A 72089-nucleotide genomic window follows, 5' to 3' on the forward strand; every position below is an offset into this window, starting at 1 on the left:
TTCAGGTGTCGCCAGCGACGTGATACATCCATAAGTCAGATTCAATGTGTTGGTTCAAAAAACGATGCAAATTAAATGTAAGGTTTTGACAATTTTCTCTTTTTTTCTTGCAATTGTATCATCTGGTTTTCAGCCTCATTGAGAATGATATATTTGCAATTCTCCGGGCGACCAATCAAAATAATGTTGTCAAAATAAGAATAATTTATTCGAAATGTTATGTGCAACCAGCCAAAGTAATGTTGTCGCAATAAGAATAATCTATTCGCAATGTTATGTACAACCAGCCAAAGTCATGTTGTCGCAGTTTCGTGAAGTTGTGTCCCTTGTAATGGATGCATGTTGTTTTTTCGTGTCACAGATTTATAAAATTTAAACAAGTATGGGGATTAATATTGATCAATGGCGTATGCGGATTGGATGCTTTACACAGCCAAACAAATGTGTGAGGATTATTAAGGTTTTAGTTCTTCCAAGTGGTTTCGTGAAACTGAAAATAACTCTCAGGCTAGCCACGTGTATTTTGGCTATATTACTGGTATGTGGTGAGATTGAATCCAACCCTGGCCCTCCTAAAACCGATGGCACCCGGCGACCTGCAACCAAACAGAACAGGGGATCGGGAAGAGCTGGCGTAAGTGACCAGCAGGAAGTGTATCAAGGGGAGTCGCCCCGACCCCCAAGGCCATCCCAGGAAACACCCATTATGGAGACGCGGCAACGACGTATATCGTCAAACACCACTCAGACAACAGCGCAGGCACCATTAATCTCGCACACCAACGTTAACAGTTCACATGAACCTTCGCACATCATACAGGGTAATGAAAAAGGTCAGCCTAGTGAAATTTTTGATTTCCTTAAAACAATGAAAAGCGATTTAATCACTCAGAACGAACGTGTCTCTAGTGACATTAATGCAATTAATCGCAAAATCGATGACGTTCTTACTACGGTACAGGAGCTAAAAACGGATTATCATGAACTGAAACAGGAAAACATAAAACTTAATAATCAGATGTCAGAATTACAGAGCAAGCTTGATCAAATAGAAAATCAATCAAGACGCAATAATCTCAGATTCACTGGCATTCCAGGAAATAATTTCTTAATACGACATTAAATTTTGGTCAACAAGCTGAACAGTTTGAGATTGACCGTGCGCACAGAGTGAAATCAAAAGACCCTATATCATGTACAATTATAGCACGCTTCAATAAATTCAAGGACTGTCAAACTATTATTGACAAAGCAAGCACTGTTTTCAAAGGTATGCGCAATCCACAATATCAACGGCCATCATCGAAGACACGGCGGTGTCCACTAGAAAATGGCAAACTCAGAACAAAAATCCTCGCAACTTTATTTCAGTAATGTTGAATAGTAATAATATAATTATATTTATTATCTCATCAAACGTACTGAATATTTATTATCCAATTCACTGCTCCACTGAACTTTGTTTTTAACTTTAAACTACGATTCGGCGAGCATTGATTTTATTCAAATAACACAACTCATTCGTGAATAGGACAATTTATCTTAATAGTATGATTACCCCAAAACGTCTCGTGGTTTCTGTATATTTGCATAAAAATTATGCTTTAAGTGCGAAATAACAATGTATCACAACGAATCAGTAACAATAATCGTAAAATAAAACTACAGTTGAACACCATTAATACGAAATCGTAGGGACCCAACAAATTACTTCGGAATAGCGGTGTTTCGGATTAACAATTTTCCGCCAATGACAGCGTTCGCGAATTATAGATGACTTTAAATACTAAGTCGTGAAGATGTCGGTTACACGTTACCAATACGATTCACTCGGTTTGAGTAATCTTTCGTATACAAACGTATTTGTTGATTTAGTGTCTAATAGTTGGCAAAAAATTCGTTATTATACTTCTTTATTAAAACAACATAAAACATTTAAAACAAAATGCCAGCACATGTATGCATTCGGATTGTTCGGTAGCGAGTCGAGTGAGCAATGCTGCGATCGAATCAGATGAGATAGACATTTTCGAATGATATTCAGATTGTGTTAACCATCAATTATATACACACAACATCACCTAAATGAATCGCTCATTTTCTGACATCGATGTTTGTAACATACGCGTGCTCAATGTCATACTTTACTTCGGAATAGCGATTAGTTCGGAATAGCGATTAGTTCGGAATAAAGACCAAAAATTTAGTTAAACAAAGAAGGAGTAAAATCGGGACCGAACAATAATATCGAAATAGCGATAATTTCGGATAAACGGTGTTCGGAATAGCGGTTTTCAACTTTATACACTTTATCTTCTAAAACAATGATTTACTTAACAGAATTAATTATAAAACGTAAATGCCACTACCAGTATATTAAAATGCTACATTACATTACATGTCTGTAAACACACACTCATAGAAGAAATGGTTTGTATCGTTTGATAGTTCCATAAATCTGGAATTCGCAAAAGCGCTGTCTGTGTTGATTATTTTAAATTTAAGATTTCGATTATTTAAGTTAAAATTAAAGCAAAAATTATGTTATAGGAATTTAACAACTCTATAAGCTGCGGGTATATGGAACTTGAACAGTGGTCCCTCAGAAATGAGATCAGAAATGAAATAAAAAGGACGTCATAATGTTATTGTTAGGAGGAAGTGTTATTCTTTTTCAAAGGCACATGTTACAATAAGTACAAATTATATCTGTTCTTGGGGTGCTCAATACATCATTCGAGGAACCGCAAAATGAACGTAACGTTTTATACTGGAATAACCTATAATATGAACTATTATAAATATATAAAAATGAACGCTTAATATAATCCGTTCATAAGAACAAGATTGAAATCATAATAACATTCAAAATCTAAAATAAGTGCAGAATATATTTATTTAGGCATTCAAACCTTATTTGTTAGTGATTCATTTATTTCATAGCCCCGATGAAATCACCAGCTATAAACTCTTTATAGTACTGTTTGTATACAAATTCTACATGTGTACATCACATATAAACACTTGAATGGTTTTCGTTTTGGTAATCGAATTTTTAAGGTAGTGCAGGCGTTAAACGTCCAAGTTAGAATCTATATGAGTCATATTATGTCACGCCCCAACACTACAACACTATGCGACCTATCATAGCCGGTTAGGCATGCCGCCGGTGATGGTGACAGTTTCGCCAGTGACGTACGAGGCGTCGTCGGAGAGCAGGAAGGAGACAACACCCGCACATTCTTCTGACCGCGCGAACCTGGAGACAAGGGATGTTAAAACTAGTCATGTTATGGTTAAGAAGAATTGTGTTATTGTTAAAACTGGTCATGTTACGGTTAAGACTGGCTATGCTATACAAGTAGCTAAAACTGGTCATGATACGGTTAAGACTGGCTATGTTATACAAGTAGTTAAAACTGGTCATGATACGGTTAAGACTGGCTATGCTATACAAGTAGCTAAAACTGGTCATGATACGGTTAAGACTGGCTATGTTATACAAGTAGTTAAAACTGGTCATGATACGGTTAAGACTGGCTATGCTATACAAGTAGCTAAAACTGGTCATGTTACGGGTAAGACTGGCTATGCTATACAAGTAGCTAAAACTGGTCATGTTACGGGTAAGACTGGCTATGTTATACAAGTAGTTAAAACTGGTCATGATACGGTTAAGACTGGCTATGTTATACAAGTAGTTAAAACTGGTCATGTTACGGGTAAGACTGGCTATGCTATACAAGTAGTTAAAACTGGTCATGATACGGTTAAGACTGGCTATGTTATACAAGTAGTTAAAACTGGTCATGTTACGGGTAAGACTGGCTATGTTATACAAGTAGTTAAAACTGGTCATGATACGGTTAAGACTGGCTATGTTATACAAGTAGTTAAAACTGGTCATGATACGGTTAAGACTGGCTATGTTATACAAGTAGTTAAAACTGGTCATGATACGGTTAAGACTGGCTATGTTATACAAGTAGTTAAAACTGGTCATGATACGGTTAAGACTGGCTATGTTATACAAGTAGTTAAAACTGGTCATGATACGGTTAAGACTGGCTATGTTATACAAGTAGTTAAAACTGGTCATGATACGGTTAAGACTGGCTATGTTATACAAGTAGTTAAAACTGGTCATGATACGGTTAAGACTGGCTATGTTATACAAGTAGTTAAAACTGGTCATGATACGGTTAAGACTGGCTATGTTATACAAGTAGTTAAAACTGGTCATGATACGGTTAAGACTGGCTATGTTATACAAGTAGTTAAAACTGGTCATGTTACGGGTGAGACTGGCTATGTTATACAAGTAGTTAAAACTGGTCATGTTACGGTTGAGACTGGCTATGTTATACAAGTAGTTAAAACTGGTCATGTTACGGTTGAGACTGGCTATGTTATACAAATAGTTAAAACTGGTCATGTTACGGTTAAGACTTGTTGTTATACAAGTAGTTAAAACTGGTTATGTTATGGTTAAGACTTGTTGTTATACAAGTAGTTAAAACTGGTTATGTTATGGTTAAGACTTGTTGTTATACAAGTAGTTAAAACTGGTTATGTTATGGTTTAGACTTGTAGTTATACAAGTAGTTAAAACTGGTTATGTTATGGTTAAGACTTGTTGTTATACAAGTAGTTAAAACTGGTTATGTTATGGTTAAGACTTGTTGTTATACAAGTAGTTAAAACTGGTTATGTTATGGTTAAGACTTGTTGTTATACAAGTAGTTAAAACTGGTTATGTTATGGTTTAGACTTGTAGTTATACAAGTAGTTAAAACTGGTTATGTTATGGTTAAGACTTGTTGTTATACAAGTAGTTAAAACTGGTTATGTTATGGTTAAGACTTGTTGTTATACAAGTAGTTAAAACTGGTTATGTTATGTTTAGAACCGGTCATGCTATAGTTTGAACAGGTCATGTTATGATTTAACTGATGATGTCATAGTTAAAACTGGTTATTCTATGGTTACTTCTGGTCATGTAATATTCAAAACTAGCCATGTCAAACTGGCTATGTTCTGGTTGGATCTTCCATGTAATAGTTAAAACTGGTCACGTTATGTTTTAAATGGATCATATTAAACTATTGAAATGATATCGTCATAGCTTCGCTGAAATGTTTATAGTTCACAATATAAATCATATTTCCATGTCTGTTTCCTGAAAGCGATTTATTTACTTAAACGAAATACATCAGTATATTTCCTAAGCTCTTTCCATATCGATATAAAGAAATATCTCACATTTGAGAAAAAGACGGAAATAATTCTGTACAGTTCTTATATTTATATATAACTATTTAAAAGTTTAACAAAAAGTCATTAATGCAATGCAATATATCATACCTTTTTAGCGGTACCTGGTCTCTGACTGATGCCGAAAATTCGTTCTTCCACAACTGAAACGTAAGACAAGTTTCCAATGACCATACCAATTAGGCAGCCAACTGTATAAATTTTTGGAAAGAATGATCCTACCAACTCGGCAGCCAATTGTAGACGACTTTGGTATGAATGACCAATCTAACTAGCCAGCAAATTGTACATGTATAAGACTTTGATATGAATGATCATATTAACTCGCCAGCAAATTGTATAAGAATTGGAAAGAATGATCATACCAATTCGGCAGCCAAATGTATACATCTTTGGCATGAATAAGCATACAAACTCGGCAGTCAATTGTATAAATCTTTGGCATGGATGAGCATGATCATACAAACTCGGCGGCCATTTGTATACATCTTTGGCATGAATGATCATACCAACTCGGCAGCCAAATGTATAAATCTTTGGCATGAATGAGCATACAAACTCGGCAGTCAATTGTATAAATCTTTGGCATGAATGAGTATACAAACTCGGCGGCCATTTGTATAAATCTTTGGCATGAATGAGTATACAAACTCGGCGGCCATTTGTATAAATCTTTGGCATGAATGAGTATACCAACTCGGCGGCCATTTGTATAAATCTTTGGCATGAATGACCATACCAACTCGGCGGCCATTTGTATAAATCTTTGGCATGAATGAGCATACAAACTCGGCGGCCATTTGTATAAATCTTTGGCATGAATGAGCATACAAACTCGGCGGCCATTTGTATAAATCTTTGGCATGAATGAGCATACAAACTCGGCGGCCATTTGTATAAATCTTTGGCATGAATGACCATACAAACTCGGCGGCCATTTGTATAAATCTTTGGCATGAATGAGCATACAAAGTCGGCGGCCATTTGTATAAATCTTTGGCATGAATGAGCATACAAACTCGGCGGCCATTTGTATAAATCTTTGGCATGAATGAGCATACGAACTCGGCGGCCATTTGTATAAATCTTTGGCATGAATGAGCATACGAACTCGGCGGCCATTTGTATAAATCTTTGGCATGAATGAACATACAAACTCGGCAGACAATTGGCAAGTTGTCAACACGTATTTTTGTGGTAAGTTTGCACATCCAAATGATCTGATTGGTTTATAGAAAGTATTGACCTTTGGTTAACCCAAGATCTAATAAGTTTTATACAATTGACCGCCGGACTTTTTGATCCCAAATGATACGCTAGCCACTCGGCCTACACCACCCATTAGGGGTGTACGTTAATGTTATGAAGACACCGGGCAATCCATGGGCGTCGGCTCCAGGGAGCATAAGTCTAATAAGGATTTGACACAAAATATCAATATAAGCAATGGCGGATCAGGATTTGACGTTAAAGGGGCATAACTTAGGGGCGTAACCTTTTTACTTGCACCCCTCCCACAGAACCAAAGTTTATTCGTTTTGAAACTGTTCGCAGGTGGTTTTGAGATATACTCCGATGAAAAGTGTAACAATTTCTAGTCCAAAATGTTATATTTTGGTCTTATTTTTATTATATTTTTCTTTCTTAGATTGAAATAAAAAATAAAGGGGGGGGGGGGGGGTCCGCTAGTGATAAGTGTGAAAAACTCATATATAATTAAGGTATTGTGAGCATTGGTAAAGAAATGCTTTAGTTCGCAATGACGACCAAGTAACAACTTCTTGGTGTGAAGGGATTTTAATATTTAATAGACTAGACACGAACATAGGAGGCCATTCATATGTTACTGGCTTCGATTTTATATTATATATATATTTCATTAGTAGCAGCAGGCGAGGAACTTAAGTTTAACGACATGTCTGTTAAGTCGTAAAACTGCATTTTTTAACGATTATGAGCGTTTACTGGCTGGAAATGAAGTTTGAAAATCTGCGGTGATTTATGTGATAAATTCCAGGGTGATTACAAAACTTCGAGCGGGAATTGAAACCTTCTTCGCCCCATAGGCTACACATTCTGTTAACACTTCACAAGTACTTGACGAAGTGCAAGCGTAATTGAGTACTGGGGTGCAAGCGGAATTGAGTACTGGGGTGCAAGCGATATTGAGTACTGGGGTGCAAGCGGAAATGAGTACTGGGGTGCAAGCGGAATTGAGTACTGGGGTGCAAGCGGAATTGAGTACCGGGGTGCAAGCGATATTGAGTACTGGGGTGCAAGCGGAATTGAGTACCAGCGGTATGCGACGATGTGATCGAACCCCGAACTGTTTCATCAAGAATACGATACGCTAATCACTCGGCCTTAGACGCCGAGTGCACTAAATACGGCTTTAAATTGGAGTTACATACTGACCATCTCGCTAAATCGCGTGATAACGACCCCGGGAGCGATACAATTGACCCGGATGTTGGATGCAGAGAGCTGCGGGACCAGGGCCTTCGTCATGCCGAGCAGGGCGGTCTTGCTGATGGAGTAGGGACCCATCATCTGTTATTGTACAAACGCTATGATTATGTACTGAACGATTGTTTTCAACTGATTTTAGGAAGAGTGAGTTCCATAATGTTATTCATATCTCATGACAACGAATCTCATATGGCAAGTTCCTAAAAAACATACCTTGTTCGAAATTATATAATATTTACCATCGTGACCCTTAATCATTTTACAAACAGGACACGTTCATTTTTTAAGGGTCAGACATAGTTAAAATAATTTTGCGTAAAATGTGATCAAACCGTTTGTTTCGTGCTCAAACATTATCAAAAGTGCGAACTAGTGCTCGCTAATGATTAAAAAACAAGAAATGCTCTATTTTCCTGAGTTAACGCTTTTCAAAAATGAATTAATTTAGGCTTGGATTCATTCAACTCTATTCTAATGTGTATCTGCCATTTGCTGTTTGGTTTGGTGCGAGGGAAATTTTATTTATATTTTTTAAATATCCATGAATGAGTCCCTTTAACTGTTGGTAGATTCGCATAGTACATAATAAATCATATCTATATAGCAAACTGAAAATTGGAATGGACTCACCTCTGAGGGGCTATAGCCAGCCTGCGAGGACACTATGACTACTGAACCGCCCCTGGAAGGATCAGTCAACAATGGTATCTAAACCACGCATATAAATGAAATAATATACTACTAAGAAACCTAGTGTAAATTGCAGGGTATATTTTTCAAATAATATGTTTAATTCATTACCTGGACGATTCAATGTTAACATAAAACAATGTGAAGTTTGTTATATATTTTTGACATTTAGGATCTTTCATATGGTGTTCATCTTTCATTTATAAGGAAACAAATTGTTTAAATAACCCTCGTTTTTCCATGTACGGGACCGCCTCCTTGATGAGAAAGAAGGTGGCCTTTACATTTACGTCAAATATCTTTTCCCAGGCATCCTCTGTCGCCTGGAAATAGGGAAATAGTCATCATTCATTCGTTTGATCATCATCATCGTCGTCGTCGTCGTCATCGTCATCATCATCATCATCATCATCATCATCATCATAGTTATGAGCGCTGTGTCATGTATATGGTGCAGAACAATATCATCTGTATAAAAAGTCAATATTATGAACTTCATGGAAATCGTTTTTGTATTCATAAAATACTTACATTTAGAATCGGGCCAAATATGGGATTGACGGCTGCATTTGAAACAAGCAGATCCAGTCCTCCGAATTCTGCCACTGTCTGAAATGAATGATGAAATAAAGTGCTTACGGAGGAGATACTCATACAGTCATACCACTATTAAAGATCGTGTCATTTTAATCTTCACACACTCATGCACATTCCAAGTTATGTCAAAGCAAAATCTCCCTAAATAAAATGATGGAACGCTTTGAAATGTACGCAATATCACTGACCTATAAACCAGGTCCTATATTATAGGTCCGTGGCGATATGTGGGGCGTAACAATGAATGTAATCCCTTGCACTAGCCTACAAACCAACAGCACGTTCAGAAGTATGTCTATTAAAGGGACTCGTCCACGTTCTATAGGGTCCGACATCGACATGAATCATTTCGTGCAAAATGTTAATAACATTGATAAAACATAATCAAAAGTTCAAATAAGAAGAGCTCTATTTTTTATTATTCATTTTAAAAATGTGACATGAAATGCTCCATTTTGCCAAAAAGGGCTAATACAGCTATTGAAAATGGAATAATTGTAGTGTTGAATTTACAAAATTTTGCTCAATTCGTACCTGCCAAATTTTCATTATTATTTGCTCATGAAAGTTTGCCAAATAACTCAGTTTCCATAAACAATGAAAACATATTCCATGCCAAATAAAATATGTGAGTGTGTACCTTTAAATATATTTTTTTTTAATTCTTGCGTGATGTATACTCTTCGTTAGATCTAACCGTCTGCGTACCTTTTCAATGAGTCTTGTTCTGTGATCCGGTTTGGCCACATGGCAGACGATGCCAGCAACCTTTAGACCCTTCTTCCGGAGGTCGCCGACCGCTTTGTCCACATTCGCCTGTTTCCGGCTGCTCACCATAACAGCCGCTCCTTCCGTTGCCAGCCGCTCCGCTATGGACAGACCTATTCTGATGATTTAAACAGGTAATATAAGTATAATCCACAGCGAAATTATGGATAATGTACATATATAAGCAGGTGTTACGTTGAATATATTAAATGACCCCCACCCCGCCACTAAGCTTCACCCCTACCCCATTATATGCCGAACGTGTTTTTTCTACTTCTTTTTATTTCTTTCGACTAGAAATGACAGTTATTTAAGAAATATATCATTGGATTTCTTTTTGAGCATTTGACATTAATGCTTTTCATGATTTTTGAAACATGTATTGAATAACAGCCCCGAAACACGCTTAGTAATCAGTTTAATTGTTTAATTTGACCTGCATATATATATATATATATATATATATATATATATATATATATATATATATATATGTTCTGTGCTGGATATCCAATCTACAAAGGTTAAATGACGTGTATTGAATATTTCGGTGAGTACATGCATCCCTGCGAACCCCACCCAGCTTTGAATACTGTGTAAAAATTGAAATGATATGATAAAAAAATACCCGTCTGACGAAGCTGTTACAATGGCAACTTTCCCAGTAAATTTTCCCATTTTTCACAATTTCTTCCGGATGTTTTAGAATAAAGTATCCTGTATATTTATTTAGCAGATAATGTACCGTACTAGATTTTAACTCAGTAAGTTCATTTTCTAGATCGTTTACGAATGAAAGGTTAATTGAAACGAACTGGGTTTTTTGTTTGTTTTGAATTAAAGGTATATGAAATTGATCTATTCTTTAAGAACCAAATGTCTTAAATCGCAAAAAATAGGAACTCAAAGTTTTTTTTGATGGGGAGTTATATCTGCCGGGATCTTCGACTACCGGGACCCGGGACCAACATATCGACTTTGATTTATTTTTGTATTTGTTATATTTGAGTTGATACAAAGTATTTAAAATAATAAATGCATTGAAATAAATATATAATTTAAATATAAATTATTTCACTGCAAATATCATGAGGCACTTTTAAAAAATATAATTGTTTATAGGTATTGACTTGTAATAATCATTGTTTTAATTTATCAAAACGGATGAATAAACATCGAAAACATTGGTTCTTATGAAAGATACCGTGTTTAATTTGTGTAAACGTGCAGAAACACGATATTTCTTCCTTGTGAGACGATGGTTGATCACTGTTAATCTTTTAGGACCTATGTGCACCAGTCATTTAATATTTGTGCGTTTTCAGCCGTCTTGTTATCCGAGTAATTAATATGTTCCATATTAAAATGCGTAATTTAGCACGTAGTTGAAGGTTTATCACTCAAAATCTATGTTTGTTATACATGTGTATGTGTTGATTTTAAATGCGAATGTCACTTTAAGAACTAAATAAATCATCTGCGTTTACCAAATTTAAACATGGTTTATCATGAAAAATGTAAAACAAATGATTATATGCACATGTACATTACCAGATTAATAACGAAAAAATATTACTTGGAAATGGTTAAAGGTTGTTAGTATGTCCTAACATAAATAAATGGTTTGACGCGACATAGTCGTATAACCAATAAGTTTGTGTTAGTACATACTAAGAATCTTTAAAAGGAAAACAAACTGTCTATATAACATTATGTGTAAACTACCCATTAACACTTAATATCTACCACTTTTTTCTGATTTAAATCAATTACGACTGACTCCTGATTTACTGAAATAAATGAATTGGCTGATGCCTTCTTATTGGACAAAATATTACGTTGAACACTAACCAAGTTAGAGAGGATCACGGTGTTCTATCTGGTGTCAGAAGAACATCAATCTCCTACTGTTACTAGATATATTCACCACTGTTACTAGATATATTCACCACTGTCAATAGATGTATTTACCACTACTACTAGATGTGTTCACAACTGTCGCTATATGTATTCACCAAAGCCACTAGATGTATTCACCACTGTTACTAGATATATTCACCACTGTTTTTCGATGAATTCTTCACTGTCACTATATGTGTTCAACACTGTCATTAGATGTATTCACCACTGTCACTAGATGTGTTCACCACTGTCACTAGATATGTTCACCACTATAACTAGATGTATTCATTACTCTAACTAGATTTATTCACCACTACCACTAGATGTATTCACAACTGTCACTAGATGTATTCACCACTGTCGCTAGATGTATTCACCACTGACAATAGATGTTTTAACCACAGTCACTAGATTTATTCACCACCAATGCCACTAGATGTGTTCACCACTGTCACTAGATGTACTCACCACTGTAACTAGATGTATGCACCACTGTCACTAGATGTATTCACCACTGTCGCTAGATGTATTCACCACCGACACTAGATGTATTCACCACTGTCCCTATATGTATTCACCACCGACACTAGATGTATTCATCACTGTCACTAGATGTATTCACCACCGTCACTAGATGAATTCACCACTGTTTCTCGATGAATTCTTCACTGTCACTATATGTGTTCAACACTGTCACTAGATGTATTCACCACTGTCACTAGATGTGTTCACCACTGTCACAAATGTGTTCACCACTATAACTAGATGTATTCATTACTCTAACTAGATGTGTTCACCGCTATAACTAGATGTATTCATTACTCTAACTAGATGTATTCACCACTGCCACTAGATGTATTCACCACTGCCACTAGATGTGTTCACCACTGTCTCTAGATGTATTCACCACTGTTACTGGATGTATTCACCACTGCCACTAGATGTATTCACCACTGTCACTAGATGTGTTCACCACTGTCTCTAGATGTATTCACCACTGCCACTAGATGTGTTCACCACTGTCTCTAGATGTATTCACCACTGTTACTGGATGTACTCACCACTGTTACTGGATGTATTCACCACTGTTACTGGATGTATTCACTACTGTTACTGGATGTACTCACCACTGTTACTGGATGTATTCACCACTGTTACTGGATGTATTCACCACTGTTACTGGATGTATTCACCACTGTCACTGGATGTATTAACCACCGACATAAGATGTTTTCACCACTGTCACCACTGCCTTGCAAGATTGCCAGTGAGCATTACTTTTGATGCAGATGTCTTGTTAAATACTTTTATTCTGCAGTTATAATGAGAGTAATCTCCCATATCTTAAGGTATTTGATACAGTGACATCCCCTGTCACGACTAGAGCTACACCTGTTTGAAAAATCAAATAACTTCCTTGTAAGTAAGTTTTGAAGATCAACTGAAATCGAGGTAAACATTACTTTTATTACATGTATATTTATAGATTTACGGTTATGCGAAACTTGTTTTTATAATATAAACAGTTTGAAACATCTAAATGTGAAACGAGAACTTTGAACGTTACTTTCGGTTTTAAAAGATTAAAATATCAAATGACTATTATTTTTCAAGAAATGGATGTTTAATTGATGTAGCCGTGTTGTTACTGTATATATAGAGGAAGTTATTGGCGCCGCTCTGAAGAGAGCGCGCCTATTATGGAATGGGAATTTATTTTAGTTAGTGGTAGGAGCGGTTTTTAAGTTGATTGACAGTTGGGTTTTACTGTTATTTTATTATGATTTAAAAATGCAAATGGATGGCGATTGCATGGGTGTTAAAATGCTATTTGTGGTTGAATAGATTGTCTTCAATTTATCTTCAAAACATTATATTTGAAGAACGACAAATAAGTTTAATAACTGTTCCCGTTTCGTTTACGTTTTCCGATTGGTTAACTGTAATATCATGTGCCGGAAATGTAAATATTCGGAGGAGTTCCGAATGAAATGTAAAATGTGTGGACCGGTAATTATGTGAATGGAAATAATTATGTTTTATGTTGTTTTGTTATGTTTACTGCATTAATAAACAATGAGTTAAGCTGTTTTCTTTAATTTAATCGATATTGGATTAAATCATCACCTAACTTTATTTTTTAATGTGTTGAAGGTGACATTAGTAAAATTGTATTACGATTGCCCCATAGTTGTTTTATTTTTAGAACACTACACATATCCGGATGTTGCTATTTTTAGAACCAGAAGGTATTTCCCCGCTATTCATAGGTCAATAATGGAATTTCTACATCGTCGATTAATAGTTGGAAACTCGGTTTTGTCATGAATATACGTTTAAAATAAGTAAACACTAAAAGTGCACACTGACTGTTGATTACGATACATCTAACAATTTGAGTCATTACAGTAAAACATGGATTATAAGTGAATTATACGCTTAAGAGAAGATTTTCTGTCGAAAAAACTAATGTCAACAATCAGCATGGAACTGGGATATTCGTATCAAAGGGCTATTCATGTAAGTATCCTTGGGTAGTTGTGTAAGTTTATGTGTTCAAAAATGTTTGTTTTTTTAATTTCTTTGGAATTCTTAAATCATTTTTATTTGCTAAACGTTAAGACAGCGTTTTAATATTTCTACATGTACTATAAATATACATGTTACATACTTTACATCTACTTATAATGCACCAGTCAATTGTAACCAAAGCCCCACCAGGTCCGAGGAATAGCTGGGACTTTGACTTTCTGTCCAGCCAACCCCAGGTAAAATCCTCGTGGGACGAACTGATGGTCAAATCCTCGCCATATGCCCCGTACCCCAGGGAGCCTAGGTAAGGCATATTCCCTGCTATATCTGGCTCAAAGACAAAACCACCGTTTTCACCCGGCACTGCGAGGCCACCTGAAAGTTAAAAACACAGCCCATTTCCCCGGCATATCCCCAGACCTGGAGGGCCGTGGTTACAATTGACTGGTGCATTATGTACATGTTAAATATTTTTAAATGTACTTATGTACATCATTTATGTATATGATATGAGTATGTAATCTTTTATTTGATTGTTTTATCTTAGAAAAATATTAGACTTAAAAATACCCATTATTTGTTTACAAAGAAAAATATTAGACCTAAAAATACCCATTATTTGTTTACAAACTGCATATTTTCAAAATAAACCTGTATTAAAAGATGTACATGGTTTCGGGCTGGAAGCCACAACAGCTTGGACACAAGCGACATTCATTTGCTTGGTGTAGGTCTCGTTGAACGCCATACTGTTGTGAATCATTATCAACCATATGCACAACATCTACACATTTGTGCCTACCAACCCTTACTCTTGGATCTTTTTAGTGCAGAATGTATAATTAATACATGTGCATTTGTATTTTACGGTTGTAGTTTCTGTTGGTTGATAATCAGAAGTCTAATTTCTTTCAGGCAGGAAAAGGACTGAATATTACTATTATATGAAGAATTCCAGCCTGCATTAAATACTTTGTTGGATCATTGAGACAGATTTGAAATCCATGTCTATCCACATCTGATAGAGATGATGTGAGTATTTTATATAAAACATATTTGAGTTGGTGTTTGTTGTTTTATAAACTCACTGTTTTCAATAATCCAGTGGTTGTGGTGGTGGTGATGGTGGTGGTGATGATCAATTTTATTGATAAATTTAGTAATTTTCTTTATATTATATACATGTATGTATCAGCTTATTGTTGTTGTTTTTAAATAATGTTGAGAAATATTAAACTGTTTATATTTTATTTTGTATATGTATGGCAGTATTATTATCTATACAAATTAGTTAGAAAGTACTTTTTTTTCTTTTACAGCACTAAACATTCTAGATGGGTAAAGACCTGTTAAATCAGCATTGACTCAGCGTTGAGTAATTTTCATCTGTGCAGACACTACAAGTACAAACGCATGGGAACAAACCAAACTTCAAATGTTGAAGAGTGAAGAATTATTGTGAAAAGTTCTTAATGTTAGAATACCATTGACTAAATAAAACAAATAGACATTGATTACCAACAGAGACTGTTTACATGTTATAATATTCAAAAGACATTTATAGTTGAGAACTTTCACTCTGACATTTCTGGAGGGGCATTACCGCCTACTTAGTGTTCTTGTTTCTTTACATATTTTAATTTAAAAGTACATTCATTGTTTTTAAATCTGAATTCTGAGTTAGTATCATAAGTAAAATTCATTTATTTGAATGATTACATTTTATGAATAAGTCCAATTGAGCTTTTTACAAGAAAAAGATTGATTTTTAAGCATTTTATTAGTTATAAAAATGTATAGTTACATGACATTATGTATATTTTCTTCAAAACTGATCGGTAAACTATCATAAATTGTCTTTTGAATTGTTCATTAGACATCATAGAAAATATTTAAAAGATTTCAGCAGGTTGTCTTATTATTAACTATTTTTTTATGAATGTATAAAACTGCTTTATATTTTCAAACATCGAAATACTGCTCTGTTCCGAAGACTCACAAGATCAATCAAAATGATTTTTTTGCATGTGTATCAATAATATGTTCGGTTGAACGTAATTTTTCTGTTAACTGAAGTTTATTTTACCAGAAACTGTTGTGTTTATTTCATAATCTCTGATAATGTGAAAAAAAAATCAAATAAAGACAAAATATTTTTAATTAACAGTAAAAAATCTTCAACATTTGGATAAAAGTCCCATAACGTACCATGATAATGACTATGTTGTCCGTAAAAGCTTTATAAATGTGTGTATTACTCATACCTTAATTCAGTTCAAATAATTATGGTCTTTAAGGATTTGTGTTTTCATAATATAGATTTCCTGTTATATTGAGCTTTGTCAATTTGTGTTTATGTTTTGTTTTATGTACAATTACTACTTCTATTTCCTAACTTTTGTCTCATTTGTCAAATTGAATTGTTACATATTTAAGTGAAAAAACACACACACTATTTTTAAAGATGCACTCTTACTCCCCAATAAGACTTATGATAATTAATATTATTGTTTTCATTTTTCAAAATGGGTTGATAGATGTCAACAACAATGTTTCTAATGAAGGATCTTGAGTTCAATTTGCTAATAAGAATGAACTTAAAACATGGTATTTCTGCCTTGTGATACTATAGTAGACCACAGTAAATCTTTTAGCAATCACCAATTGATCATTTAATATTTGTCATGCATTCTGCTATTATAAACAGGGTGACAAGCTTGTTATCAGTAAACGATATTTCAGTAAATGCATTATTTAGTAAGTAGTTATTGTTTTTTTTTCATGTGTGTTATATATACAATTATATGTATTAATTTCAAATAAGAGTTTCACTTTAACAATGCTCATTTAAAGATAATGAAAAGACACACAAAAACTAGACACATGTGAAGATATTCATAAAGGGGTGTTCTTCATGTTATTATACATTTTGGACTTAATTTAGTATTGCTTTTCTGGTATATATTCATTTAATGCACAAAGAAATTATTTTAAGTGTTCAGTATCACTTTCACACATTGTTTACTATTATTTTTTTTTTGCATATTTGGCCTATTTATGCTTATATGTGCATTGTTGTATTTCAAAACCTTTGTGAAAAATAGAAACAGTATTATTTCCTTCATACATAGTCTGATACATATTCAGTTTGAATGCGTTATTTTTATCATATTTGAAAAAAAAGCCATTGTCCAATAAGACACATGCTGTTTTTGTGTTAATATCAACTAAAACATCCATTTTCTACTCTTCTTTACTATGTAAATGAAGAAGTTAACATTAGTATTATTAAACAGCTAAAAACAAGGCATGTTATGTTATAAATGCATTTCATGTTTCATAATATTGCAAGAGTTATTCCCTTTGTATCTTTTCCTGTCCGGAGCATAACTAGAAAACTACTTTTTTTGGAATTTCATTAAACATCATTCAATGGTATTTAGCACAACGAGAGGAAGTGCAGTGCACAATGACTATAGCTGTTTTAAGCTAATTACATAATTATTGCCCTTTGCCGCTTTCTCTTGACCAGATCATTACTTTAAAACTACTTATGGTATTGAAATAAAACTTGGTATATGGGTATGTGGCAATGACAAAAAGTACAGTGCACAAGCACCCTAATTCTGTCTTGTTCATTAATGTACCCCACCCCTAATGAAATGTTCAACTTGAAAATCTTCCATTTCAATGCTTTTGCCTATGTTGTCATGCAAAAAACTACAAACATTTTGAGAATTTCATAGATGCGGTTCAATGCACCATAATATGCTTGTTGGCCTTGACATTTCTTGTTTTTCAACATATAACAAGTGCATAAACTATTAAACGGCGCCCTTTGATGCTTTGCATCAATGGTCTTTCTTGTTACCAGTATTGAAATGGCTTTTATAGCACGCGATAGTGTAATCCTGCAGATCGAGCAATCGTAACGACTCGGCCATCTCCGGCAAGCTTCGATAGACCTCAGCTTTTTTTCAGTTTTTCATGCCATTAAAACAACAGTACTTTTCTGTAAAAAAACATTGATTGCATTGTGCAGAACTCTAGGTTGTGGTAGAGTAGGCATGAGCTTGCCCCCCAGTCAGCTTTATCAGTTGATAGCCATGCATACCTTTGATTCAGCATTATTGGTTTCGGGCTGCAAACTGAACATTTTTTTTGTGTAATCAGTTATGTTTGGTTGGGATAGGGTGGTGACTAGCCACTCAGTTAGTTCAAGGGGTAATATACCGTAGAAGTGCGTGGGAGTGTGGCCAAATCTTTGTGTTAGCTTGGTAGAACTTGACTTGTCTTTAAATAGTATTTGATCACGGTAGAATATGCTTCACCTACAGCTCACTTTTCCTCTTAGGCTGTGAATAAATCCTCTCATTAAAAGTTTCCATACACAATATATTTGTCTAAATCAATAATTATTAGTCTTTATATATATCTTTGAGTAAATTGTCATTTTTTATGATGGTAACTGATAAGATACTCGGGTACTCAACTGAACCTTTTTTGGGAAATAAAAACCTAAAATATTTTTTTAGCCATGTTACTAAGCTTTTCAGCAATGTATACCAGACCTTTTTTAATAATACTAAACAACCTTTTTAAATAATTAGCCTTTAGATCACTGTCACATAATGACTCTTTTTAATGTCCGACTCCATAAAATGCAAAAAAAATATACTTTCAGTTTTGACCAACATGTCCCTTACTTTTATTTTAAATATTAGAAAAGCAATAACGGAGCGATCAGTGTGCGATCCAATGTAATATTGATTATAATTTAGGTTTTGCTCCCAATTTTAAATTTCATTTCTGTGCAAAGCCCTTTTAAGTACATTGCCTATTTTGGGTGACTTAACAATCTTTCTTGTTTTTTTACCCCTTATTCATGGCATTAAGTTGCCAATACAAAATTAAATCTTCGTTATAAAAATACTGAATGTCCAAGTCTTAACCATAAACTCACAATAAGACAACTAAAGCATAACTATTCTTCAGAGTTATAGATCATTTCTATGCATTTTATTTGTCTTAATAAATTACCGGTCTCTTTGGCAATAACCTTGTGCCCCTTGAGTACTTGGCTCGACCGTATGGTTTTTATTACATTGTTTGAATGTTTTTTATTTGCGCACAATGATGATGATGATGATGATGACACTATACTTTGCCAAAACCTCAACACATTTTCTTCATACAAAAACAAGCAAATTCAGAATAACTTTTATTACATCATTTTAGAAATTACACCAATACAATCAATGGAATAAAATTGAACCTGTAAAATCACAAGTTATGTTATGTGTTCATTAAATTCAACTTGATAAAGAAAATAAATATTAGTTGAAGTAAGCAATGCTCATCACTTCTAATAAACATTCCAACAGATTGAAAAACAAATCAACACAAATGGGAAAAAATATTTTGCAAGTCAGCTAGTATCTTATTTTATGCCTACTCATTTTAGCTAGATTGCACGCAGAATCACTCTCAAATTTGTTGCCTTAGTAGAAATAAGTACAGACACCCTTTTTCTGAGACAATGAGAAAGTATCTTGGAGGGGCTTGAACCCACAACCTTGGATTTGAGGCAGACACCTAGGCTTATCCTCTAGACTACTTTCACCTTTTCACATTTTAAAGAGCCCAATTTACAATATGGCATTTCCAATGAAGTGCCCTATTAAATGACTTTCTGAAGTCTTTAAAACTGAACTGAACAAAATAGTTCTCCTTTATTTTGTCTGCCAATGCCATCTCTTTCTGTTTTCGTAAGTATCTTCCCACCTTCATAAGAGAACTGCTTTAAGCGTATATAAATCCTTTTCCACACAGTTGAATATATATATGCACTTTTCGTTGTTAAAAACGTTCCACAGTGATAAAATATGTGTCCATATTTAAAGTAAACTTCACTCATATACTGAATACTCTGAGAAATATATTTAAAAAAGTTGACTGCAAGAGGGTTACCACTGAGTAGCACTACCAAGCATAATTAAGGTGTCTGGCTCTATCTAGTTTGTAAAGTAAATGTCCAGCTTCGGATTGTATTGCTTCAGGCATGGAAGGTTTAAAGTCACTTTTTGTATTTGATAATCACGGGCCAACAGTTGACTATTATCTGCAACGTCACATGAGTATGTATGGCATCAAATATTTGAGATGACAAGGTGTTCCACTGAACACGTTATTTCCATCTTGCACTTATTTCCCCTTCCAGCTTGGCTTTGCAGTTGTGTTACATGTTTTCCATGTGTTGCAGGTCAATCCTCAGTACAATGGAATTTTTGATAACATTCCAGTGCCTAAAATAGAAAACATAAAATGCAACAGAAATAATAGAAATAATATTTTCAGATCAATCATTTTAAAAGCCTTTCCAATTACATAGAAAAGTATTCACAAAATATTTAAAGCTGCATCCTCACAGATTTACTGTTCTAACACCTTTTTATTGTTGTCTTTTAAGGAGCCAATTGGCAATTATTGTACAAATGTCTTAAAACCAGTGATATTAGACTGCTGACATGATATCAGATCACATTTAAATTCAAGTTTGAAAATTTGGTTAACATTCCTTCAATTTAGTCATATAAGGTCACGCATAATAGAACAGATTTCAATTGTTTGGAACACTGCCGAAATATTTTTTCCGCTATTGCTTTAAGCCATATATTTGTGTACATTTAATTTAAATAATCACTCCCCTTACTCCTTTGATATCAATTTAAAGGTTTTTGGATATGACCAAGAAGAACTGTCATTCTGTGAGATAGCAGCTTTAAGCTTTAGACCAAATTTAAGAATTGATGTAAAGCGAAATTGTTATCATGTTGAAATTCCACTACAATGTTGATATTTTAATTCCGTCCTTCTTTGTTGATTTATTGTAAAAACATGCCGGTACATTTTGGCTAAAACCAGTAGGGTACTTGATTGTTGAATTATTGTCCGAATTTTGAAAATAGCACAACCATTACCTCATCTGCCATTTTTCACCAGAACAAGCCAGGAATTCGGAACCGGCCGCACCACTGGTACCATACTGCCCTCTGAAAATAACAATAAGATTAAAATTTAAATGTCTGCAATTCATGAACACAGCAAAAATGTCAGAATTTTTCAATGTTTCTGCGTCACCACCACCGGTTGATATTATATAATTTAACCTTGAAAGAAATGTGTGCTGGTTTATGTGTTCAAACCCATTTTGTTAGACTACTAGCATGATGATCTACTTTATTTAGAGAGCTATATTAGTGAACAGGCATCCAGTTGTGTAATTACATTGAGCTGATTGTTAGCAACACTCACACTACAGAAATGATGGATAAATATATTTAATTATGTCACAGACAGTCAAAGATTATACTTGGAGAAGAGGTATGTTTTAGCACGGACATATAAACCAAACGTTCTTGGTTAAAGAAATGTAATTTTTTTATTATAGAAAATGAAGTTTGTAAATACACTGAGTTAAGAAAGTCTAACCTATTATTAATCTAAGTAAAGTGATATTCAGACTTGTATGTATTTCAAAGAAATCAAATAAAGTATTTGTGTTCTTAATTTTTGCCACTTATCATTGGAGCTCCAGAATTATTATTTACTATCTCATCATCTGTCAATTGGAAGCAGACTTAACCCCACCCACTAAAAATAAATGGTATTCCATTTAGTTTCTCATTAGGGCACTTTTTACACCATTTTTATATTTCAATAAAATATATCAAGTATTAAAAAAACTTACGCACAAATAAGTGGCAATACATCGCCCCTAATTCTGTCTTCGGTCTAACATATCGCTTGGTTGTTTGAACCTCTCCCTGGTCGGCCATGATGGATTCTTTTCTAATAACCCGTTTTATTTCCGAGGCCAATTCCTGTTGGATACTGGCACAGGTGTTCCGATTGCAGATCGAGTTGCCGTGGGCTCCATTCCCACAAGATTCACATTTGTGCAGCTTGATACACTTAGGCATAATAATAATAATGATATTTTGGTAAGGGTTCCTTCCTTTTCAAAAAAAGGAATGGTAGGTAGGCTTTTTTATTAGGCTTTATATAACTGTCATCATTGGATAATGGGGTTAAAGTAATCTTCTGTATAAATCTTTAAAGGTTTTAAACTACATTTTCAAACACACACTTAAAAGTAATATTTTTTTTTAAAACTGACAATAAAAAGGTAAGGTCGGCGCCTGTTTCGTAAGTAGGGTTGGGTAACTCGAACCAAATTATTTTTTAGGGCTATGTTAAAAGAGAACACGTATTTCTGTATCAATACAGCATGAACGCCCAATTATGTATTAAGTCCGTTATTTAATTTGTCTGAATAGATGAAGGTTTCTGGAAAGAGACGTACCCTGACCTTGACAAGGGGTCCGCAGACACAACTGTCTACTGTCAGCCGTGTGAAGAGGAAGGCAAACGCGCTAAGGCTTACGGCTTCTGTCAGACCTGCGAGGAGAACATGTGTGCTCCCTGTATCAAGGCCCATAAGAAATTCAAGATGTCCAGGAACCACATTATGTTGTCGAAAGATAAAATGCCGTCTTCCTATCCACCAACCAAGCAGTCAGACATCGGCAACACGGGGTACTGTAAAAACCATCCAAAGGAGATAATTAAGTTTTACTGCCCGACTCACGGCGACCTTGGCTGTGGTGACTGTGTCGTACTCGACCATCGCAGCTGTCAAGTCCAATACATCGCTGACGTGGCTAAAGATTATGTCATTGGAAATGAATTCAGAGAGCTGGAACCATCGATTAAACGAGCTGAAGATCTTTTATCTGGGTCTATAAGTAATGTCAATGAGCTTTTGGACGAGGTCGAAAACCAGTCTAAGTATGAGATCGCCAGATTGAGGAAGTTCCGGGAAGAACTCAACACCTACCTGGACGACCGCGAGAAGGAGTTGCTAGACAACATCCGGAAAGTGAAGATCGATGATGAAAACGTGCTGAATACCTTAAAGACTGACTGCGAGTCGGCGAAATCGGGTCTTGAGGCCATGAGGACGGATCTATCGTCCGGTGACATCTCGGTGAATCAGCGGTACGTTGCGGCGAGGAGAGCCGAGAAAGACATACAGAATATTCTTGATAAGAATGAGCAGATGACTGGTCTGATAAAGGCCAGAAAGTATCGGTTTCTTAAGAACGAGGACACGGAACGTCTTCTCGGATCGAGCATGGGTCTGGGAACACTGGACGTTGCGGGAGAATTTGGTATATATATATATATATATATATATATATATATATATATATATATATATATATATATATATATATATATATATATATATATATATATATATATGAATGAATCATTTTACCCTTAATTATATGACGTTGTCAAAACATTTCTGAGTTAAAAGCCTAGATATTCTATGCATAGCATGGCCTTAGTGTCGTTTAGTTTTTATGTTCAATATTGTCCCACTTAGGCGACTATAAATTAATTGCTAGATTTTTATCCCAGCTATTTTTTCCGCCGCCCCTTAAATATTATTGACTCAAATAAAATTGTTGAACTTTGGTCTGTATTTGCGTATCAGTCCAGTACTTTCCCATTCTCGTTCACCAGAGGTGTAATGCTATACGTAGATTTATCATAATCGAACCTCTGATGAATGAGAATGGTACTGTCCGGGAACGGCGTTTATTCATACCTACGGTGTCGATGAATAACATTGACATGTAAAAGGAAGAAATGTTTCGATCGTGTTCGTGGTTTCGTCTTTATACATGTATATAGTTCCTTATGCATTAAAAAGAGAATGAACACGTATTTAACGGTTACATAGTTACCTAAGAATGAATATGAAGCATGCCATCCCCGCCCCCATTTAAAAATGGATGAAAATCTAGTAATTAATTTAAATTGGCCTTAGCAATAATCAAAATGTTAAAACACAAACAAGAAGTCTGCTAGTTTTTTTTGCTGGTAAATATGGTAAACAAACAGTATTCAGGGGCGGTTCCAAGATTTGACGGAAGAGGGGATGTAACTTAGTGGCGTAACCTTTTGGCGTGCGCCCTTCCCTCCGAACCGAAAAGGATTTGGTTTGAAGTGTTGGCATGGGTTGTGGGTCCTCTCCCAAGAACATTTTGACAATTTCTTGTCCGAAATGGTGCATTTTGGGCGTATTTTAATACTTTTTTCTCTTACACTGAAATAAAAATTAAACTTGGACGATTTTAGGGGAGGGAGGGAAACAAAGGTGCGTATTAAACAAATCGAACTGGTATAAAAATATAACGTGAGTGACCGTGACCCGTGAGTTGTGACATTTTGGACGAGTAAGTTATTTTGCATGATTCTCTTTCAAGAGTAACTTGCCCTTTCGAACATAGTTGTTATTCAACTTAAGGCATGAGCGGTGTTGACTTAAATACTGTGAATAAGTGTTAAAATAAGATAGTGACAGCTGGTTTCATTCAGCAAATGTTGATTTTTGCTCGAATATTGTTTTTAAGACCACATTTTTTTTTCAATAGCGTTTCTAACGTGATTCATCTATGCATTGTTGCGTGATTGGTTGATTAACATTATCACGTGATTTTATCAATGTTTTGTTAAAAATCAAAACATTCATTACTGTTTTAAACCCCAACGCATATGTACTGTTTTGGCCCGTGACATTTTACTTTTAAACATGGCACCAAATTTAAAGTCCAAACAAAGTCCTGTTTACGATTTTATTTTGTTGTTCTTTCCTTTACAAATACTTGATGCAATTTCACAATACATGAGGTCCAGAATATAGTATAAAATTGATAACGGTAACGGTTGCTGTATTGTGGTAAAATCACCTTTAGTCTCAGACAAATTTCAAGTGCGCATAAAATACATTAAAACAGCTCCTTTCCTTGCCCGGTCAGGAATAATGTTTTAACCAATAGAACAACGGAACCTTCTTAAAAATGGCTGGCATTTCAGCTCAAATCTAGGATTTCAAATAATATTCTATCACAAAATATTACCGGTTGCTAAGATAGAATCAAGGAACCTATACAAAAGTAGGCTTAAGTCAATATGGCTTCACCTGACAGTCGTCCTTTGTTTGGCTAGTGTCAACATCTTGAAAAAACACAGTTGCATATTTCCTATAGTAGATAATTTAAAAAACAACAACAAAAAACCTTAGCTAATATATCAATAATTATTTGTAAATATCGAAACGATGAAAATATGAAACTTGTATCATTAATAATAAACTATTCTAACAAAAGTACGGCCAAACACACGGTATAACACATTGCATAAATGTTCAGAAATGAGAGTGTAATCCCCTTTTTGGTGCATAATTTTCATAATAAGTTAAGAGCGTGATACGCGGTACATATAATTTTGGAATAAGTCGGTAGGCAGAGTAAAAGAGTATAGTATTTGTTACGCTGAATCCGGGAAGAAAAGGAACTAAAGGTGTATTTGATATGCAATGGGTATACTCCTGCAAATATGTTGGTAAATCTGACACCATACCGGTCTGTGTCTGTAAACAAGGGTTTCTATATATCAAAATAACGGAATAAGTCTGTAGTTTACAAAAATGCATGCAGCAGTTGCGAACACAGTGGTGCAACATTGCTATTCAAGACGGCGTCCAAGATGGCCGCCGAAAATGATCAGAAGCTTTAACTATTGCCTACATATTCATAATGACTAAAAAATGGTAGTAGGGGAGTAACACTCTAAAAGATCCACATTCGTAAAGCCAGGACTTATTTCTTTCTAGGTTTTTAAAATCAAACGACTTCCATAGTAAAGTTTACCAAACTGTAGTAAATATACAAAACAATACGAACATTTGACCTGTTAACGCTTTGCATCTTTTACTGTCATTCTTGGGTATAACAATATTTAATAAAAAAAAAAGGTTTCAATGCCGTTCGACCACAGGCCCAGCCACATGTATGCGGACACTACTAAATAAGGGCTTTTATTATATGTTTTCCTGCGATTTATAGTGAAAAAAAATAAATTCACTGTTTTGAAATTTAAGCCTGCTCTCACTTCCAAATCACGCAAGCGCTCACAGGGCGGAGAGAGCATATCAACGACGTCATGTCGCTACGTTAGCATACAGTTTGACGCGCTTTTCTAAAAAAAAAATACAATTAACAGTAATTTTAAATAAGTTTTCGGCACATTTTGAAGAGAAATGTTTCAATGTAAAATCGTATATATTTTACCTCGTGAACACCAAAACTAATCATTTCCTTCGTCGATACGCCACTCGTGGAACAAAGCTTTAAGTACTCTCGCTGAAGTTTAATACGATCTAACACTAGAACAAACATTTATGTTTTACAGTTTATGTTTTACAGCTTTGACAAGGTTATTTTCTTAAAAGATCATATCTTAAAATAACAATGTCTGAGCTTCTACCAATAGACATGGTTTATATTTTCAAGTCTTTTACTACTAATTAAGGGACCATTTTTTGTTCGTCTGACCTAGTTATTGAAATATAAACAAATCTTTTAATAGAACGACCGACCCACACTCAGTCTTCCTTGGTCCGTTTCATGTACACTTCGTAGTTGCAAAAATCTTCAATCTAATAAATGCCACAAATTTCTTTTTTCATTTATCAATTTACGCTTGAGATATTTCCTGGTAAACCGAGTTTTCACAACGGATCTAAGAAAAACCATCTCAGTGCATTTTGTTTATAAATGGACAAACATTATTGAAACATAATGACTTAATGCCATTTGTTGTGTAAGGTACATTGACACGCAAGTAGAAAATAATTCTGTGTTTCAGTTCCAGTTCCTGACCTCTCTACTGTAACATGGAAGAAGGGAGCGGATATCAATGTTAAAGCGACTCCGGACGACAAAATCTCCTATATCTCTGGCGCAGCCCTGCTCTCTCCTGGAATCTTACTTCTGGCTGACATGCGTAACGAGAATGTCAAACTTGTAAACGTCTCCGCCCGCACCGTCACGTCCTGCCTCCGGCTGCCAGGCAAGCCCTGGGACGTGTGTATGCTCCCTGATGACCAGGCCGCAGTCACTCTCCCGTACAAGTCCACCATCCATCTGATGTCTACAAAGGAAGTACAGTTGTCGTATGGAAAGGAAATTAAAGTATCACCCGACTGTCGAGGTATTGCGTCTTACAACAACATATTATACGTTTCGTACACATCAAACCCGCGTATTGAAGTGATGACATTAGATGGTCATATTATAAGTACATTTCAAACAGATGATCGAAGACAACTTTTCAAGGAACCATTTTACCTGACTGTGTCAACTTCAACACCACCGACCCTGTACGTGTCTGACTTCGATGCCCACACCGTTCTCCAGCTGTCCCTAGACGGGAAGGTCTTGGGGGAGTACCGATACGAGCAGCTCACCCGTCCCAGAACCGTGGTGGAGGTAGGGCCCGGCCAGATGACGGAAGTACTTGGAGAGATGGACGGACTGTACAAGTCCTACTCTGTTAGCTTCTGTCCTCACACTCGTGCAATATTTGTCGGGACTTATAGTGACTCCCTGAGGGTCTTTAATGTAAACTGACCGTGTTTCTTCACAGAATCTTTTGCAGAACTTACTATGTAATAAATAAGGTTTAAACAACCGAATAGTTAATGCAATAACATTTATAGTTTAACATTAGCTTACAGATTTTATTAGTTGTTAACATGTTTAATGAAAATGAATGACCATTCTTTTTATGTTAAAATGGAAATAATGAATGCATGTGGTATCTGTTTCAGAAGTATTGTAATTATCCAGGAAACCCATCCGTGTTTAATGACATATATATATATATATATATATATATATATATATATATATATATATATATATATATATATATATATATATATATATAAAACAAAAATGCAAAATACACTTAACATGTATAATCTAAATGACTACACCAAACACTGGCAGCATTTAAACTTGCATGGTACACTCGTTTCCCCTATGTCCCCACTATGACTGCTTCAAAATATTGAACCGCTAAGTTCGTTTGCAAACAATAGTAAGTTCTTCAGAGTATGTGTCCATTCAATATATGTTTCAACTGTTACAAAAGGAGTACGGTCTTTAGAATTGCTCAACAGAAGTACCATAATAAATTCAAGGGCCGTGATTCCAGAGTGTATCGTGCAATCAAGCTGTTGATTAGTTCAATCAACCTTGTAAAAGTGTTCGGTATGAAAGTCACACATAATTAAGTTAATTAGTGAGCTAACATCAAAGTAGTGGACAACAGTATATTTTTGGAAAGAACAAATCCTTGTTTCATAGCCAAGCATTTTCTAAAGATTTTAACATACAATGAATATGAACATTATACAGTGATATTCCAACATACTAATAAATAGCAACTTTCTAGAATCAATTACGTTCTAAACATCAGAATAGTGGTGATTTTGCCAGTATAAATAGTTTATTTTTAGTGTATTTTCACTATGTTTCCGTCTATGTTCTAAAAAAGTATGGTATACGAAGACCTTACTTGAAAATACTACGGCATAGGTAAATATGACGAAGTGATTGTTCTTTTGTCAAAGATTAAATTAATAACAATATTTTACAGTAATGGGATTGAGCTTGCACGAAAACAAATACACAAAGCAGATATATGGCGGATTACAAGGGATGATTATTTTACGTATATCGTCTTCACATATGTTTGAACCTGGCCTAGGAATTTCATATTGCCAAAGCGATCCTTTGGTAAAAAGAATCCAGAACGCCCAGTGGTTTAGACAGGTACTGATCCAGAAATCGGACGGGCCGTAGCTTAGGGGCGCAACCTTTTGACGTGCACCCCTCCCTATACACCGAAAGGGCTTAAAATGATTGCATGGCACCTCCATATTTTAAATAATTTATTTTCCTAAATGGTGCATTTTGAGCGTTTTGTATGACTTTTTTTCTCCCAAGCAAACATATAAAGTAAACTTGGACGATTTAAGAGAGGTATGGGAGAGGCTTTGTACATCACGTATAATACACATTTGCCATGTTTACAATCAATTTTGAAGGTCTTGCAGGTGCCCTTTTCATAAAAAATATACGTTCAAGGGCGCTTTACAATTAAATTGTGACATATTGCAGATATGTGGAAATCGCAAAAATGACATATTTTAACGTATTAAACAAATTCAAGTGAAACTCAAATCTTGTAAAAAAAACAGCAAAAAAACACACACACACATATAATGACTTAAAATGCTACATGCCAATAAGCATAAAAAAATGAAATGAAATAAGAATAACAAATCAAAAACATGAAAAACAAATATGTATATAGTTACTGTAGTTCTGCCTCGTAAACGCTAGGAGGGGTAAAAAACAGTCACAGTTGTTATCTATACGTTGTAGGATGTTTTGAAAAGGTGTGATTTGAGAGTGATGAATCTTTTCTGAGATTGTCCGGGAGAGAATTCCATAGTTTTGCGGCGGCAACTTTAAAACTCATATCACCGTAAGAGACCAGTTTTCGTAATAAGACGTGCAGCTGTGTTTTGAACAGTTTGCAGTTTGCTCGTTGTTGATTTTGGCACGCCATACAATATAGCATTGCAGTAACCTAATCGTGATGTCACTAGCTGTCTTGGTAGCATCAGTTGTCAAATATGGCTGAATGTGACCAATCAGTCGTATGTGGCCGTAGCATGTTCGAGTCACCGAATAAACGAGATGGTTCATGTGCATGTTCGAATAAAGCGTAACACTAAGGTTTTGAACAGTTTTTGATTGTTTTATGCTTAAATCGCCAATTTCCAGTTCTAGATTTTCAACAAGTTTGGAGGGTTTTTGACTTGAAAAATAATAATTCCGTTTTGTCTGCATTCAATTTTAACATGTTTGAATTCACCCATGAGATGATTTCTTTTAGGCATTGTTCAACTTGCGTGATTGTGACTACCTTTGATGCTTGGTCAGCTGGTTTAAACGAAAGATAGAGTTGGGAGTCGTCTGCATAAAAATAGTGGTTAAGACCATGTTTTTTACGGATATATCCTACTGGCTTAGTGTACATCGTGTAGAATTTTGGGCCCAGTACCGATCCTTGAGGAACACTGAATTTCATAAGGACAGGTTCAGAGAGTTTGCCGTCGATGCATACCGTTTGATAGCGGTCTGTTAGGTATGATGCGATCCATTGACGAGGTTTATCAGCAAATCCAAAGTCAAATTCGAGTTTTTGAAGAAGGGCGTTATGGTCAATGGTGTCAAATGCAGCCGACAGGTCCAGCATCACGAGTACTGTGACATCACCTGTCTATAGTCTGGAGTACCTTTCCCTAACTTTATCGTTATCGGGTCAGGCAAAGGTCAATAATGGCTGCGCCCAGTGGACACTACCATTTATTTTACTTTTGTTCATTACGTTAATATAACAACGGCATTTGAACACTCTTAATATGTAGAATATAATGGTACGCTCGATTTTTGGTGATCTCATGTCTGGAAAGAAATATTTTGACTCAAGTGAAGTTTACGTAATTCGGATGTTGTGTATTTTCGGATGTTCGTCAATGGGAATATATACAAGTAAATATAATTATAACACTGTATTCATTGCATGATTTGTTTGGTTGCATAAAAATTAAATGTTTTATGTTTCAGATTTCCCAGTTCTGATGTTCGCAGAAGTTTGCTGCTCAACGACTCACATCACCTGATTTAAACATTCTTATTGACAACTGTGTCAGTTTATTTCCATTTGTCATAAGAGATTCTTTCTTTGTGTGTAAGCTTTCACCATAGTGTAAAATGGATGTCATAATACAGTAAGTTTTAAAAGAATTTCAGTCACAATTGGGTCTTATAAGTTCTCCGCTTAATAACATTAGAAGCCTTTTCCAATTATTTACAAGTTAGGTCAAAATGTGTTGTGTCATTATATCTTGGACAAGTTTATAAACCATCGATATCCAATTACTATATCAGACTATCACTCTAGAGATATGACCCTTAAATTGGAAAAAACTCAGTGTCCGCTCTCTGAATTTTGCTTAGCGTACAACCACTAAACACCAAACCGGATGTCCTAAAATGAGGACGGGCATATTTTGTGACAGTGACAGTTAGCATCTTTTTATTTTCATATTTCTGCACCAGTTTGAACAAGTTGGTGTGCATTCCTTTACATATGCTGGTCATTCGGTCAGTAGACCAATGCTTGTGAGGCTGAAACTATAAATGCTGAAGCCTAACTTGTGCGTGCGTGTATTTCTTTAGACCTTTTGGTCAAGGATATCCAATGAAAGTGCAAGCACTTATTTCCAACGGGGTCCTGCGTTTTTGCTTAAGTGACAGCACGCTGAAGAGAGTGGTTGGATACAAGGAAGTCTGGGTGCTATACCCTAGTTCTTTTTCGAAGAGACCCCTTGGTTCTTTTACGTGCTCGGATTAAAGCACCGGTACACGGGGTACAACTTCATGGGTTAAACCAGTTCACCACTTTTCCAAGCACTACTATTAAATGCCGAGCGCCAGACAAGGAAGCCTCTTGTTCCAACTTTTAACGTCTTTTAAAATGATGTGGCCAGGGATCGAACCCATATCCTCCCGCTCCGTTGGTGGATCCTTAACCACTAGGCCACCGAGGATGGCTGAAAAAATAACTACCTTTACCAAACAACAAGACTAAACAAGGATTCAGGCTTGTATTGACAACAAGACTTAACAAGGATTCAGGCTTGTATTGACAACAAGACTTAACAAGGATTCAGGCTTGTGTTGACAACAAGACTAAACAAGGATTCAGGCTTGTTTTGACAACAAGACTCAACAAGGATTCAGGCTTGTACTGACAAAAAAAACTAAACAAGGATTCAGGCTTGTATTGACAACAAGACTTAACAAGGATTCAGGCTTGTATTGACAACAAGACTAAACAAGGATTCAGGCTTGTATTGACAACAAGACTAAACAAGGATTCAGGCTTGTATTGACAACAAGACTTAACAAGGATTCAGGCTTGTATTGACAACAAGACTTAACAAGGATTCAGGCTTGTGTTGACAACAAGACTAAACAAATATTCAGGCTTATATTGACAAAAAACTAAACAAGGATTCAGGCTTGTATTGACAAAAAAACTAAACAAGGATTCAGGCTTGTATTGACAACAAGACTAAACAAGGATTCAGGCTTGTATTGACAACAAGACTAAACAAGGATTCAGGCTTGTATTGACAACAAGACTAAACAAGGATTCAGGCTTGTATTGACAACAAGACTGAACAAAAATTCAGGCTTGTATTGACAACAAGACTTAACAAGGATTCAGGCTTGTATTGACAACAAGACTAAACAAGGATTCAGGCTTGTATTGACAACAAGACTAAACAAGGATTCAGGCTTGTATTGACAACAAGACTAAACAAGGATTCAGGCTTGTATTGACAACAAGACTTAACAAGGATTCAGGCTTGTGTTGACAACAAGACTAAACAAATATTCAGGCTTATATTGACAAAAAAACTAAACAAGGATTCAGGCTTGTATTGACAAAAAAACTAAACAAGGATTCAGGCTTGTATTGACAACAAAACTAAACAAGGATTCAGACTTGTATTGACAACAAAACTAAACAAGGATTCAGGCTTGTATTGACAACAAGACTAAACAAGGATTCAGGCTTGTATTGACAACAAGACTAAACAAAAATTCAGGCTTGTCTTGACAACAAGACTAAACAAGGATTCAGGCTTGTATTGACAACAAGACTAAACAAATATTCAGGCTTGTATTGACAAAAAGACTAAACAAGGATTCAGGGTTGTATTGACAACAAGACTAAACAAGGATTCAGGCTTGTATTGACAACAAGACTTAACAAGGATTCAGACTTGTATTGACAACAACACTTAACAAGGATTCAGACTTGTATTGACAACATTTTTACATTGTAAGATTAATTGATTGAATCTGTGTCTTTATGCCTCCTCGGCCACATTGGTTGTCCCATGGTTCTCTGGATGTGAAGGTCGTCAAACATTTTATCCTAGATCGGAATGGTGTTAGCCTCACTGACTGAGCTCTCAGAACTTTTACACGAGTGAACTGAAACTAAAATAGCTTTAAATCTTAAACATATATTTAATATTTATTAATCCCGATAACTGTTTCAATAAAGTTTTTTCTCAGAACTACCCCAACTGGTACTTATCTTAATATCTAAAGATAAAATCATAACATGATTTGCTGAGCGGATTGGTGTGATAAAAAGTTTTGTGTTGCCAATAAAACCTCGAGTGACAATATTTCTGCCAACACCAAACTGGTTACGAAATTGAAGAAAGAAAATAATTATATCATTTGTACTGATTTCAATTCTTTAAAGATCTGCTTTATAAGGAGATTAAAATCAGTAAATGTAGAAAGAAATTTTCCAATGTTCTTGAAAATAAAACAAGAAAAGTACACTAAATCATCTTGTGCTTAAAATCGGTTAAGAGGGCATTACGACACTAGAAAGTTCTATTCACGATTCCTTCTGTATCTCGATGTACTCCATAACGAAAAGTCGCAAGACATACAGATTTATGTGTGTCACGATGGTCAGGAATGTGTAACAGCATCACCTGATTTTTGGGTTTTGCCAGACGAGCTATCCCAACGAATGCACCAGCCATTACTAGTTAAACCCTTGATCTCTCACTATCTGTACGCATTTTACTCATCACTATTATCATCATCTTTTTTACCAATATTGATATAAATAAGGTTTCAATACATATTATTACCTCATCCAGTCCCGCTATGAGCCATCGCTTCATTGGTGTTTTGTCATCAGTAGCCAACTCCACTGCAAGGGGCATCTCTTCGGGTGGATGGTTGGACCCTTCTGGTACAGTGGACGCTGAAACATTTGAATAGAAGCAACACCACATGTTCCCATATAAAGTCTATATATGATTAAATCAAGTACAATATTAATAATACAAACAAATATTACACAAATGAATACAAGTGCTTATAAACTTGTATTATCCATAAGAATAAAAAGAAATCAGGTTTTCTTAAGACTTTCCATGTGATAAATATATCATTAATAACATTCAATCTAAATAGCCCGAAGAACCATCCAATATACAATACTATATTTATTGAAATACACGGAACCTAAATAAACATTTTCTACTACTCGGGTTCGGTTTAAGAGATCTTGGGAACAATGCTGGTGCCTTTTAACATGTTCACTGTAAGATTTCAAAAACCAACAGAAAATGCCTATTCATTTATGTGTGTATGTTTAAAAAAGATAATTTGACTTTTTGATTGCAACAGATTTTCGGACTTTAAACAATTATGAAAAAGCGAGCAAAATGAAACATAACTTTGTTGATGGTGTTGTCCACAGCAGCAGAGGAAGCGAACTCCAGTGCTGGTAAAGCCGCATCCCGTCAACCTAAGTAAATTAGATTAATTAAATTTGAATGGGCAAAACTTGAAAAGTATAAACGGATCGCTTCATCAGCCCGTTTACAATGTGAATATCTTGAATGCCAAAGTTAGCAATAATCTTCTTCTTCTTCCCTTTATCGATCAATGTTTTCATATGTCACAATCATCCTCTGTAATAAACATCCTCATCCTCATCATCATCAACATCAGCAGCAGCAGCAGCAGTATAATCATCATCTTCATCATCTATATCATCTTCATCATCATCTTCATCTTCTTCATCATCATCATCAGCAACAGCAGCACCACCACCATCTTCATCATCACCAGCAGCACCAGTGCATAAGCATTATTCTTGTTTTTCATCCTCATCTCCATCCTTATCTTCACCCGCCTCATCATCATCATTCTCCGAATGCAAGACCATAATCACCAGCCATTACTAGTTAAACCCTTGATCTCTCACTATCTGTACGCATTTTACTCATCACTATTATCATCATCTTTTTTACCAATATTGATATAAATAAGGTTTCAATACCTATTCTTACCTCATCCAGTCCCGCTATGAGCCATCGCCTCATTGGTGTGTTGTCATCAGTAGCCAACTCCACTGCAAGGGGCATCTCTTCGGGTGGATGGTTGGACCCTTCTGGTACAGTGGACGCTGAAACATTTGAACAGAAGCAGCACCACATGTGCCTAGATAAAGTCTATATATGATTAAATCAAGTACAATATTAATAATACAAACAAATATTAAACAAATGAATACAGTGCTTATAAACTTGTATTATCAATAAGAATAAAAAGAAATCAGGTTTTCTTAAGACTTTCCATGTGATGAATATATCATTAATAACATTCAATCTAAAAAGCCCGAAGACCCATCCAATATACAATACTATATTTATTGAAATACACGAAAACTAAATAAACATTTTCTACTACTCGGGTTCGGTTTAAGAGATCTTGGGAACAATGCTGGTGCCTTTTAACATGTTCACTGTAAGATTTCAAAAACCAACAGAAAATGCCTATTCATTTATGTGTATATGTTTAAAAAAGATAATTTGACTTTTTGATTGCAACAGATTTTCGGACTTTAAACAATTATGAAAAAGCGAGCAAAATGAAACATAACTTTGTTGATGGTGTTGTCTACAGCAGCATAGGAAGCGAACTCCAGTGCTGGTAAAGCCGCATCCCGTCAACCTGAGTAAATTAGATTAATTAAATTTGAATGGGCAAAACTTGAAAAGTATAAACGGATCGCTTCATCAGCCTGTTTACAATGTGAATATCTTGAATGCCAAAGTTAGCAATAATCTTCTTCTTCTTCCCTTTATCGATCAATGTTTTCATATGTCACAATCATCCTCTGTAATAAACATCCTCATCCTCATCATCATCAACATCAGCAGCAGCAGCAGCAGTATAATCATCATCTTCATCATCTATATCATCTTCATCATCATCTTCATCTTCTTCATCATCATCATCAGCAACAGCAGCACCACCACCATCTTCATCATCACCAGCAGCACCAGTGCATAAGCATTATTCTTGTTTTTCATCCTCATCTCCATCCTTATCTTCACCCGCCTCATCATCATCATTCTCCGAATGCAAGACCATAATCACCAGCCATTACTAGTTAAACCCTTGATCTCTCACTATCTGTACGCATTTTACTCATCACTATTATCATCATCTTTTTTACCAATATTGATATAAATAAGGTTTCAATACCTATTCTTACCTCATCCAGTCCCGCTATGAGCCATCGCCTCATTGGTGTGTTGTCATCAGTAGCCAACTCCACTGCAAGGGGCATCTCTTCGGGTGGATGGTTGGACCCTTCTGGTACAGTGGACGCTGAAACATTTGAACAGAAGCAGCACCACATGTGCCTAGATAAAGTCTATATATGATTAAATCAAGTACAATATTAATAATACAAACAAATATTAAACAAATGAATACAGTGCTTATAAACTTGTATTATCAATAAGAATAAAAAGAAATCAGGTTTTCTTAAGACTTTCCATGTGATGAATATATCATTAATAACATTCAATCTAAAAAGCCCGAAGACCCATCCAATATACAATACTATATTTATTGAAATACACGAAAACTAAATAAACATTTTCTACTACTCGGGTTCGGTTTAAGAGATCTTGGGAACAATGCTGGTGCCTTTTAACATGTTCACTGTAAGATTTCAAAAACCAACAGAAAATGCCTATTCATTTATGTGTATATGTTTAAAAAAGATAATTTGACTTTTTGATTGCAACAGATTTTCGGACTTTAAACAATTATGAAAAAGCGAGCAAAATGAAACATAACTTTGTTGATGGTGTTGTCTACAGCAGCATAGGAAGCGAACTCCAGTGCTGGTAAAGCCGCATCCCGTCAACCTGAGTAAATTAGATTAATTAAATTTGAATGGGCAAAACTTGAAAAGTATGAACGGATCGCTTCATCAGCCTGTTTTGCAATGTGAATATCTTGAATGCCAAAGTTAGCAATAATCTTCTTCGTCTTCTTCTTCTTCTTCTTCTTCTTCTTCTTCTTCTTCTTCTTCTTCTTCTTCTTCTTCTTCTTCTTCCCTTTATCGATCAATGTTTTCATATGTCGTAATCATCCTCTGTAATAATCATCCTTATCCTCATCATCATCAATAACAGCAGCAGCAGCAACGGCAGCAGCAGCAACAAGAGTATCATCATCAGCTTCATCATTTATATCATCTTCATCATCATCTTCATCTTCTTCATCATCATCAGCAGCAGCACCAGCAGCAACATCACCACCACTACCGCCACCACCATCTTCATCATCACCAGCGCCACCAGTGCATAAGCATTATTCTTGTTTTTCATCCTTATCCCCATCCTTATCTTTAACCGCCTCCTCATCATCATTCTCCGAATGCAAGACCATAATCACCAGCCATTACTAGTTAAACCCTTGATCTCTCACTATCTGTATGCATTTTACTCATCACTATTATCATTATCTTTTTTACCAATATTGATATAAATAAGGTTTCAATACCTATTCTTACCTCATCCAGTCCCGCTATGAGCCATCGCCTTATTGGTGTGTTGTCATCAGTAGCCAACTCCACTGCAAGGGGCATCTCTTCGGGTGGATGGTTGGACCCTTCTGGTACAGTGGACGCTGAAACATTTGAACAGAAGCAGCACCACATGTGCCTAGATAAAGTCTATATATGATTAAATCAAGTACAATAGTAATAATACAAACAAATATTAAACAAATGAATACAAGTGCTTATAAACTTGTATTATCCATAAGAATAAAAAGAAATCAGGTTTTCTTAAGACTTTCCATGTGATGAATATATCATTAATAACATTCAATCTAAAAAGCCCGAAGACCCATCCAATATACAATACTATATTTATTGAAATACACGAAAACTAAATAAACATTTTCTACTACTCGGGTTCGGTTTAAGAGATCTTGGGAACAATGCTGGTGCCTTTTAACATGTTCACTGTAAGATTTCAAAAACCAACAGAAAATGCCTATCCATTTATGTGTATATGTTTAAAAAAGATAATTTGACTTTTTGATAGCAACAGATTTTCGGACTTTCAATAAATTATGAAAAAGCGAGCAAAATGAAACATAACTTTGTTGATGGTGTTGTCTACAGCAGCAGAGGAAGCGAACTCCAGTGCTGGTAAAGCCGCATCCCGTCAACCTGAGTAAATTAGAGTAATTAAATTTGAATGGGCAAAACTTGAAAAGTATGAACGGATCGCTTCATCAGCCTGTTTTGCAATGTGAATATCTTGAATGCCAAAGTAAGCAATAATCTTCTTCTTCTTCTTCTTCTTCTTCTTCTTCTTCTTCTCCTTCTTCTTTTTCTTCTTCTTCTTCTTCTTCTTCTTCTTCTTCTTCTTCTTCTTCTTCTTCTTCTTCTTCTTCTTCTTCTTCTTCTTCTTCTTCCCTTTATCGATCAATGTTTTCATATGTCACAATCATACTCTGTAATAATCATCCTTATCCTCATCATCATCAATAACAGCAGCAGCAGCAGCAGCAACGGCAGCAGCAGCAGCAACAACAACAGTATCATCATCATCTTCATCATTTATATCATCTTCATCATCATCTTCATCTTCTTCATCATCAGCAGCAGTACCAGCAGCAACATCACCACCACTACCGCCACCACCATCTTCATCATCACCAGCGCCACCAGTGCATAAGCATTATTCTTGTTTTTCATCCTCATCCCCATCCTTATCTTCAACCGCCTCATCATCATCATTCTCCGAATGCAAGACCATAATCACCAGCCATTACTAGTTAAACCCTTGATCTCTCACTATCTGTATGCATTTTACTCATCACTATTATCATTATCTTTTTTACAAATATTGATATAAATAAGGTTTCAATACCTATTCTTACCTCATCCAGTCCCGCTATGAGCCATCGCCTCATTGGTGTGTTGTCATCAGTAGCCAACTCCACTGCAAGGGGCATCTCTTCGGGTGGATGGTTGGACCCTTCTGGTACAGTTGACGCTGAAACATTTGAACAGAAGCAGCACCACATGTGCCTAGATAGACTCTATATATGATTAAATCAAGTACAATAGTAATAATACAAACAAATATTAAACAAATGAATACAAGTGCTTATAAACTTGTATTATCCATAAGAATAAAAAGAAATCAGGTTTTCTTAAGACTTTCCATGTGATGAATATATCATTAATAACATTCAATCTAAAAAGCCCGAAGACCCATCCAATATACGATACTATATTTATTGAAATACACGAAAACTAAATAAACATTTTCTACTACTCGGGTTCGGTTTAAGAGATCTTGGGAACAATGCTGGTGCCTTTTAACATGTTCACTGTAAGATTTCAAAAACCAACAGAAAATGCCTATCCATTTATGTGTATATGTTTAAAAAAGATAATTTGACTTTTTGATAGCAACAGATTTTCGGACTTTCAATAAATTATGAAAAAGCGAGCAAAATGAAACATAACTTTGTTGATGGTGTTGTCTACAGCAGCAGAGGAAGCGAACTCCAGTGCTGGTAAAGCCGCATCCCGTCAACCTGAGTAAATAAGAGTAATTAAATTTGAATGGGCAAAACTTGAAAAGTATGAACGGATCGCTTCATCAGCCTGTTTTGCAATGTGAATATCTTGAATGCCAAAGTAAGCAATAATCTTCTTCATCTTCTTCTTTTTCTTCTTCTTCTTCTTCTTCTTCTTCTTCTTCTTCTTCTTCTTCTTCTTCTTCTTCTTCTTCTTCTTCTTCTTCCCTTTATCGATCAATGTTTTCATATGTCACAATCATCCTCTGTAATAATCATCCTTATCCTCATCATCATCAATAACAGCAGCAGCAGCAGCAGCAACGGCAGCAGCAGCAGCAACAACAACAACAGTATCATCATCATCTTCATCATTTATATCATCTTCATCATCATCTTCATCTTCTTCATCATCAGCAGCAGCACCAGCAGCAACATCACCACCACTACCGCCACCACCATCTTCATCATCACCAGCGCCACCAGTGCATAAGCATTATTCTTGTTTTTCATCCTCATCCCCATCCTTATCTTCAACCGCCTCCTCCTCATCATTCTCCGAATGCAAGACCATAATCACCAGCCATTACTAGTTAAACCCTTGATCTCTCACTATCTGTATGCATTTTACTCATCACTATTATCATTATCTTTTTTACAAATATTGATATAAATAAGGTTTCAATACCTATTCTTACCTCATCCAGTCCCGCTATGAGCCATCGCCTCATTGGTGTGTTGTCATCAGTAGCCAACTCCACTGCAAGGGGCATCTCTTCGGGTGGATGGTTGGACCCTTCTGGTACAGTGGACGCTGAAACATTTGAACAGAAGCAGCCCCACATGTGCCTAGATAGACTCTATATATGATTAAATCAAGTACAATAGTAATAATACAAACAAATATTAAACAAATGAATACAAGTGCTTATAAACTTGTATTATCCATAAGAATAAAAAGAAATCAGGTTTTCTTAAGACTTTCCATGTGATGAATATATCATTAATAACATTCAATCTAAAAAGCCCGAAGACCCATCCAATATACGATACTATATTTATTGAAATACACGGAAACTAAATAAACATTTTCTACTACTCGGGTTCGGTTTAAGAGATCTTGGGAACAATGCTGGTGCCTTTTAACATGTTCACTGTAAGATTTCAAAAACCAACAGAAAATGCCTATCCATTTATGTGTATATGTTTAAAAAAGATAATTTGACTTTTTGATAGCAACAGATTTTCGGACTTTCAATAAATTATGAAAAAGCGAGCAAAATGAAACATAACTTTGTTGATGGTGTTGTCTACAGCAGCAGAGGAAGCGAACTCCAGTGCTGGTAAAGCCGCATCCCGTCAACCTGAGTAAATTAGAGTAATTAAATTTGAATGGGCAAAACTTGAAAAGTATGAACGGATCGCTTCATCAGCCTGTTTTGCAATGTGAATATCTTGAATGCCAAAGTAAGCAATAATCTTCTTCTTCTTCTTCTTCTTCTTCTAGACCATAATCACCAGCCATTACTAGTTAAACCCTTGATCTCTCACTATCTGTATGCATTTTACTCATCACTATTATCATTATCTGTTTTACAAATATTGATATAAATAAGGTTTCAATACCTATTCTTACCTCATCCAGTCCCGCTATGAGCCATCGCCTCATTGGTGTGTTGTCATCAGTAGCCAACTCCACTGCAAGGGGCATCTCTTCGGGTGGATGGTTGGACCCTTCTGGTACAGTGGACGCTGAAACATTTGAACAGGAGCAGCACCACATGTGCCTAGATAAAGTCTATATATGATTAAATCAAGTACAATAGTAATAATACAAACAAATATTAAACAAATGAATACAAGTGCTTATAAACTTGTATTATCCATAAGAATAAAAAGAAATCAGGTTTTCTTAAGACTTTCCATGTGATGAATATATCATTAATAACATTCAATCTAAAAAGCCCGAAGACCCATCCAATATACAATACTATACTTATTGAAATACACGGAAACTAAATAAACATTTTCTACTACTCGGGTTCGGTTTAAGAGATCTTGGGAACAATGCTGGTGCCTTTTAACATGTTCACTGTAAGATTTAAAAAACCAACAGAAAATGCCTATCCATTTATGTGTATATGTTTATAAAAGATAATTTGACTTTTTGATAGCAACAGATTTTCGGACTTTCAATAAATTATGAAAAAGCGAGCAAAATGAAACATAACTTTGTTGATGGTGTTGTCTACAGCAGCAGAGGAAGCGAACTCCAGTGCTGGTAAAGCCGCATCCCGTCAACCTGAGTAAATTAGAGTAATTAAATTTGAATGGGCAAAACTTGAAAAGTATGAACGGATCGCTTCATCAGACTGTTTTGCAATGTGAATATCTTGAATGCCAAAGTAAGCAATAATCTTCTTCATCTTCTTCTTCTTCTTCTTCTTCTTCTTCTTCTTCTTCTTCTTCTTCTTCTTCTTCTTCTTCCCTTTATCGATCAATGTTTTCATATGTCACAATCATCCTCTGTAATAATCATCCTTATCCTCATCATCATCAATAACAGCAGCAGCAGCAGCAGCAACAACAACAGTATCATCATCATCTTCATCATTTATATCATCTTCATCATCATCTTCATCTTCTTCATCATCATCAGCAGCACAAGCAGCAACATCACCACCACTACCGCCACCACCATCTTCATCATCACCAGCGCCACCAGTGCATAAGCATTATTCTTGTTTTTCATCCTCATTCCCATCCTTATCTTCAACCGCCTCCTCCTCATCATTCTCCGAATGCAAGACCATAATCACCAGCCATTACTAGTTAAACCCTTGATCTCTCACTATCTGTATGCATTTTACTCATCACTATTATCATTATCTTTTTTTACAAATATTGATATAAATAAGGTTTCATTACCTATTCTTACCTCATCCAGTCCCGCTATGAGCCATCGCCTCATTGGTGTGTTGTCATCAGTAGCCAACTCCACTGCAAGGGGCATCTCTTCGGGTGGATGGTTGGACCCTTCTGGTACAGTGGACGCTGAAACATTTGAACAGAAGCAGCACCACGTGTGCCTAGATAAAGTCTATATATGATTAAATCAAGTACAATAGTAATAATACAAACAAATATTAAACAAATGAATACAAGTGCTTATAAACTTGTATTATCCATAAGAATAAAAAGAAATCAGGTTTTCTTAAGACTTTCCATGTGATGAATATATCATTAATAACATTCAATCTAAAAAGCCCGAAGACCCATCCAATATACAATACTATATTTATTGAAATACACGGAAATAAATAAACATTTTCTACTACTCGGGTTCGGTTTAAGAGATCTTGGGAACAATGCTGGTGCCTTTTAACATGTTCACTGTAAGATTTCAAAAACCAACAGAAAATGCCTATCTATTTATGTGTATATGTTTAAAAAAGATAATTTGACTTTTTGATAGCAACAGATTTTCGGACTTTCAATAAATTATGAAAAAGCGAGCAAACTGAAACATAACTTTGTTGATGGTGTTGTCTACAGCAGCAGAGGAAGCGAACTCCAGTGCTGGTAAAGCCACATCCCGTCAACCTGAGTAAATTAGAGTATTTAAATTTGAATGGGCAAAACTTGAAAAGTATGAACGGATCGCTTCATCAGCCTGTTTTGCAATGTGAATATCTTGAATGCCAAAGTAAGCAATAATCTTCTTCTTCTTCTTCTTCTTCTTCTTCTTCTTCTTCTTCTTCTTCTTCTTCTTCTTCTTCTTCCCTTTATCGATCAATGTTTTCATATGTCACAATCATCCTCTGTAATAATCATCCTTATCCTCATCATCATCAATAACAGCAGCAGCAGCAGCAGCAACGGCAGCAGCAGCAGCAACAACAACAGTATCATCATCATCTTCATCATTTATATGATCTTCATCATCATCTTCATCTTCTTCATCATCAGCAGCAGCACCAGCAGCAACATCACCACCACTACCGCCACCACCATCTTCATCATCACCAGCGCCACCAGTGCATAAGCATTATTCTTGTTTTTCATCCTCATCCCCATCCTTATCTTCAACCGCCTCCTCCTCATCATTCTCCGAATGCAAGACCATAATCACCAGCCATTACTAGTTAAACCCTTGATCTCTCACTATCTGTATGCATTTTACTCATCACTATTATCATTATCTTTTTTACAAATATTGATATAAATAAGGTTTCAATACCTATTCTTACCTCATCCAGTCCCGCTATGAGCCATCGCCTCATTGGTGTGTTGTCATCAGTAGCCAACTCCACTGCAAGGGGCATCTCTTCGGGTGGATGGTTGGACCCTTCTGGTACAGTGGACGCTGAAACATTTGAACAGAAGCAGCACCACATGTGCCTAGATAGACTCTATATATGATTAAATCAAGTACAATAGTAATAATACAAACAAATATTAAACAAATGAATACAAGTGCTTATAAACTTGTATTATCCATAAGAATAAAAAGAAATCAGGTTTTCTTAAGACTTTCCATGTGATGAATATATCATTAATAACATTCAATCTAAAAAGCCCGAAGACCCATCCAATATACAATACTATACTTATTGAAATACACGGAAACTAAATAAACATTTTCTACTACTCGGGTTCGGTTTAAGAGATCTTGGGAACAATGCTGGTGCCTTTTAACATGTTCACTGTAAGATTTAAAAAACCAACAGAAAATGCCTATCCATTTATGTGTATATGTTTATAAAAGATAATTTGACTTTTTGATAGCAACAGATTTTCGGACTTTCAATAAATTATGAAAAAGCGAGCAAAATGAAACATAACTTTGTTGATGGTGTTGTCTACAGCAGCAGAGGAAGCGAACTCCAGTGCTGGTAAAGCCGCATCCCGTCAACCTGAGTAAATTAGAGTAATTAAATTTGAATGGGCAAAACTTGAAAAGTATGAACGGATCGCTTCATCAGACTGTTTTGCAATGTGAATATCTTGAATGCCAAAGTAAGCAATAATCTTCTTCTTCTTCTTCTTCTTCTTCTTCTTCTTCTTCTTCTTCTTCTTCTTCTTCCCTTTATCGATCAATGTTTTCATATGTCACAATCATCCTCTGTAATAATCATCCTTATCCTCATCATCATCAATAACAGCAGCAGCAGCAGCAGCAACAACAACAGTATCATCATCATCTTCATCATTTATATCATCTTCATCATCATCTTCATCTTCTTCATCATCATCATCAGCAGCACAAGCAGCAACATCACCACCACTACCGCCACCACCATCTTCATCATCACCAGCGCCACCAGTGCATAAGCATTATTCTTGTTTTTCATCCTCATTCCCATCCTTATCTTCAACCGCCTCCTCCTCATCATTCTCCGAATGCAAGACCATAATCACCAGCCATTACTAGTTAAACCCTTGATCTCTCACTATCTGTATGCATTTTACTCATCACTATTATCATTATCTTTTTTTACAAATATTGATATAAATAAGGTTTCATTACCTATTCTTACCTCATCCAGTCCCGCTATGAGCCATCGCCTCATTGGTGTGTTGTCATCAGTAGCCAACTCCACTGCAAGGGGCATCTCTTCGGGTGGATGGTTGGACCCTTCTGGTACAGTGGACGCTGAAACATTTGAACAGAAGCAGCACCACGTGTGCCTAGATAAAGTCTATATATGATTAAATCAAGTACAATAGTAATAATACAAACAAATATTAAACAAATGAATACAAGTGCTTATAAACTTGTATTATCCATAAGAATAAAAAGAAATCAGGTTTTCTTAAGACTTTCCATGTGATGAATATATCATTAATAACATTCAATCTAAAAAGCCCGAAGACCCATCCAATATACAATACTATATTTATTGAAATACACGGAAATAAATAAACATTTTCTACTACTCGGGTTCGGTTTAAGAGATCTTGGGAACAATGCTGGTGCCTTTTAACATGTTCACTGTAAGATTTCAAAAACCAACAGAAAATGCCTATCTATTTATGTGTATATGTTTAAAAAAGATAATTTGACTTTTTGATAGCAACAGATTTTCGGACTTTCAATAAATTATGAAAAAGCGAGCAAACTGAAACATAACTTTGTTGATGGTGTTGTCTACAGCAGCAGAGGAAGCGAACTCCAGTGCTGGTAAAGCCACATCCCGTCAACCTGAGTAAATTAGAGTATTTAAATTTGAATGGGCAAAACTTGAAAAGTATGAACGGATCGCTTCATCAGCCTGTTTTGCAATGTGAATATCTTGAATGCCAAAGTAAGCAATAATCTTCTTCTTCTTCTTCTTCTTCTTCTTCTTCTTCTTCTTCTTCTTCTTCTTCTTCTTCTTCTTCTTCCCTTTATCGATCAATGTTTTCATATGTCACAATCATCCTCTGTAATAATCATCCTTATCCTCATCATCATCAATAACAGCAGCAGCAGCAGCAGCAACGGCAGCAGCAGCAACAACAACAGTATCATCATCATCTTCATCATTTATATCATCTTCATCATCATCTTCATCTTCTTCATCATCATCAGCAGCACCAGCAGCAACATCACCACCACTACCGCCACCACCATCTTCATCATCACCAGCGCCACCAGTGCATAAGCATTATTCTTGTTTTTCATCCTCATCCCCATCCTTATCTTCAACCGCCTCCTCCTCATCATTCTCCGAATGCAAGACCATAATCACCAGTCATTACTAGTTAAACCCTTGATCTCTCACTATCTGTATGCATTTTACTCATCACTATTATCATTATCTTTTTTACAAATATTGATATAAATAAGGTTTCAATACCTATTCTTACCTCATCCAGTCCCGCTATGAGCCATCGCCTCATTGGTGTGTTGTCATCAGTAGCCAACTCCACTGCAAGGGGCATCTCTTCGGGTGGATGGTTGGACCCTTCTGGTACAGTGGACGCTGAAACATTTGAACAGAAGCAGCACCACATGTGCCTAGATAAAGTCTATATATGATTAAATCAAGTACAATAGTAATGATACAAACAAATATTAAACAAATGAATACAAGTGCTTATAAACTTGTATTATCCATAAGAATAAAAAGAAATCAGGTTTTCTTAAGACTTTCCATGTGATGAATATATCATTAATAACATTCAATCTAAAAAGCCCGAAGACCCATCCAATATACAATACTATATTTATTGAAATACACGGAAACTAAATAAACATTTTCTACTACTCGGGTTCGGTTTAAGAGATCTTGGGAACAATGCTGGTGCCTTTTAACATGTTCACTGTAAGATTTCAAAACCAACAGAAAATGCCTATCCATTTATGTGTATATGTTTAAAAAAGATAATTTGACTTTTTGATAGCAACAGATTTTCGGACTTTCAATAAATTATGAAAAAGCGAGCAAAATGAAACATAACTTTGTTGATGGTGTTGTCTACAGCAGCAGAGGAAGCGAACTCCAGTGCTGGTAAAGCCACATCCTGTCAACCTGAGTAAATTAGAGTAATTAAATTTGAATGGGCAAAACTTGAAAAGTATGAACGGATCGCTTCATCAGCCTGTTTTGCAATGTGAATATCTTGAATGCCAAAGTAAGCAATAATCTTCTTCTTCTTCTTCTTCTTCTTCTTCTTCTTCTTCTTCTTCTTCTTCTTCCCTTTATCGATCAATGTTTTCATATGTCACAATCATCCTCTGTAATAATCATCCTTATCCTCATCATCATCAATAACAGCAGCAGCAGCAGCAGCAGCAACGGCAGCAGCTGCAACAACAACAATATCATCATCATCTCCATCATTTATATCATCTTCATCATCATCTTCTTCATCATCATCAGCAGCACCAGCAGCAACATCATCACCACTACCGCCACCACCATCTTCATCATCACCAGCGCCACCAGTGCATAAGCATTATTCTTGTTTTTCATCCTCATTCCCATCCTTATCTTCAACCGCCTCCTCATCATCATTCTCCGAATGCAAGACCATAATCACCAGCCATTACTAGTTAAACCCTTGATCTCTCACTATCTGTATGCATTTTACTCATCACTATTATCATGATCTTTTTTACAAATATTGATATAAATAAGGTTTCAATACCTATTCTTACCTCATCCAGTCCCGCTATGAGCCATCGCCTCATTGGTGTGTTGTCATCAGTAGCCAACTCCACTGCAAGGGGCATCTCTTCGGGTGGATGGTTGGACCCTTCTGGTACAGTGGACGCTGAAACATTTGAACAGAAGCAGCACCACATGTGCCTAGATAAAGTCTATATATGATTAAATCAAGTACAATAGTAATAATACAAACAAATATTAAACATATGAATACAAGTGCTTATAAACTTGTATTATCCATAAGAATAAAAAGAAATCAGGTTTTCTTAAGACTTTCCATGTGATGAATATATCATTAATAACATTCAATCTAAAAAGCCCGAAGACCCATCCAATATACAATACTATATTTATTGAAATACACGGAAACTAAATAAACATTTTCTACTACTCGGGTTCGGTTTAAGAGATCTTGGGAACAATGCTGGTGCCTTTTAACATGTTCACTGTAAGATTTCAAAAACCAACAGAAAATGCCTATCCATTTATGTGTATATGTTTAAAAAAGATAATTTGACTTTTTGATAGCAACAGATTTTCGGACTTTCAATAAATTATGAAAAAGCGAGCAAAATGAAACATAACTTTGTTGATGGTGTTGTCTACAGCAGCAGAGGAAGCGAACTCAAGTGCTGGTAAAGCCGCATCCCGTCAACCTGAGTAAATTAGAGTATTTAAATTTGAATAGGCAAAACTTGAAAAGTATGAACGGATCGCTTCATCAGCCTGTTTTGCAATGTGAATATCTTGAAATGCCAAAGTAAGCAATAATCTTCTTCTTCTTCTTCTTCTTCTTCTTCTTCTTCTTCTTCTTCTTCTTCTTCTTCTTCTTCTTCTTCTTCTTCTTCTTCTTCTTCTTCCCTTTACCGATCAATGTTTTCATATGTCACAATCATCCTCTGTAATAATCATCCTTATCCTCATCATCATCAATAGCAGCAGCAGCAGCAGCAACGGCAGCAGCAGCAACAACAGTATCATCATCATCTTCATCATTTATATCATCTTCATCATCTTCTTCATCTTCTTCATCATCATCAGCAGCACCAGCAGCAACATCACCACCACTACCGCCACCACCATCTTCATCATCACCAGCGCCACCAGTGCATAAGCATTATTCTTGTTTTTCATCCTCATCCCCATCCTTATCTTCAACCGCCTCCTCATCATCATTCTTCGAATGCAAGACCATAATCACCAGCCATTACTAGTTAAACCCTTGATCTCTCACTATCTGTATGCATTTTACTCATCACTATTATCATTATCTTTTTTACAAATATTGATATAAATAAGGTTTCAATACCTATTCTTACCTCATCCAGTCCCGCTATGAGCCATCGCCTCATTGGTGTGTTGTCATCAGTAGCCAACTCCACTGCAAGGGGCATCTCTTCGGGTGGATGGTTGGACCCTTCTGGTACAGTGGACGCTGAAACATTTGAACAGAAGCAGCACCACATGTGCCTAGATAAAGTCTATATATGATTAAATCAAGTACAATAGTAATAATACAAACAAATATTAAACAAATGAATACAAGTGCTTATAAACTTGTATTATCCATAAGAATAAAAAGAAATCAGGTTTTCTTAAGACTTTCCATGTGATGAATATATCATTAATAACATTCAATCTAAAAAGCCCGAAGACCCATCCAATATACAATACTATATTTATTGAAATACACGGAAACTAAATAAACATTTTCTACTACACGGGTTCGGTTTAAGAGATCTTGGGAACAATGCTGGTGCCTGTTAACATGTTCACTGTAAGATTTCAAAAACCAACAGAAAATGCCTATCCATTTATGTGTATATGTTTAAAAAAGATAATTTGACTTTTTGATAGCAACAGATTTTCGGACTTTCAATAAATTATGAAAAAGCGAGCAAAATGAAACATAACTTTGTTGATGGTGTTGTCTACAGCAGCAGAGGAAGCGAGCTCCAGTGCTGGTAAAGCCGCATCCCGTCAACCTGAGTAAATTAGAGTAATTAAATTTGAATGGGCAAAACTTGAAAAGTATGAACGGATCGCTTCATCAGCCTGTTTTGCAATGTGAATATCTTGAATGCCAAAGTAAGCAATAATCTTCTTCTTCTTCTTCTTCTTCTTCTAGACCATAATCACCAGCCATTACTAGTTAAACCCTTGATCTCTCACTATCTGTATGCATTTTACTCATCACTATTATCATTATCTTTTTTACAAATATTGATATAAATAAGGTTTCAATACCTATTCTTACCTCATCCAGTCCCGCTATGAGCCATCGCCTCATTGGTGTGTTGTCATCAGTAGCCAACTCCACTGCAAGGGGCATCTCTTCGGGTGGATGGTTGGACCCTTCTGGTACAGTGGACGCTGAAACATTTGAACAGAAGCAGCACCACATGTGCCTAGATAAAGTCTATATATGATTAAATCAAGTACAATAGTAATAATACAAACAAATATTAAACAAATGAATACAAGTGCTTATAAACTTGTATTATCCATAAGAATAAAAAGAAATCAGGTTTTCTTAAGACTTTCCATGTGATGAATATATCATTAATAACATTCAATCTAAAAAGCCCGAAGACCCATCCAATATACAATACTATATTTATTGAAATACACGGAAACTAAATAAACATTTTCTACTACACGGGTTCGGTTTAAGAGATCTTGGGAACAATGCTGGTGCCTTTTAACATGTTCACTGTAAGATTTCAAAAACCAACAGAAAATGCCTATCCATTTATGTGTATATGTTTAAAAAAGATAATTTGACTTTTTGATAGCAACAGATTTTCGGACTTTCAATAAATTATGAAAAAGCGAGCAAAATGAAACATAACTTTGTTGATGGTGTTGTCTACAGCAGCAGAGGAAGCGAGCTCCAGTGCTGGTAAAGCCGCATCCCGTCAACCTGAGTAAATTAGAGTAATTAAATTTGAATGGGCAAAACTTGAAAAGTATGAACGGATCGCTTCATCAGCCTGTTTTGCAATGTGAATATCTTGAATGCCAAAGTAAGCAATAATCTTCTTCTTCTTCTTCTTCTTCTTCTTCTTCTTCTTCTTCTTCTTCTTCTTCTTCTTCTTCTTCTTCTTCCCTTTATCGATCAATGTTTTCATATGTCACAATCATCCTCTGTAATAATCATCCTTATCCTCATCATCATCAATAACAGCAGCAGCAGCAGCAGCAACGGCAGCAGCAGCAACAACAGTATCATCATCATCATCATCATCATCATTTATATCATCTTCATCATCATCTTCATCATCATCATCAGCAGCACCAGCAGCAACATCACCACCACTACCGCCACCACCATCTTCATCATCACCAGCGCCACCAGTGCATAAGCATTATTCTTGTTTTTCATCCTCATCCCCATCCTTATCTTCAACCGCCTCCTCATCATCATTCTCCGAATGCAAGACCATAATCACCAGCCATTACTAGTTAAACCCTTGATCTCTCACTATCTGTATGCATTTTACTCATCACTATTATCATTATCTTTTTTACAAATATTGATATAAATAAGGTTTCAATACCTATTCTTACCTCATCCAGTCCCGCTATGAGCCATCGCCTCATTGGTGTGTTGTCATCAGTAGCCAACTCCACTGCAAGGGGCATCTCTTCGGGTGGATGGTTGGACCCTTCTGGTACAGTGGACGCTGAAACATTTGAACAGAAGCAGCCCCACATGTGCCTAGATAAAGTCTATATATGATTAAATCAAGTACAATAGTAATAATACAAACAAATATTAAACAAATGAATACAAGTGCTTATAAACTTGTATTATCCATAAGAATAAAAAGAAATCAGGTTTTCTTAAGACTTTCCATGTGATGAATATATCATTAATAACATTCAATCTTAAAAGCCCGAAGACCCATCCAATATACAATACTATATTTATTGAAATACACGGAAACTAAATAAACATTTTCTACTACACGGGTTCGGTTTAAGAGATCTTGGGAACAATGCTGGTGCCTTTTAACATGTTCACTGTAAGATTTCAAAAACCAACAGAAAATGCCTATCCATTTATGTGTATATGTTTAAAAAAGATAATTTGACTTTTTGATAGCAACAGATTTTCGGACTTTCAATAAATTATGAAAAAGCGAGCAAAATGAAACATAACTTTGTTGATGGTGTTGTCTACAGCAGCAGAGGAAGCGAGCTCCAGTGCTGGTAAAGCCACATCCCGTCAACCTGAGTAAATTAGAGTAATTAAATTTGAATGGGCAAAACTTGAAAAGTATGAACGGATCGCTTCATCAGACTGTTTTGCAATGTGAATATCTTGAATGCCAAAGTAAGCAATAATCTTCTTCTTCTTCTTCTTCTTCTTCTTCTTCTTCTTCTTCTTCTTCTTCTTCTTCTTCTTCTTCTTCTTCTTCTTCCCTTTATCGATCAATGTTTTCATATGTCACAATCATCCTCTGTAATAATCATCCTTATCCTCATCATCATCAATAACAGCAGCAGCAGCAGCAGCAACGGCAGCAGCAGCAACAACAGTATCATCATCATCATCATCATTTATATCATCTTCATCATCATCTTCATCTTCATCATCAGCAGCACCAGCAGCAACATCACCACCACTACCGCCACCACCATCTTCATCATCACCAGCGCCACCAGTGCATAAGCATTATTCTTGTTTTTCATCCTCATCCCCATCCTTATCTTCAACCGCCTCCTCATCATCATTCTCCGAATGCAAGACCATAATCACCAGCCATTACTAGTTAAACCCTTGATCTCTCACTATCTGTATGCATTTTACTCATCACTATTATCATTATCTTTTTTACAAATATTGATATAAATAAGGTTTCAATACCTATTCTTACCTCATCCAGTCCCGCTATGAGCCATCGCCTCATTGGTGTGTTGTCATCAGTAGCCAACTCCACTGCAAGGGGCATCTCTTCGGGTGGATGGTTGGACCCTTCTGGTACAGTGGACGCTGAAACATTTGAACAGAAGCAGCACCACATGTGCCTAGATAAAGTCTATATATGATTAAATCAAGTACAATAGTAATAATACAAACAAATATTAAACAAATGAATACAAGTGCTTATAAACTTGTATTATCCATAAGAATAAAAAGAAATCAGGTTTTCTTAAGACTTTCCATGTGATGAATATATCATTAATAACATTCAATCTAAAAAGCCCGAAGACCCATCCAACATACAATACTATATTTATTGAAATACACGGAAACTAAATAAACATTTTCTACTACTCGGGTTCGGTTTAAGAGATCTTGGGAACAATGCTGGTGCCTTTTAACATGTTCACTGTAAGATTTCAAAAACCAACAGAAAATGCCTATCCATTTATGTGTATATGTTTAAAAAAGATAATTTGACTTTTTGATAGCAACAGATTTTCGGACTTTCAATAAATTATGAAAAAGCGAGCAAAATGAAACATAACTTTGTTGATGGTGTTGTCTACAGCAGCAGAGGAAGCGAACTCCAGTGCTGGTAAAGCCGCATTCCGTCAACCTGAGTAACTTAGAGTAATTAAATTTGAATGGGCAAAACTTGAAAAGTATGAACGGATCGCTTCATCAGCCTGTTTTGCAATGTGAATATCTTGAATGCCAAAGTAAGCAATAATCTTCTTCTTCTTCTTCTTCTTCTTCTTCTTCTTCTTCTTCTTCTTCTTCTTCCCTTTACCGATCAATGTTTTCATATGTCACAATCATCCTCTGTAATAATCATCCTTATCCTCATCATCATCATTAACAGCAGCAGCAGCAGCAGCAGCAGCAGCAACGGCAGCAGCAGCAACAACAGTATCATCATCATCTTCATCATTTATATCATCTTCATCATCATCTTCATCTTCTTCATCATCATCAGCAGCACCAGCAGCAACATCACCACCACTACCGCCACCACCATCTTCATCATCACCAGCGCCACCAGTGCATAAGCATTATTCTTGTTTTTCATCCTCATCCCCCTCCTTATCTTCAACCGCCTCCTTCTCATCATTCTCCGAATGCAAGACCATAATCACCAGTCATTACTAGTTAAACCCTTGATCTCTCACTATCTGTATGCATTTTACTCATCACTATTATCATTATCTTTTTTACAAATATTGATATAAATAAGGTTTCAATACCTATTCTTACCTCATCCAGTCCCGCTATGAGCCATCGCCTCATTGGTGTGTTGTCATCAGTAGCCAACTCCACTGCAAGGGGCATCTCTTCGGGTGGATGGTTGGACCCTTCTGGTACAGTGGACGCTGAAACATTTGAACAGAAGCAGCACCACATGTGCCTAGATAAAGTCTATATATGATTAAATCAAGTACAATAGTAATAATACAAACAAATATTAAACAAATGAATACAAGTGCTTATAAACTTGTATTATCCATAAGAATAAAAAGAAATCAGGTTTTCTTAAGACTTTCCATGTGATGAATATATCATTAATAACATTCAATCTAAAAAGCCCGAAGACCCATCCAATATACAATACTATATTTATTGAAATACACGGAAACTAAATAAACATTTTCTACTACTCGGGTTCGGTTTAAGAGATCTTGGGAATAATGCTGGTGCCTTTTAACATGTTCACTGTAAGATTTCAAAAACCAACAGAAAATGCCTATCCATTTATGTGTATATGTTTTAAAAAGATAATTTGACTTTTTGCTAGCAACAGATTTTCGGACTTTCAATAAATTATGAAAAAGCGAGCAAAATGAAACATAACTTTGTTGATGGTGTTGTCTACAGCAGCAGAGGAAGCGAACTCCAGTGCTGGTAAAGCCGCATCCCGTCAACCTGAGTAAATTAGAGTAATTAAATTTGAATGGGCAATACTTGAAAAGTATGAACGGATCGCTTCATCAGCCTGTTTTGCAATGTGAATATCTTGAATGCCAAAGTAAGCAATAATCTTCTTCTTCTTCTTCTTCTTCTTCTTCTTCTTCTTCTTCTTCTTCTTCTTCTTCTTCTTCTTCTTCTTCCCTTTATCGATCAATGTTTTCATTTGTCACAATCATCCTCTGTAATAATCATCCTTATCCAAATCATCATCAATAACAGCAGCAGCAGCAGCAACGGCAGCAGCAGCAACAACAGTATCATCATCATCTTCATCATTTATATCATCTTCATCATCATCTTCATCTTCTTCATCATCATCAGCAGCACCAGCAGCCACATCACCACCACTACCGCCACCACCATCTTCATCATCACCAGCGCCACCAGTGCATAAGCATTATTCTTGTTTTTCATCCTCATCCCCCTCCTTATCTTCAACCGCCTCCTCATCATCATTCTCCGAATGCAAGACCATAATCACCAGCCATTACTAGTTAAACCCTTGATCTCTCACTATCTGTATGCATTTTACTCATCACTATTATCATTATCTTTTTTACAAATATTGATATAAATAAGGTTTCAATACCTATTCTTACCTCATCCAGTCCCGCTATGAGCCATCGCCTCATTGGTGTGTTGTCATCAGTAGCCAACTCCACTGCAAGGGGCATCTCTTCGGGTGGATGGTTGGACCCTTCTGGTACAGTGGACGCTGAAACATTTGAACAGAAGCAGCACCACATGTGCCTAGATAAAGTCTATATATGATTAAATCAAGTACAATAGTAATAATACAAACAAATATTAAACAAATGAATACAAGTGCTTATAAACTTGTATTATCCATAAGAATAAAAAGAAATCAGGTTTTCTTAAGACTTTCCATGTGATGAATATATCATTAATAACATTCAATCTAAAAAGCCCGAAGACCCATCCAATATACAATACTATATTTATTGAAATACACGGAAACTAAATAAACATTTTCTACTACTCGGGTTCGGTTTAAGAGATCTTGGGAACAATGCTGGTGCCTTTTAACATGTTCACTGTAAGATTTCAAAAACCAACAGAAAATGCCTATCCATTTATGTGTATATGTTTAAAAAAGATAATTTGACTTTTTGATAGCAACAGATTTTCGGACTTTCAATAAATTATGAAAAGGCGAGCAAAATGAAACATAACTTTGTTGATGGTGTTGTCTACAGCAGCAGAGGAAGCGAACTCCAGTGCTGGTAAAGCCGCATCCCGTCAACCTGAGTAAATTAGAGTAATTAAATTCGAATGGGCAAAACTTGAAAAGTATGAACGGATCGCTTCATCAGCCTGTTTTGCAATGTGAATATCTTGAATGCCAAAGTAAGCAATAATCTTCTTCTTCTTCTTCTTATTCTTCTTCTTCTTCTTCTTCTTCCCTTTATCGATCAATGTTTTCATATGTCACAATCATCCTCTGTAATAATCATCCTTATCCTCATCATCATCAATAACAGCAGCAGCAGCAACGGCAGCAGCAGCAACAACAGTATCATCATCATCTTCATCATTGATATCATCTTTATCATCATCTTCATCTTCTTCATCATCAGCAGCAGCACCAGCAGCAACATCATCACCACTACCGCCACCACCATCTTCATCATCACCAGCGCCACCAGTGCATAAGCATTATTCTTGTTTTTCATCCTCATCCCCATCCTTATCATCAACCGCCTCCTCATCATCATTCTCCGAATGCAAGACCATAATCACCAGCCATTACTAGTTAAACCCTTGATCTCTCACTCTCTGTATGCATTTTACTCATCACTATTATCATTATCTTTTTTACAAATATTGATATAAATAAGGTTTCAATACCTATTCTTACCTCATCCAGTCCCGCTATGAGCCATCGCCTCATTGGTGTGTTGTCATCAGTAGCCAACTCCACTGCAAGGGGCATCTCTTCGGGTGGATGGTTGGACCCTTCTGGTACAGTGGACGCTGAAACATTTGAACAGAAGCAGCACCACATGTGCCTAGATAAAGTCTATATATGATTAAATCAAGTACAATAGTAATAATACAAACAAATATTAAACAAATGAATACAAGTGCTTATAAACTTGTATTATCCATAAGAATAAAAAGAAATCAGGTTTTCTTAAGACTTTCCATGTGATGAATATATCATTAATAACATTCAATCTAAAAAGCCCGAAGACCCATCCAATATACAATACTATATTTATTGAAATACACGGAAACTAAATAAACATTTTCTACTACTCGGGTTCGGTTTAAGAGATCTTGGGAACAATGCTGGTGCCTTTTAACATGTTCACTGTAAGATTTCAAAAACCAACAGAAAATGCCTATCCATTTATGTGTATATGTTTAAAAAAGATAATTTGACTTTTTGATAGCAACAGATTTTCGGACTTTCAATAAATTATGAAAAAGCGAGCAAAATGAAACATAACTTTGTTGATGGTGTTGTCTACAGCAGCAGAGGAAGCGAACTCCAGTGCTGGTAAAGCCGCATCCCGTCAACCTGAGTAAATTAGAGTAATTAAATTTGAATGGGCAATACTTGAAAAGTATGAACGGATCGCTTCATCAGCCTGTTTTGCAATGTGAATATCTTGAATGCCAAAGTAAGCAATAATCTTCTTCTTCTTCTTCTTCTTCTTCTTCTTCTTCTTCTTCTTCTTCTTCTTCTTCTTCTTCCCTTTATCGATCAATATTTTCATATGTCACAATCATCCTCTGTAATAATCATCCTTATCCTCATCATCATCAATAACAGCAGCAGCAGCAGCAGCAACAGCAGCAGCAGCAACAACAGTATCATCATCATCTTCATCATTTATATCATCTTCATCATCATCTTCATCTTCTTCATCATCATCAGCAGCACCAGCAGCAACATCACCACCACTACCGCCACCACCATCTTCATCATCACCAGCGCCACCAGTGCATAAGCATTATTCTTGTTTTTCATCCTCATCCCCATCCTTATCTTCAACCGCCTCCTCATCATCATTCTCCGAATGCAAGACCATAATCACCAGCCATTACTAGTTAAACCCTTGATCTCTCACTATCTGTATGCATTTTACTCATCACTATTATCATTATCTTTTTTACAAATATTGATATAAATAAGGTTTCAATACCTATTCTTACCTCATCCAGTCCCGCTATGAGCCATCGCCTCATTGGTGTGTTGTCATCAGTAGCCAACTCCACTGCAAGGGGCATCTCTTCGGGTGGATGGTTGGACCCTTCTGGTACAGTGGACGCTGAAACATTTGAACAGAAGCAGCACCACATGTGCCTAGATAAAGTCTATATATGATTAAATCAAGTACAATAGTAACAACAAACAAATATTAAACAAATGAATACAAGTGCTTATAAACTTGTATTATCCATAAGAATAAAAAGAAATCAGGTTTTCTTAAGACTTTCCATGTGATGAATATATCATTAATAACATTCAATCTAAAAAGCCCGAAGACCCATCCAATATACAATACTATATTTATTGAAATACACGGAAACTAAATAAACATTTTCTACTACTCGGGTTCGGTTTAAGAGATCTTGGGAACAATGCTGGTGCCTTTTAACATGTTCACTGTAAGATTTCAAAAACCAACAGAAAATGCCTATCCATTTATGTGTATATGTTTAAAAAAGATAATTTGACTTTTTGATAGCAACAGATTTTCGGACTTTCAATAAATTATGAAAAAGCGAGCAAAATGAAACATGCCTATCCATTTATGTGTATATGTTTAAAAAAAGATAATTTGACTTTTTGATAGCAACAGATTTTCGGACTTTCAATAAATTATGAAAAAGCGAGCAAAATGAAACATAACTTTGTTGATGGTGTTGTCTACAGCAGCAGAGGAAGCGAACTCCAGTGCTGGTAAAGCCGCATCCCGTCAACCTGAGTAAATTAGAGTAATTAAATTTGAATGGGCAAAACTTGAAAAGTATGAACGGATCGCTTCATCAGCCTGTTTTGCAATGTGAATATCTTGAATGCCAAAGTAAGCAATAATCTTCTTCTTCTTCTTCCTTCTTCCTTCTTCTTCTTCTTCTTCTTCTTCTTCTTCTTCTTCTTCTTCTTCCCTTTATCGATCAATGTTTTCATATGTCACAATCATCCTCTGTAATAATCATCCTGATCCTCATCATCATCAATAACAGCAGCAGCAGCAGCAGCAACGGCAGCAGCAGCAACAACAGTATCATCATCATCTTCATCATTTATATCATCTTCATCATTATCTTCATCTTCATCTTCTTCATCATCATCAGCAGCACCAGCAGCAACATCACCACCACTACCGCCACCACCATCTTCATCATCACCAGCGCCACCAGTGCATAAGAATTATTCTTGTTTTTCATCCTCATCCCCATCCTTATCTTCAACCGCCTCCTCATCATCATTCTCCGAATGCAAGACCATAATCACCAGCCATTACTAGTTAAACCCTTGATCTCTCACTCTCTGTATGCATTTTACTCATCACTATTATCATTATCTTTTTTACAAATATTGATATAAATAAGGTTTCAATACCTATTCTTACCTCATCCAGTCCCGCTATGAGCCATCGCCTCATTGGTGTGTTGTCATCAGTAGCCAACTCCACTGCAAGGGGCATCTCTTCGGGTGGATGGTTGGACCCTTCTGGTACAGTGGACGCTGAAACATTTGAACAGAAGCAGCACCACATGTGCCTAGATAAAGTCTATATATGATTAAATCAAGTACAATAGTAATAATACAAACAAATATTAAACAGATGAATACAAGTGCTTATAAACTTGTATTATCCATAAGAATAAAAAGAAATCAGGTTTTCTTAAGACTTTCCATGTGATGAATATATCATTAATAACATTCAATCTAAAAAGCCCGAAGACCCATCCAATATACAATACTATATTTATTGAAATACACGGAAACTAAATAAACATTTTCTACTACTCGGGTTCGGTTTAAGAGATCTTGGGAACAATGCTGGTGCCTTTTAACATGTTCACTGTAAGATTTCAAAAACCAACAGAAAATGCCTATCCATTTATGTGTATATGTTTAAAAAAGATAATTTGACTTTTTGATAGCAACAGATTTTCGGACTTTCAATAAATTATGAAAAAGCGAGCAAAATGAAACATAACTTTGTTGATGGTGTTGTCTACAGCAGCAGAGGAAGCGAACTCCAGTGCTGGTAAAGCCGCATCCCGTCAACCTGAGTAAATTAGAGTAATTAGATATGAATGGGCAATACTTGAAAAGTATGAACGGATCGCTTCATCAGCCTGTTTTGCAATGTGAATATCTTGAATGCCAAAGTAAGCAATAATCTTCTTCTTCTTCTCTTCTTCTTCTTCTTCTTCTTCTTCTTCTTCTTCTTCTTCTTCTTCTTCTTCTTCTTCCCTTTATCGATCAATGTTTTCATATGTCACAATCATCCTCTGTAATAATCATCCTTATCCTCATCATCATCAATAACAGCAGCAGCAGCAGCAGCAACGGCAGCAGCAGCAACAACAGTATCATCATCATCTTCATCATTGATATCATCTTCATCATCATCTTCATCTTCTTCATCATCATCAGCAGCACCAGCAGCAACATCACCACCACTACCGCCACCACCATCTTCATCATCACCAGCGCCACCAGTGCATAAGCATTATTCTTGTTTTTCATCCTCATCCCCCTCCTTATCTTCAACCGCCTCCTCATCATCATTCTCCGAATGCAAGACCATAATCACCAGCCATTACTAGTTAAACCCTTGATCTCTCACTCTCTGTATGCATTTTACTCATCACTATTATCATTATCTTTTTTACAAATATTGATATAAATAAGGTTTCAATACCTATTCTTACCTCATCCAGTCCCGCTATGAGCCATCGCCTCATTGGTGTGTTGTCATCAGTAGCCAACTCCACTGCAAGGGGCATCTCTTCGGGTGGATGGTTGGACCCTTCTGGTACAGTGGACGCTGAAACATTTGAACAGAAGCAGCACCACATGTGCCTAGATAAAGTCTATATATGATTAAATCAAGTACAATAGTAATAATACAAACAAATATTAAACAAATGAATACAAGTGCTTATAAACTTGTATTATCCATAAGAATAAAAAGAAATCAGGTTTTCTTAAGACTTTCCATGTGATGAATATATCATTAATAACATTCAATCTAAAAAGCCCGAAGACCCATCCAATATACAATACTATATTTATTGAAATACACGGAAACTAAATAAACATTTTCTACTACTCGGGTTCGGTTTAAGAGATCTTGGGAACAATGCTGGTGCCTTTTAACATGTTCACTGTAAGATTTCAAAAACCAACAGAAAATGCCTATCCATTTATGTGTATATGTTTAAAAAAGATAATTTGACTTTTTGCTAGCAACAGATTTTCGGACTTTCAATAAATTATGAAAAAGCGAGCAAAATGAAACATAACTTTGTTGATGGTGTTGTCTACAGCAGCAGAGGAAGCGAACTCCAGTGCTGGTAAAGCCGCATCCCGTCAACCTGAGTAAATTAGAGTAATTAAATTTGAATGGGCAATACTTGAAAAGTATGAACGGATCGCTTCATCAGCCTGTTTTGCAATGTGAATATCTTGAATGCCAAAGTAAGCAATAATCTTCTTCTTCTTCTTCTTCTTTTCTTTTCTTTCTTCTTCTTCTTCTTCTTCTTCTTCTTCTTCTTCTTCTTCTTCTTCTTCTTCCCTTTATCGATCAATATTTTCATATGTCACAATCATCCTCTGTAATAATCATCCTTATCCTCATCATCATCAATAACAGCAGCAGCAGCAGCAGCAACAGCAGCAGCAGCAACAACAGTATCATCATCATCTTCATCATTTATATCATCTTCATCATCATCTTCATCTTCTTCATCATCATCAGCAGCACCAGCAGCAACATCACCACCACTACCGCCACCACCATCTTCATCATCACCAGCGCCACCAGTGCATAAGCATTATTCTTGTTTTTCATCCTCATCCCCATCCTTATCTTCAACCGCCTCCTCATCATCATTCTCCGAATGCAAGACCATAATCACCAGCCATTACTAGTTAAACCCTTGATCTCTCACTATCTGTATGCATTATACTCATCACTATTATCATTATCTTTTTTACAAATATTGATATAAATAAGGTTTCAATACCTATTCTTACCTCATCCAGTCCCGCTATGAGCCATCGCCTCATTGGTGTGTTGTCATCAGTAGCCAACTCCACTGCAAGGGGCATCTCTTCGGGTGGATGGTTGGACCCTTCTGGTACAGTGGACGCTGAAACATTTGAACAGAAGCAGCACCACATGTGCCTAGATAAAGTCTATATATGATTAAATCAAGTACAATAGTAATAATACAAACAAATATTAAACAAATGAATACAAGTGCTTATAAACTTGTATTATCCATAAGAATAAAAAGAAATCAGGTTTTCTTAAGACTTTCCATGCGATGAATATATCATTAATAACGTTCAATCTAAAAAGCCCGCAGACCCATCCAATATACAATTCTATATTTATTGAAATACACGGAAACTAAATAAACATTTTCTACTACTCGGGTTCGGTTTAAGAGATCTTGGGAACAATGCTGGTGCCTTTTAACATGTTCACTGTAAGATTTCAAAAACCAACAGAAAATGCCTATCCATTTATGTGTATATGTTTAAAAAAGATAATTTGACTTTTTGATAGCAACAGATTTTCGGACTTTCAATAAATTATGAAAAAGCGAGCAAAATGAAACATAACTTTGTTGATGGTGTTGTCTACAGCAGCAGAGGAAGCGAACTCCAGTGCTGGTAAAGCCGCATCCCGTCAACCTGAGTAAATTAGAGTAATTAAATTTGAATGGGCAAAACTTGAAAAGTATGAACGGATCGCTTCATCAGCCTGTTTTGCAATGTGAATATCTTGAATGCCAAAGTAAGCAATCTTCTTCTTCTTCTTCTTCTTCTTCTTCTTCTTCTTCTTCTTCTTCTTCTTCTTCTTCTTCTTCTTCCCTTTATCGATCAATGTTTTCATATGTCACAATCATCCTCTGTAATAATCATCCTTATCCTCATCATCATCAATAACAGCAGCAGCAGCAGCAGCAGCAACGGCAGCAGCAGCAACAACAGTATCATCATCATCTTCATCATTTATATCATCTTCATCATCATCTTCATCTTCTTCATCATCATCAGCAGCACCAGCAGCAACATCACCACCACTACCGCCACCACCATCTTCATCATCACCAGCGCCACCAGTGCATAAGCAATATTCTTGTTTTTCATCCTCATCCCCATCCTTATCTTCAACCGCCTCCTCATCATCATTCTCCGAATGCAAGACCATAATCACCAGCCATTACTAGTTAAACCCTTGATCTCTCACTATCTGTATGCATTTTACTCATCACTATTATCATTATCTTTTTTACAAATATTGATATAAATAAGGTTTCAATACCTATTCTTACCTCATCCAGTCCCGCTATGAGCCATCGCCTCATTGGTGTGTTGTCATCAGTAGCCAACTCCACTGCAAGGGGCATCTCTTCGGGTGGATGGTTGGACCCTTCTGGTACAGTGGACGCTGAAACAATTGAACAGAAGCAGCACCACATGTGCCTAGATAAAGTCTATATATGATTAAATCAAGTACAATAGTAATAATACAAACAAATATTAAACAAATGAATACAAGTGCTTATAAACTTGTATTATCCATAAGAATAAAAAGAAATCAGGTTTTCTTAAGACATTTCCATGTGATGAATATATCATTAATAACGTTCAATCTAAAAAGCCCGCAGACCCATCCAATATACAATACTATATTTATTGAAATACACGGAAACTAAATAAACATTTTCTACTACTCGGGTTCGGTTTAAGAGATCTTGGGAACAATGCTGGTGCCTTTTAACATGTTCACTGTAAGATTTCAAAAACCAACAGAAAATGCCTATCCATTTATGTGTATATGTTTAAAAAAGATAATTTGACTTTTTGATAGCAACAGATTTTCGGACTTTCAATAAATTATGAAAAAGCGAGCAAAATGAAACATAACTTTGTTGATGGTGTTGTCTACAGCAGCAGAGGAAGCGAACTCCAGTGCTGGTAAAGCCGCATCCCGTCAACCTGAGTAAATTAGAGTAATTAAATATTGAATGGGCAATACTTGAAAAGTATGAACGGATCGCTTCATCAGCCTGTTTTGCAATGTGAATATCTTGAATGCCAAAGTAAGCAATAATCTTCTTCTTCTTCTTCTTCTTCTTCTTCTTCTTCTTCTTCTTCTTCTTCTTCTTCTTCTTCTTCTTCTTCCCTTTATCGATCAATGTTTTCATATGTCACAATCATCCTCTGTAATAATCATCCTTATCCTCATCATCATCAATAACAGCAGCAGCAGCAGCAGCAACGGCAGCAGCAGCAACAACAGTATCATCATCATCTTCATCATTTATATCATCTTCATCATCATCTTCATCTTCTTCATCATCATCAGCAGCACCAGCAGCAACAACACCACCACTACCGCCACCACCATCTTCATCATCACCAGCGCCACCAGTGCATAAGCATTATTCTTGTTTTTCATCCTCATCCCCATCCTTATCTTCAACCGCCTCCTCATCATCATTCTCCGAATGCAAGACCATAATCACCAGCCATTACTAGTTAAACCCTTGATCTCTCACTATCTGTATGCATTTTACTCATCACTATTATCATTATCTTTTTTACAAATATTGATATAAATAAGGTTTCAATACCTATTCTTACCTCATCCAGTCCCGCTATGAGCCATCGCCTCATTGGTGTGTTGTCATCAGTAGCCAACTCCACTGCAAGGGGCATCTCTTCGGGTGGATGGTTGGACCCTTCTGGTACAGTGGACGCTGAAACATTTGAACAGAAGCAGCACCACATGTGCCTAGATAAAGTCTATATATGATTAAATCAAGTACAATAGTAATAATACAAACAAATATTAAACAAATGAATACAAGTGCTTATAAACTTGTATTATCCATAAGAATAAAAAGAAATCAGGTTTTCTTAAGACTTTCCATGTGATGAATATATCATTAATAACATTCAATCTAAAAAGCCCGAAGACCCATCCAATATACAATACTATATTTATTGAAATACACGGAAACTAAATAAACATTTTCTACTACTCGGGTTCGGTTTAAGAGATCTTGGGAACAATGCTGGTGCCTTTTAACATGTTCACTGTAAGATTTCAAAAACCAACAGAAAATGCCTATCCATTTATGTGTATATGTTTAAAAAAGATAATTTGACCTTTTGATAGCAACAGATTTTCGGACTTTCAATAAATTATGAAAAAGCGAGCAAAATGAAACATAACTTTGTTGATGGTGTTGTCTACAGCAGCAGAGGAAGCGAACTCCAGTGCTGGTAAAGCCGCATCCCGTCAACCTGAGTAAATTAGAGTAATTAAATTTGAATGGGCAAAACTTGAAAAGTATGAACGGATCGCTTCATCAGCCTGTTTTGCAATGTGAATATCTTGAATGCCAAAGTAAGCAATAATCTTCTTCTTCTTCTTCTTCTTCTTCTTCTTCTTCTTCTTCTTCTTCTTCTTCTTCTTCTTCTTCTTCTTCTTCTTCCCTTTATCGATCAATGTTTTCATATGTCACAATCATCCTCTGTAATAATCATCCTTATCCTCATCATCATCAATAACAGCAGCAGCAGCAGCAGCAGCAACGTCAGCAGCAGCAACAACAGTATCATCATCATCTTCATCATTTATATCATCTTCATCATCATCTTCATCTTCTTCATCATCATCAGCAGCACCAGCAGCAACATCACCACCACTACCAGCCACCACCATCTTCATCATCACCAGCGCCACCAGTGCATAAGCATTATTCTTGTTTTTCATCCTCATCCCCCTCCTTATCTTCAACCGCCTCCTCATCATCATTCTCCGAATGCAAGACCATAATCACCAGCCATTACTAGTTAAACCCTTGATCTCTCACTATCTGTATGCATTTTACTCATCACTATTATCATTATCTTTTTTACAAATATTGATATCAATAAGGTTTCAATACCTATTCTTACCTCATCCAGTCCCGCTATGAGCCATCGCCTCATTGGTGTGTTGTCATCAGTAGCCAACTCCACTGCAAGGGGCATCTCTTCGGGTGGATGGTTGGACCCTTCTGGTACAGTGGACGCTGAAACATTTGAACAGAAGCAGCACCACATGTGCCTAGATAAAGTCTATATATGATTAAATCAAGTACAATAGTAATAATACAAACAAATATTAAACAAATGAATACAAGTGCTTATAAACTTGTATTATCCATAAGAATAAAAAGAAATCAGGTTTTCTTAAGACTTTCCATGTGATGAATATATCATTAATAACATTCAATCTAAAAAGCCCGAAGACCCATCCAATATACAATACTATATTTATTGAAATACACGGAAACTTGTTTATTTTCTACTTACTCGGGTTCGGTTTAAGAGATCTTGGGAACAATGCTGGTGCCTTTTAACATGTTCACTGTAAGATTTCAAAATCCAACAGAAAATGCCTATCCATTTATGTGTATATGTTTAAAAAAGATAATTTGACTTTTTGATAGCAACAGATTTTCGGACTTTCAATAAATTATGAAAAAGCGAGCAAAATGAAACATAACTTTGTTGATGGTGTTGTCTACAGCAGCAGAGGAAGCGAACTCCAGTGCTGGTAAAGCCGCATCCCGTCAACCTGAGTAAATTAGAGTAATTAAATATTGAATGGGCAAAACTTGAAAAGTATGAACGGATCGCTTCATCAGCCTGTTTTGCAATGTGAATATCTTGAATGCCAAAGTAAGCAATAATCTTCTTCTTCTTCTTCTTCTTCTTCTTCTTCTTCTTCTTCTTCTTCTTCTTCTTCTTCTTCTTCTTCTTCTTCTTCTTCTTCTTCTTCCCTTTATCGATCAATGTTTTCATATGTCACAATCATCCTCTGTAATAATCATCCTTATCCTCATCATCATCAATAACAGCAGCAGCAGCAGCAGCAACGGCAGCAGCAGCAACAACAGTATCATCATCATCTTCATCATTTATATCATCTTCATCATCATCTTCATCTTCATCATCATCAGCAGCAGCACCAGCAGCAACATCACCACCACTACCGCCACCACCATCTTCATCATCACCAGCGCCACCAGTGCATAAGCATTATTCTTGTTTTTCATCCTCATCCCCATCCTTATCTTCAACCGCCTCCTCCTCATCATTCTCCGAATGCAAGACCATAATCACCAGCCATTACTAGTTAAACCCTTGATCTCTCACTATCTGTATGCATTTTACTCATCACTATTATCATTATCTTTTTTACAAATATTGATATAAATAAGGTTTCAATACCTATTCTTACCTCATCCAGTCCCGCTATGAGCCATCGCCTCATTGGTGTGTTGTCATCAGTAGCCAACTCCACTGCAAGGGGCATCTCTTCGGGTGGATGGTTGGACCCTTCTGGTACAGTGGACGCTGAAACATTTGAACAGAAGCAGCACCACATGTGCCTTAGATAAAGTCTATATATGATTAAATCAAGTACAATAGTAATAATACAAACAAATATTAAACAAATGAATACAAGTGCTTATAACTTGTATTATCCATAAGAATAAAAAGAAATCAGGTTTTCTTAAGACTTTCCATGTGATGAATATATCGTTAATAACATTCAATCTAAAAAGCCCGAAGACCCATCCAATATACAATACTATATTTATTGAAATACACGGAAACTAAATAAACATTTTCTACTACTCGGGTTCGGTTTAAGAGATCTTGGGAACAATGCTGGTGCCTTTTAACATGTTCACTGTAAGATTTCAAAAACCAACAGAAAATGCCTATCCATTTATGTGTATATGTTTAAAAAAGATAATTTGACTTTTTGATAGCAACAGATTTTCGGACTTTCAATAAATTATGAAAAAGCGAGCAAAATGAAACATAACTTTGTTGATGGTGTTGTCTACAGCAGCAGAGGAAGCGAACTCCAGTGCTGGTAAAGCCGCATCCCGTCAACCTGAGTAAATTAGAGTAATTAAATTTGAATGGGCAAAACTTGAAAAGTATGAACGGATCGCTTCATCAGCCTGTTTTGCAATGTGAATATCTTGAATGCCAAAGTAAGCAATAATCTTCTTCTTCTTCTTCTTCTTCTTCTTCTTCTTCTTCTTCTTCTTCTTCTTCTTCTTCTTCTTCTTCTTCCCTTTATCGATCAATGTTTTCATATGTCACAATCATCCTCTGTAATAATCATCCTTATCCTCATCATCATCAATAACAGCAGCAGCAGCAGCAGCAACGGCAGCAGCAGCAACAACAGTATCATCATCATCTTCATCATTTATATCATCTTCATCATCATCTTCATCTTCTTCATCATCATCAGCAGCACCAGCAGCAACATCACCACCACTACCGCCACCACCATCTTCATCATCACCAGCGCCACCAGTGCATAAGCATTATTCTTGTTTTTCATCCTCATCCCCATCCTTATCTTTAACCGCCTCCTCCTCATCATTCTCCGAATGCAAGACCATAATCACCAGCCATTACTAGTTAAACCCTTGATCTCTCACTATCTGTATGCATTTTACTCATCACTATTATCATTATCTTTTTTACAAATATTGATATAAATAAGGTTTCAATACCTATTCTTACCTCATCCAGTCCCGCTATGAGCCATCGCCTCATTGGTGTGTTGTCATCAGTAGCCAACTCCACTGCAAGGGGCATCTCTTCGGGTGGATGGTTGGACCCTTCTGGTACAGTGGACGCTGAAACATTTGAACAGAAGCAGCACCACATGTGCCTAGATTAAATCAAGTACAATAGTAATAATACAAACAAATATTAAACAAATGAATACAAGTGCTTATAAACTTGTATTATCCATAAGAATAAAAAGAAATCAGGTTTTCTTAAGACTTTCCATGTGATGAATATATCATTAATAACATTCAATCTAAAAAGCCCGAAGACCCATCCAATATACAATACTATATTTATTGAAATACACGGAAACTAAATAAACATTTTCTACTACTCGGGTTCGGTTTAAGAGATCTTGGGAACAATGCTGGTGCCTTTTAACATGTTCACTGTAAGATTTCAAAAACCAACAGAAAATGCCTATCCATTTATGTGTATATGTTTAAAAAAGATAATTTGACTTTTTGATAGCAACAGATTTTCGGACTTTCAATAAATTATGAAAAAGCGAGCAAAATGAAACATAACTTTGTTGATGGTGTTGTCTACAGCAGCAGAGGAAGCGAACTCCAGTGCTGGTAAAGCCGCATCCCGTCAACCTGAGTAAATTAGAGTAATTAAATTTGAATGGGCAAAACTTGAAAAGTATGAACGGATCGCTTCATCAGCCTGTTTTGCAATGTGAATATCTTGAATGCCAAAGTAAGCAATAATCTTCTTCTTCTTCTTCTTCTTCTTCTTCTTCTTCTTCTTCTTCTTCTTCTTCTTCTTCTTCTTCTTCTTCCCTTTATCGATCAATGTTTTCATATGTCACAATCATCCTCTGTAATAATCATCCTTATCCTCATCATCATCAATAACAGCTGCAGCAGCAGCAGCAGCAGCAACGGCAGCAGCAGCAACAACAGTATCATCATCATCTTCATCATTTATATCATCTTCATCATCATCTTCATCTTCTTCATCATCATCAGCAGCACCAGCAGCAACATCACCACCACTACCGCCACCACCATCTTCATCATCACCAGCGCCACCAGTGCATAAGCATTATTCTTGTTTTTCATCCTCATCCCCATCCTTATCTTCAACCGCCTCCTCATCATCATTCTCCGAATGCAAGACCATAATCACCAGCCATTACTAGTTAAACCCTTGATCTCTCACTATCGGTATGCATTTTACTCATCACTATTATCATTATCTTTTTTACAAATATTGATATAAATAAGGTTTCAATACCTATTCTTACCTCATCCAGTCCCGCTATGAGCCATCGCCTCATTGGTGTGTTGTCATCAGTAGCCAACTCCACTGCAAGGGGCATCTCTTCGGGTGGATGGTTGGACCCTTCTGGTACAGTGGACGCTGAAACATTTGAACAGAAGCAGCACCACATGTGCTTAGATAAAGTCTATATATGATTAAATCAAGTACAATAGTAATAATACAAACAAATATTAAACAAATGAATACAAGTGCTTATAAACTTGTATTATCCATAAGAATAAAAAGAAATCAGGTTTTCTTAAGACTTTCCATGTGATGAATATATCATTAATAACATTCAATCTAAAAAGCCCGAAGACCCATCCAATATACAATACTATATTTATTGAAATACACGGAAACTAAATAAACATTTTCTACTACTCGGGTTCGGTTTAAGAGATCTTGGGAACAATGCTGGTGCCTTTTAACATGTTCACTGTAAGATTTCAAAAACCAACAGAAAATGCCTATCCATTTATGTGTATATGTTTAAAAAAGATAATTTGACTTTTTGATAGCAACAGATTTTCGGACTTTCAATAAATTATGAAAAAGCGAGCAAAATGAAACATAACTTTGTTGATGGTGTTGTCTACAGCAGCAGAGGAAGCGAACTCCAGTGCTGGTAAAGCCGCATCCCGTCAACCTGAGTAAATTAGAGTAATTAAATTTGAATGGGCAATACTTGAAAAGTATGAACGGATCGCTTCATCAGCCTGTTTTGCAATGTGAATATCTTGAATGCCAAAGTAAGCAATAATCTTCTTCTTCTTCTTCTTCTTCTTCTTCTTCTTCTTCTTCTTCTTCTTCTTCTTCTTCCCTTTATCGATCAATGTTTTCATATGTCACAATCATCCTCTGTAATAATCATCCTTATCCTCATCATCATCAATAACAGCAGCAGCAGCAGCAGCAGCAGCAACGGCAGCAGCAGCAACAACAGTATCATCATCATCTTCATCATTTATATCATCTTCATCATCATCTTCATCTTCTTCATCATCATCAGCAGCACCAGCAGCAACATCACCACCACTACCGCCACCACCATCTTCATCATCACCAGCGCCATCAGTGCATAAGCATTATTCTTGTTTTTCATCCTCATCCCCATCCTTATCTTCAACCGCCTCCTCCTCATCATTCTCCGAATGCAAGACCATAATCACCAGCCATTACTAGTTAAACCCTTGATCTCTCACTATCTGTATGCATTTTACTCATCACTATTATCATTATCTTTTTTACAAATATTGATATAAATAAGGTTTCAATACCTATTCTTACCTCATCCAGTCCCGCTATGAGCCATCGCCTCATTGGTGTGTTGTCATCAGTAGCCAACTCCACTGCAAGGGGCATCTCTTCGGGTGGATGGTTGGACCCTTCTGGTACAGTGGACGCTGAAACATTTGAACAGAAGCAGCACCACATGTGCCTAGATAACGTCTATATATGATTAAATCAAGTACAATAGTAATAATACAAACAAATATTAAACAAATGAATACAAGTGCTTATAAACTTGTATTATCCATAAGAATAAAAAGAAATCAGGTTTTCTTAAGACTTTCCATGTAATGAATATATCATTAATAACATTCAATCTAAAAAGCCCGAAGACCCATCCAATATACAATACTATATTTATTGAAATACACGGAAACTAAATAAACATTTTCTACTACTCGGGTTCGGTTTAAGAGATCTTGGGAACAATGCTGGTGCCTTTTAACATGTTCACTGTAAGATTTCAAAAACCAACAGAAAATGCCTATCCATTTATGTGTATATGTTTAAAAAAGATAATTTGACTTTTTGATAGCAACAGATTTTCGGACTTTCAATAAATTATGAAAAAGCGAGCAAAATGAAACATAACTTTGTTGATGGTGTTGTCTACAGCAGCAGAGAAAGCGAACTCCAGTGCTGGTAAAGCCGCATCCCGTCAACCTGAGTAAATTAGAGTAATTAAATTTGAATGGGCAAAACTTGAAAAGTATGAACGGATCGCTTCATCAGCCTGTTTTGCAATGTGAATATCTTGAATGCCAAAGTTAGCAATAATCTTCTTCTTCCCTTTATCGGTCAATGTTTTCATATGTCACAATCATCCTCTGTTA

General features: G+C 36.0%; 2 protein-coding genes and 1 long non-coding RNA gene across 7 annotated transcripts; 2 read left to right on the plus strand and 1 right to left on the minus strand.

Annotated features, from left to right (window-relative positions):
* Positions 1 to 2645: 2645 nt before the first annotated feature.
* On the minus strand, positions 2646 to 18187 carry LOC128244890 (dehydrogenase/reductase SDR family member 4-like). Of its 5 annotated transcripts, none has more exons than XM_052963006.1 (8): positions 18104 to 18187; positions 9739 to 9916; positions 8965 to 9042; positions 8662 to 8756; positions 8374 to 8425; positions 7690 to 7824; positions 5365 to 5417; positions 2646 to 3259 (listed from the first exon to the last, which is right to left on the minus strand). In XM_052963006.1, the coding sequence occupies exons 2-8, from the start codon at positions 9865 to 9867 to the stop codon at positions 3145 to 3147; spliced, it is 657 nt and encodes a 218-aa protein (XP_052818966.1). In that variant the 5' UTR covers positions 9868 to 9916; positions 18104 to 18187; the 3' UTR covers positions 2646 to 3144. The 5 variants fall into 5 exon arrangements, with proteins under 5 accessions (XP_052818966.1, XP_052818964.1, XP_052818965.1 ...); XM_052963004.1 differs by lacking the exon at positions 18104 to 18187 and adding an exon at positions 12938 to 13093; XM_052963005.1 differs by lacking the exon at positions 18104 to 18187 and adding an exon at positions 12828 to 12847.
* On the plus strand, positions 13804 to 17510 carry LOC128244892 (uncharacterized). The gene is made up of 3 exons (XR_008263006.1): positions 13804 to 14220; positions 15148 to 15264; positions 15552 to 17510. It is a non-coding gene; the product is annotated as an uncharacterized LOC128244892 (long non-coding RNA).
* A 3391-nt stretch (positions 18188 to 21578) lies between the features above and the next one.
* Positions 21579 to 27989, plus strand: LOC128244181 (E3 ubiquitin-protein ligase TRIM71-like). The gene is made up of 3 exons (XM_052962200.1): positions 21579 to 21615; positions 22572 to 23465; positions 27016 to 27989. Exons 1-3 carry the CDS (start codon positions 21579 to 21581, stop codon positions 27777 to 27779), a joined length of 1695 nt encoding a protein of 564 aa, XP_052818160.1. The 3' UTR covers positions 27780 to 27989.
* Positions 27990 to 72089: the final 44100 nt, after the last annotated feature.

The sequence above is a fragment of the Mya arenaria genome, chromosome 8 (assembly GCF_026914265.1).
Source record: "Mya arenaria isolate MELC-2E11 chromosome 8, ASM2691426v1".
NCBI classification, from domain to species: Eukaryota; Metazoa; Mollusca; class Bivalvia; order Myida; family Myidae; genus Mya; species Mya arenaria.

What these genes read in the sequence shown, in the direction of transcription:
- LOC128244890 (XM_052963002.1), bottom strand. Translation starts at nt 10,476, where the DNA reads ATGGGAAAATTTACTGGGAAAGTTGCCATTGTAACAGCTTCGTCAGAC. An exon ending in CCGTACATGGAAAAACGAGG is followed by an intron (nt 8,426 to 8,661) that starts GTTATTTAAACA and finishes TGATCCTTCCAG; the next exon opens with GGGCGGTTCAGTAGTCATAG. An exon ending in GACCAGGTACCGCTAAAAAG is followed by an intron (nt 3,260 to 5,364) that starts GTATGATATATT and finishes CCTTGTCTCCAG; the next exon opens with GTTCGCGCGGTCAGAAGAAT.
- LOC128244181 (XM_052962200.1), top strand. Translation starts at nt 21,579, where the DNA reads ATGTCACAGACAGTCAAAGATTATACTTGGAGAAGAG. An exon ending in AGATTATACTTGGAGAAGAG is followed by an intron (nt 21,616 to 22,571) that starts GTATGTTTTAGC and finishes TTGTCTGAATAG; the next exon opens with ATGAAGGTTTCTGGAAAGAG. An exon ending in GGACGTTGCGGGAGAATTTG is followed by an intron (nt 23,466 to 27,015) that starts GTATATATATAT and finishes TCTGTGTTTCAG; the next exon opens with TTCCAGTTCCTGACCTCTCT.